Here is a 72089-nt window from a genome sequence, read left to right as displayed (position 1 = left end):
AAATGGAAAGAAGAGTAAGAAGAATATATAAAGAAGATTTTTTTTACTCGAAGAAATAAACACCATTCACGCGAAAAGACGTGAGCGGTTGAAAAGCAGCGGTTACAGAAGATGTGTCAAGAAATAGATGGAAGAAAGGATACGTATGATAAATGCAGAATATGAAGAGATGGACAGCTGCGGCATTTCTCACATCATTCTCTACTTCGCAGAGAAGATATGAGAAGAGGCAAGATGTAGGATCAAAATCTCGTAGCAACAATGCCTCAGTGAAATTATTAACAACACAACACAGCAGTGTCGCAGAACAACTTCAGAAACGAAATAATAAACGACGTTAGCTAAATCATGAGAAAAATGTGATGGTCTTGCTAAAATTAAAGAGTTTGCGAGATTAACATTTGTAAGGATGCGAGAATGTCGCAAGTCATATCCGAAAATAAAGGACAGATTAGCTGTCATCCACTATGTAATTCCCTATAAATAGCCGCTCAGTTGTAAAGGAAGGAGAGAGATCTTTTTTGAGTGAGAAGCAAGTAAATAGGAGAGAGAAAATCCAGAGCAGTGGTTATTCTTGATTCCTTTATCTTTTCTTGTAATATTGTTCAAATATTCATCAATAAAATTAAGATTGTTAATCTAAAATGAGTTGAATGTTAATGAAATCTTGTGAGGGGTGTAGTGTAGGATTCCTGCAACTACATACAGGTTCCAAATTTTGGAAATTGGCATTCTTAAATGACATCGAAAATGAAAGTGGAATACCGGTTAATATGTAACTTATTGGAAGATTGGGAGGCCGACCAAATATCCAACGATGAGGTTTACGATATTATCGATGCATAAATTATGTACATTTGCATTACATAGTGTAAAATGTCAAATAGACAATGTCTATGTCTTTGGGTATAAATTTGTAGAGGATTGGGCATGAGTAGAAGAGTTACTCATCGTAATAATGTGCTTTTTGAAATAGTAAGCAAATTGCCTAGAAATTTTGTATGCCTCTAGTGTATGCAAGTCTATAATGACTTCTTGTGAATTAACCATAAATGTTGGATCACTAGAGAAGTTACAATTATTTTTGTAAAATCAAATAGGAACATTTTTAATAATGTTTTCAAAATTGATTGCATGAGTAGGTGCAATTGATGAGGAGGAATGGCTTGGAAACAAACTTGTAGAGATTCCAAATTTTGGAAGAAGTCATCTCAAGCGGTCTTGATTAATTGTGAATCAGGCTATGATCTATAACTTCTCTAACAAAGACTTATAATGAAAAGTCAAGACATACAAGTCTTGTACATTGAACGGTAAGTCAATTACTCAAGAAAAGAGTAATTGCAGTTAGCCATTGAAGCAGAGAAAAACTTAGCAGACTTATCATGAAGAGTCTCCCAAAGGAATTGTTTTTAATGAAGTATACAGAAATGGGACTAAGGTCTGTGAATGAAAGTTCGATCACCCATAGCAGAAACCCAACCTATGTTTTGAAAAAGATAAACAAGGTTCAATGTGGTACCAACAAGTTATGGAAGTGATTATGGTGCACTAAGTACAAAACTTCTCATTTATGTTTAGTGCAGGTTCTGCAAGAAAAAAGGATGGATGAAAATCCTTAATAAGTCTAACTTTTATCACAAGGTGTCTCGCAGAAACACCTTTGAGACTTACCTATATGAGTATGGAAATCAGGTCATTTCCTAAGAGAAGAAGACCGTTCTCTAAACCAGACTCATGAATCCAGGATAAGCACAGGGCCATTAATGTGCTGAGTTACAGAACACACAATCTATGAAATCAGTATGTGTGGAGATTCCGGTTTTATCACATGGGGTACTTGGTTCAAGACTGGTTTCACCACTGAACCCCGATAAGGCTTTGAATTTCTTACACTAAGTGAACGTTCAAATCCAAAAGATACCTATCATCTATGTATTGATTTCAAGGATGATGATTATTTCCCAATTGAGCTTGAACTACGTTGGCTTGATCCCACTCGGGTATGTAGGAAGTCACTTGAGTCTACGTTCCCAATTAAGTTTGTAGGTTTTATATGCACCTTTGTGGAAACATTTTCGTCTTTATCGGAAAGTTCTCAGTTGTGGGAGGCATGACTTTGTTGTTATTTTGCGGTAAGTCCTCATATGTGGGACGCACTTTAATCATTGTTACTAATTGCTTTTGACAGTGCCGTTTGGCGACTGCGTTCATTTTAATCGTATGATAGTTTATCATGAATTAGCTGTGAAAGAGTTTCAATTGTACATTGTTGGTCCAACCTTGGATAACATATCCAAGGAGTGATCAATTCCTTAATCGTACATGCTATCTCTTATGGTGTTAGACTAGGATTGTAGCAACTTTCGTTTAGCCTTTGTATGTTTTGTTTAGTGCCAATTGTAGGAGCACTTATTCCTTGAGTTTGATTTCGAAGAATATTGTCAAGGGTGATACCTTGGTTGACCAATTCTTACTGCGGCGTAAGATAGGTTTGTCAAATCTGGGCATCTCCTGTCATATCAGGACATCATCCGATATCATGATCGGGACGACGTTACCTTAGGTTTGTTGCCCGTGTAAGTTAACTTGGGGTGATTTTATTCGCGCTGTTTTGTTGTAGAATGAGAGGTGTGTCCAACACCGTGCCGTAGTTGTTGAGTGTATTTGTGTGTTTGTTGGAAGTGCAAGTATGATGCAACTAACCTACATGCATATATAAATCAAAAAGGAAAAGTAAACACATGCGATGATAAGAATTTAAATCTACATGACGTAAAAAAGCAATACACAAAAGGAGTAGTTTTATTAATTTCAAAAGAGGGTGTGAACCCTTAGTACATTTCGAGAGAGGTCGCATGACCTGCTTACAAGTAGGGGCTCGAAGCCCTGACTTCTAGATATCAACCTTCAGAGGTTGTATATTGTTCTTAGTGAGAGATATGTTATAAGTGCGTTAATGCTTATCATTAGTTTGGAGCAACGTTTTGGGCTTTGCATTCGGCCTACTTTGTGAAGTAAGCTTGCTTAGTAACCTAATTGGGCTTGGTAACATTTGTGCCTTCTTGATGGGTGGCCAAGGACTTAATGTATCGCCGAGGACTTTGGAGAGGGTGTGCTCTCGTCTTGTGCATGTTGTGCCTGACTGAGGTGGAAATCTTTGTTTGAGACAAGTTTTAGACTGAAGATGGTTATGCGTTTTAAGCTTGCTAATGAAAGGGTTATAACACGAGTAACTGTCCAATAAGGATAGTAAAGAGCCTGTGGACGCATCGTCTATAATTCGATCAGTAGCCAATTTTTGGGAACTGTTTCCGGAAGAGCTTCCCATGGGTTTTTGGGCACCGATATAGGTTTGTTTATTCTTGTGTCTTGTTGACGTCTTGTTGTTGCCAGATGGTGGTGGCTGTAGCATGATATGCCGTGAGCTTGGCTGAGTTAGCTCCTTAAAAGTTGCTCGTTGGTTGTGTGGCAACATTCTCTATTCCAGGTTGATTCTTGTGTGATACTCTCCATGACTTTTCTTAGAGGTTCCTTGGACCTTGTTATGAGGGAGAGGTCTGATTTCTCCCTCATCGGGGAGGTTCTGTGATTGCTATAAGGGTATTGTGGTCGTTCCCGAGGTTATGGTGTTACACGAGGCTGGGGCGTCAGACAAGCGTGTTGGTGCATCGCTTATTGTAGTGTAGTCATGGGATTCAATCGAGTTATCAATACCTCTAGCCCTCTTCGCCTGTGTTTTTGGAGAATTTACTTTGTTCTCGTCGTTTTGGACGTCCATCTTGTATCAATACTTTGCTTCGCCAGAATCTTCAATAATTTCCGCCACTCCATCAGGCGTGGGAAATCTTAGCCTTTGACGGTAAGTCGAGGCCACTCATTTGATTCTGTGGACCCAGGATCGTCCGACAATGGTTGTGTAGGATGAAAGTACATCTACCACACAGAAAGTGGTTAGGGTAAGGATTCTTCCCACCCGGATTTCTAATGTTACCTCTCCTCTTGGATGGGTTGATGACCCGTTGAATCCAAATATGTTGTAAGTCGAGGGTATGAGGCACTCGTCTTTGAGTCCCATTTGTTTGAACGTTTCATAGTATAAGATTTCAACAGAACTACCGCCATCGATCAAGATTTTGGGCATTTCCCATGGTAGTGCTTTAGTCTTTGCTTCCTCGCCCTCGTGCTCGTGCGATGGACATCGTGACCACTAGTGGGTCGTTATGGCTTTGTCCTCCTTCTAGTGCCTCCGAGGCTGAAAAGCTGATGGGTAGTTTCATCCATTCCTCCATTGGAGGCTCTCTGGTTACACTGAAAACTTCATCGCATTTGAAGTTTCGTTTGTGAATTCTTCCAATAATATTTCCTTCTCATACAAGGGTGGTTATCGCCGAGTGTGAGATGGTATTGCAGCCTAAGTATTGTGCCTCACGGGGGATCTCCACACGATGTATGGGTGCCCCAGTGGTGGGTGGGGTTGTCGGTTGTGCAATGTATTCTTGGAGCTTTCCCTCGTTAATCATGTCTTGCAGAACCTTTTTAAAGTCCCTACACGAGTCTGGCGTGTGGCTGTGGAATTGGTGGAATTCACAGAAGTCAGTCCTATTTTTAGTTCGTTCTGGTTGCTGACCTCTGTTCCATGGATAAGTGATTTTATGATGTCCGTCGATCTTCTTGAGGATCTTGGATATGAGGGTATTCAATTTTTTATAGACTGGATCAATGAACTTGCCCTTCTTCTGTTGGGATTAGTCTCTTCCTTTCCATCCTCCAGTCCGATGTTTGTCGAACTGGGTTGACCCATTATTGGATCGCCCTGCTCCTTGGGCTGGCACTGGAGGGGTCTGTGGTTCTACCACATTTTCTCCTCTACTAGTTCCTTTTGCCATCTTTTCATAAGTTCCATCCTGGAGTTCCTCCAAGGCTATGTAGTCCTCTTGGATTTCTCTAAATTTGCCCAAAATTTTCGGCATGGACTCATACATGCGGACAAATAGAGGGTCTGTCTTTCTAAGGTTGTTCTTAAAACCTAAGATCGCGCAATCTTCAGGGACCTTTCCGATCTCAGCACATATTTTTCTCCATCGTGTCACCAGGGAACGAAGTGACTCGTTTGGTCCTCTAGATATTTGAAACATCGCATCAACATCTAGTCGGATTCGACTGTTATGATATATGTTTCTAAAAACAGCTCAGATAGGTGAGCAAATGATTTAACTGAGCCTTTGGGTAGATTGTTATACCATAATAGGGCTTCATCTCTTAGACTAGCCGGGAAAAATTTACACAACACCACATCGTAGTGGTCCCATTGGGTCAGTGTCATACGATAAGTCCTAAGATGCTCAATTGCATCTCTTGTTCCTGTGAACGGGGGTGTGAACACCGGTAGGGAGCATTTCCTTGGAAATGGCAATCTTAGTAGATTTTCGGATAAGGGATATTGTCCTGCTTCTTGCATGACTACTGCCAAATTCTTATTCTCCTGCTTTCTTGTAGCTTCTCAATACATTGCTTCGATTCGGTTGACTCGGGCTTGGAGTTCATCCTCATTTCGCCTGGTTTCGGCCTTCTTTCTTCTTCCCAGCGCTCTATCGGGCGAGAAATATGGTTCATGGTGGCGATGCCTTGATCGCCCTGAGTCATCGTCCGATTGTTCAACATATGACACAATCTTAGAGCGAGTTGACCTCGAGTTCTCCCATCGTTTTGGGTTTGTGGCTGCGAGATTCTCGGTCTCGCAGTTAATATTAACTTCGTCGATTTGGTTTTTGTTTCATCTATGTTTGGGATCAACATCTGATGACCCCTCGGATGGGTTATCCTCGTGGTCGGGCACACCTCTACTTCCCTTAGGAAATCGATCCGTTGTTTCCTCGTTCGAGGTGTCAGGGATATTAATTTGTTCGTCGTCTTGCAGATGCTCAAAAGGGTTTTCCTCCTCTGGGATTTCTCCAAGGGTGGTGAGTGGTATCTTCTTTGTTACTTTGTGTTTTAGCCTGCGGTTTCTCCGTTCCAACTTTCTATTACGCCTTTCTAATTTCATCATTCTCTTATCCTGGGCCTCTTGGGTTTTCAGGATGGCTGCGATGGCAGCATTAGCATCTACGAGGTCTGAAGAGTTGTCCTTCTTGGCCTCACTGTTAACTGCTTGTCTCGGCAAGCGGCTCAACTCTCCTGGCTGAGTAAGATGAATATCATCACGCTTCTCGAAGGGGTTTCCCTCTCCTTCGGAGCTAGAATTATCAGTTAGTCCTTACCGATATTGGTCATCGGGTTGTCCCTCGCCTGGGATCAGAGCCTCGCCTGGCTCCATATCGTCGAGTCCTTCTGTTTGGGCTCCACCATTTTCTCTTTGGATCGCACGAGTAGATCGTCGCGTCATCATCACCTTCCCTTCAACATATGCAATAATACTTAATTTGTCTTTTCTTTTAGAAAAGTGGGACCCTAAATTTTCAGGTCACATGTAGTTACTAAGTCATAGTCCAGACTGGACAGTTTAGTACAGGAAGACTTTGCAGTAGATTTTGGAGACATGTGAAAATGTCAAAACATTCCCTCTTTTCATGAGGTGTTGATGATGGAGAAAAGGTGTTTTTCCAGTCCCCTCTTTTCGAGGAAATATCTCCTTCAACACACCATACCCCTATAGGGAAAGAATCTAATTATGACGATTGAGTACGTTTTCCAATTCTAGGAAATATATCTCATCATCTTTTAACTTATGATTTCAAACGAACTTTGAGTTTGATGACTGATTATATACTCATTGATTCCTCCCCTTGACTTAAATTTAGATTTTTAAGAAGGAGATTTCAAGATTATGGTGAGTTTGATGATGAACATCATGAAAAGTTCGTCTTTTTCAACTCTCATAAGGTGATTGCTTCCTTATGTAGCCTACTGACTAGCATCTCTTCCCAGCTCTTTCATGGAGGAGATCGTTTGAGCACCAAAGCGTTTAAAACTTCATATTTACTCCGATCTACAACTCTCCTGGGCTACTTGAGGAAGGCTTTAAAAATCTTGAAAATAACAAGAAATATTAAAGAAAATTAGTGAAAAAACGTAGATCTGTTGATCTTGAGGTTCTTCTAGACTTCTCAGATCATGAAGATCATATTTGAGTCCGAGCTCTACTCATTCATCTCAACAGAAACCTACTTTGTAGTGTGAAAACACTTCTCTTAAGGAGATTATGAAAACAATATAGAGTTGTTGTTAGGGAGGTAGATTAGATTTTCATACCTCCATGTTTCTAGCGCCAAAATGTAGCATATTTTCTGACTACTACACCCAAGTAAGATTAAAGACTAAAAACTACTTAAACATACAAGATTCAACATGAACAAGATGTAAATAGCATGAAATGTAAAGATTGACACAAGCATATAACGTGGTTCGGCATGAAGACCTACATCCACGGAGAAGAAGATGTTTTCTTATTGGTTATAAGGTCCCATTTAAAGTGTTACAGATCTCTTCTAGATTTCTCACTTTCTCTCTATCTAAATCTCTCTCTGGAATTCTTTGTAGAAAGACCATCTAAGATTACATAGTTGTCCATCTCCTGGTACATGGACTGGTATTTATAGACAAAATAAACTCGTGGTCGCTTGTTCGTCCGAGTTGGGTGAGTTGTCTTCCATTGTCCTGGCTCCCTCGGACTCGTTCTATATCGTCCCTCGCGATGACATACTTGGTCCTCCCTCCGAGTTGTCTCGCTCTTCCTTGGATCGTGCTGCCCTCCTGTGGAGAACCTCGTGCTCCATTGCCTCTGGGTCGTAGTATAGATCTTACGAGTCTTCCATCACGATGCGCAACTACCCAAGTCTTGTTCTTATCCTTCATTAAATGCGGTCTTGCTTTTTAGACTTGACCATCTGAGAAGATTAGACCTTTATACACACGCGTCATTCATGTGGCGCTTGTGCAGTTGCCTCGACTGAGACAAATCCTTCTTTCAACGGATGATTCGGTGCTCCAACCTCATCATCTTATCATATATTCATCCCTTGGGATGTTGACACGTGGCCGTCGGGTATATTACCCACACAGGTTTGCTAGTTCAAACTTCGTTTATCAATTTCGACAAGAAAATGGTCAAAGACAAAAGTATGGAATTCGATAAATTGCAAGTTAATTATTGTTATATGTAATAGAAAAAAGTGAGGAAGTAACGGAACAGGTTGTTGCCTTTACTCCTCGCAAAGTCTAAACCTGCAAACAGCTTACGCCATTACATAGCTGGTTTACTACTCCTCGGCTCCTCGCAAAGTCTAAATACATACACAAAGACCAACCATAGTTTGTATTACAAAGAGCAACACACTTATGAAAAGAGGTAACTCTGCCAAGAGGGAGGCCGAATTCTCTTCTGAAGATAGTTTATTATCATGCAACCGGCACAAATTGGTGATCTCCTGCTGTAGAGTCAATAATGAAGTCAAAGTGATTTTGCGCAGTCCTGCAATGAAACAACTTACTAGTAAAATGAAGTGAATAATGCAAGAAAGAGCGCTCCCAAACTAAATAAATGAGTCATAATTTACAAAGTGTATAATGTGAGAATTGAGGAAGATTTCATGAGAAAACTTTCAAAGAAAAGAAAAAAGGGGGGAGATGAAGAATCAATTTTTAGTGAATGTCCTTCATTAGTGAGTAACTAGAGTATCCTCCTTTTAGTGATTGTCCCATCCGCCTCAACACCATATAACCCATCCACGTACATTACACATTTTTTGGATGGCGGACTGATTGGAACTGGAAGAGAGTGGATGGCATGAATAGAGAACTAAAAATCCAACATTAAAAAACCAACCGGAAGAGAGTGTCAACTTGAGAGCACATGGGGGATGCACTAGAGTCTATTAGTATATGCTGAAAGGTCAACACACATGTGACTGTAATTTAGTGGTAAGAATTTCACGTTGTGGCCGTGGAGACCTGGGCTTGAATCCCAGCAGCCACACATTGAATTTTTTTATCAACATTGAATGGCATGGACAAATTTCAAGGCCATCTCTTTATCTTTTTCTTTTTTTGAATGCCGGTATGCAAGAAGAACAAAGCAACAAAATGAGAAATCAAACAACAGGAAAAAGCCATTCCAATTAATGTGTTGAACAGATCATAAGAAAAGCCAGTATCTAGTGGAATTTAGAGAGATGTTTCAAAATTAGCTGAATATGTCCTAATATGGATCAAAGTCGCATACAATGATGTGCCAGGCTTTTCCTCTAGCACATACATGCTAGCATTATATTTTGGTCTGTCACGTGAATTTTCTGTAGGTAATTAATACTTATATCTTGTGAACAGACTCGTTTATAAATCCCCTTAATCCACACTTATGGAAGTACGAGTAAAAAGGATTATATGACTTGTTCTTATGAGTCAACTAGGTATCACCCCGGACTAGCTCAACCTTTTTTCGATTTTCTTTGTTGTTGTTTGGGGCGACTCTAGTATTTTCTGGTCGTGTCAAATTAGTCGGGGCCTACAATTCCGGTCATGGTCCCCTACGGAAATTTTAGTATTTTGTTGGTTGTGTCAAATTAGTCGGGGCCTACAGCCCCGGCCGTGGTCCCCTACGCAAATTCCAGTATTTTGTTGGTCGTGTCAAATTAGCCGGGACCTATGGCCCCGACCGTAGCCCCCTAGGAAAATTCCTTTATTTTGTTGGTCTGGGAAAATTAGTCGGAGCCTGCAGCCCCGGCGTATTCCCCTACACAAATTCCGGTATTTTGTTGGTCGGGCCAAATTAGTCCGGGGCTTGCATCCCGTCCATAGTCCCCTACGCAAGTTCCGGTATATATATATATATGCTTAATAATCTCATATTTGGTATTTGGTAGTATTAGAAGTGGTAGTCGGTTTTTATCATGGTAGGTCCTCTTTCTCAATAACACAATGAGGCACATGGAGTATGTTTAACGCCAATAAGGGATTAATTTAAAGGAAGTGATAAATAAATAATAGTTCACATTGATGCTCATCGGATAATAATGGTGGGGGCTTTTTCTTACTTGTTCTGGGAAGGATCAAAATTTTCAATTATACAAACTCTTCGTAAACTCCTACCCTGTACTGATCATATCCTCGTTTATTTATAAACGATTTTCCCATCTAATCTTAATCTTTTGGAAAGTTAGTAGCAATTGTATAAGATGATAGCAACCTATGGTGTAGAGATATAGAGAGAACCATTAGTGGGACCGCATGTGGTAAAAAAATCACATTCTCTTTACTACGTCAACGGTCTTACTTTCCGGAATGAGTATCTTGATTTTTCTTGCTTGTTTTATTACAGTGATCAGCTTAGATTAGGAAATTAGGTTAACCATGTTTAGGGTTAGTAGCTAGGTCATGTTTAGTTTCTGTCCGGCTCATTGGCGGATGGTTATTATTGGTTAGCAGAAGGCGAGGGAGAAGACTTTAGTTGAAACGAAATAATTCTTCTTCTGAGATGCAGAAACAAATAATTGGAGATGATGACGAATTTAATGGAGTGATGTATATTAATATCATGAGCTGGTACCGATTAAGGAAATCAAAACAACAACAATTCGAAATCGGGAAACTCAAGGAATGTGAGTTTGTTTTACATATAATCGAAACATGGCCATATTAGGAAACTCAACGGATCGGACGTTTATATAGAACATATAACAAACCGATCTATGCCATGGGATGACAAAATCGATGGTCGGATTTATAAGGCTACACACACCACTTCTTTTTATAATAGAGATGCTGAAAAGAATTCTGGATTATTTACAGAATTAAGAGTAATCGGATTTGGAAATAAGATGGTAGAGGAAATTGAATTCGATTTATTAAATGAGAATGAAATGAGAATGAAATTGTCAACTGGCAAATGAGTTTTAGTGGGATTTTCTAATTCATCGTCGAACAAAACCTTGCCTCCCTTTTGTCTAGTTTATGGCTCCACCAATGTATATGATCGGTTGAAATCAAATTAATTATTGAATAAGAACCTGTTATTAGAACTGGTTTCTCACTTGTCTATGTAACGAGGAATTGGCGGGTTGGGTCGACCCCATACATGAAAAATAAAGATACGGAGCAATAAATTTTATAAATTGTTTTGTTTTACAAAAATTACGTAACCAAATTGCTTACGTTAACCAATATGAAGTATGAAAAATATTCTTATTGGATGGAAGAAAAACCTAGCTATTACCTATAATCCTAATAAAACGTGTAATCAATGAGCATTTACCAAATCCAACTGTTTTAGATTACCTAAGAGAACTTGTGAAGAAGTAAATAAAATTAAAAAGGTTTTTTGGTGGGGAAAAGACGTAGAAAAACCAAAAGGTATATATCTTGTAGGTTTGATACTTTCAGCAAATCTATAGAACAAAGAGGCATACGAATCCAAAATATACACCATTTTGACACTGTCATAATCACTTGTATGAGATGGAGGCTCAAGGAATATGTCGATTTCCTTTGGGTTGAAATATTTAACGCGCAATACTTTCCAAATTCGGATGTTATGCACGTACACTGACATAAAACTCTAACAAAAAAAGAACAACTGGATTCGGAAAAGTATAAAAAGTGGCAAACAGCAAACACAGAGCAACATACGAACCGATTGTTGGATGAAATATATAAAATTAAACCACCTATTCAGAAACCAAATACAGGATCCAACAATGTAACTTATGACAACGAATTAAAAATAAGAAAAAAACTCGGGATTGCCACAAGCTCCAACCATGTTTTGATACCGAAACAATAAGAAAGACAAAAGAAAAAAAACACCTATACTATTAGAAATAAAAATATTTTACCATATGGGACTTAATCAAACATGGAAAATTCACTTCCAACGGATAGAAATCCATCGGATTTTGACCATTCCGTTAAGGTTAAGGTTAAGTCTTATCGGAAATCTGATATCCTATAACATCCGACTGAATCCAAAAATCCTAATCTGATTCCGTTAGGCTAACTTATCGGTTATCGGATTCTCATGTTTACACCATCTTTAAGTTCCTTCGAAAGATAGTTGTCTTATCAAACTCTCTCCTCCTATAAAAATTTGAATGATTCTAGGATGAAAAATTAATGCTTCTACCGTGGTTAATTTCATGTGAGCATCCAAGGGAAGTCCTTCAATGACTCGAGCACTGGGATATAATGAGTCAAAATGTTCCAGATAAAAGTTTGCGATCACGGTGACTCCTGTCAATATCCAATTTTCAAACACTGAGTCACGAAACCTTGGGATTAATTAGCAGAAGAAGGCTTGATAAAGAACATGTCTAGCTGGGGTGGGCACAGTTCCACCCATTAGCTAATTAACCTATAACATTAACGAAACAAATAACTGACCTAAAAGGGTATTTGGGACAGTGGTTCAAGTCAATTGCTATCACAATTCTGATAATTATGATTTGGGTTTTTGTCTCGGATAAAAGCTAGATTATCGCGGATCCACTATGGAGCATTATCTGGCTCAAATATGGTGAAATCCGTTGGGTTGGCTAAACTTTGTTTTCTTGATTTTTAACGGAAACTGAGTATCCAAAGTCAATTTTCACTATTTATCCTAATATTTCTTTTTAATCTCTTTTTATTTACTAATTTTTGTAGTATAATCACAGGGAAAAGCAAAGAGGCGGAGAAAAAGAAGGATTTCTATTGATAAGGATTCTTAGGTTACATGGATATAATACATGTATATACATGGAGATGGGAAAACCGAAAGACATCTGTTTTGGGCCGCACACCTATGGGCTATAATCCCTAAAACACTCCCCCTTGTGTGTGATAGACGCATTTATGTGTCTAATTTATCTCAATTGTGTATATTGTTAGTGCCCATTGTTGTACTTATTTTGGTTTTTAATCTCTTTGTAGGTGTTTTTGGATAAATAAGGCTTTGCGGTAAAAATTGGCTAAAAATGTGGCCCTTGGATTGTCGTTGATAGTGTACCGGAAATGCCCCAGAAGTGTACCGGAAATACCACGGAGGAACCCTGAAAAGTATGGAAAACATCCCAGAAGAATTGCTAAAGGCACTCCGAAGTTGGATAAGGGGCACCCCATTTCAGGGCATGTGCTAAAGGGACACCATAACTGGATTAGGGGGAGGTCAGTTTCCTTCTCAAAATTCAAAACAGAAACTGGCGGGAAAAGAGGCAGCAGCGAAGAACAGTTTTGAAAGTGGAATTTGAGCGAGTTTTGAGGAGATTCAATGGATGTATTTGGTACGTATGGACTCTAGAAGACATAACAGGCATGTTGCAAGCAATTAGACCCAACCAATTGGGCTGGATAAGCCGGAAGAAGAGATCAAAGTCCAGGCAGAGAGACGTGTCCTGCTGTTCACTGTCGAAGATTTTGTGGAGATTTTGGGAGACTTTTACGCTGGATAATTATGTATTTGGTCCTGTTCAAGTCATAGGAAGAGTTTGGTGGCTATTTTATAGCTAACAGACGCGTAAAAAGCAACAGAAAAGAGATTTCTCTCTCAACTGCACGTGAAGAAAAAGGGAGATAAACTCGGATTTAATCGAGTTATTTGGACCCTGTTGTGTATATAAAGGCTGTTGAGAAGTGGTAGAGGGTTTGGTCGAGAGTTGGGGGTCGAGCAGAGCCTCTGAGGAGCAGAAACAATCGATATCCAGGAACGGGTTCTGCTGCTGCTGCCATAAAAGAGCTTGAAGAACACGAAGAACAGACTACCCAGGACAGTCTTATTTTCAGCAGCGTCAACAGCAGTTGGCTTGTGTCGTTGTTTACAGCATCAAAGTATTGTCGTTGTTCTCTGGACGCTCAGCGTGGGTCGTAGATCCACTGTTTTATCCTTTTTCAATCTTTTAAACACCTTGTGAACTTGATTTATTATTTTGAGTGTGTGTTTGATATGAATAGCTAAACCCCAATTCTGGGATGAAGGAGGAAGCCTTATTTCACAAACTTTTGGTAACTATAATCGATTCTTTATGACTTTTGCACTTGTTTTTCATCGTTTTATGATTTTTATTAATTAGTTGTGATTTCGTTTGATGGTGTATGCTTAGACGTAAGAGCTTTTGATGCACCATGCTTGTGATTTACAATTGATTTTTTACAAAATCTATTTTTGGCAAATAAAAGAGTCAACAAAAGAGCTAGAATAGTTATGAGTCGTTATATGAACTGATTGAATGTGGTTAATGGTGGAATCCGAAGTCCTAGTATCTCTTGATCGTGTGACATATTTTGTATATATTTTTGTTTTTTAAATCTTTACAAGTCCGAGCAACGAACTCTTATTTACCGCAATCGAAAAACTATAACAAAATGGCGTCGCCGACGCGGACTTGTATATAGATTTGTTTTTAGGTTTAATTTTTTTTATTTATTATTATTTGTTCCTTTTTACGTTTCTTTTTGTGTCTTTGATTTACAGGTTCGAAGTGGAATACTAAGGACTTGGGAACAAAAAGCTTAAAGCTAAAAGCCAAAAGAGAAGAAAAAAAAAAGACATAATTTTTTTTTTATGATTTAATTTTTATTATTATTATTATTTTGTATATAGCTTTTATTTATTTATTTTTAGAATTTGTAAATAGGCTTTATTTTTCATAATTTTTGTAATTTTTGGACTTTATTCTTGACTTTTGGATATTTTTTTTATTTTTATTTTTTAACCCTACGGAAGGGTCTTATTATTAATAAAAAAAAATTAAATTGTTTGCAGGGAAGGACAACGATTACGATATCGTCTCGGCCCCTCGGGTTCGCACACTGACATAGGAGTCGTGGCCCGAGTCGACTTCAACGGTTCATCCCCCGTCTGGTACGGGAGGTAATTCCATCGAAACACTCGCAAATCTCATGTAAGCGAGTTAATGTATTCCTTAAGGTGATTCATTGATTGAGGACGAATTTGGACTGTTTTTAATTTCCTAGTAAAGGGAAAGGCATGGCCAAATCAAGATAAGGACTCGGATTTCATCACCGTTTCCTTCTTGCCCGCCTTAGGAAAACGAAACCAAACGCGAACCTAAGCCTAAAATTTTGAATAGAACGAGACCAATAGGGTAACGAGCTTAATAGGAAACTCGTTCGAAAAATATTGGTTGCTCTTTAAGCACACTTCAAAGTTCATGATGGTTTCTGTGAGTTGAATGCGTGACTGCTCCGCCTTGTGATAGCGGTGAGGCCTTGGGTATCAAAGCTCCACTGAGCTTCCATCGCCTCGATTCAACTTACATTAGCTCGGATTGATTCCAGAGGGGTGTGCTCAAATTGTAACGAATTCCTTTTCGAAGGAATAGAAGCTGGTCTAGAAAACAATCTAAGTGGAGCCATCATGCTTTTTGTTTGCTAGATTCTATAGGTTTGATTTGGTCGAGTCAGCCTTGTTTGTGATTGTGTAGATTTCCCTTGCAATTAAGAATGTCGAACTGGTATGATAGAAGCCAATACAATGAGTATCAACCTGAATTTGAATATGGACATCATCATTTTTATGACCATGGTGGGAATAGTAGTTGGGAACGCCAACCTTTTCAAGGTTATGGTTCATACCATGGTGAGCCCAATTACTATCCACACATGCATCAGTCTTACGAGCAAGAAGATTATAGTACTAGTTCTTCGTCTCTAGAAGATACAATCAAACTATTGAAAATTAGTCCTTTTTATGATCCTTCTGATAATTCCTCTTTACTAGAGTCAACACGTAAGTTAGCTGAGTCGACGCGTAAGTTAGCTGATATGAATAGTATAATTATAGACGAAAGAACTACAATAATGAGTGAACCTTCTTTAGAAGACCACCTCAAGCGGATAGCTGAGACGAACGAAAGAATTGCTCGAAATTACTTGAATTGCCAATATAGTGTATCCAATAATACCCTTGAGAATGAAGATAGTTATTTACATAATCAAGAGAACGAGGTTATAATTGGTAACACTACTTATTTAGATAAGGTTCAATCATCTTCGTACTATTATGATGATGAGGATAGTAGTGATGAAGAATCTGAAATATGTAGGCATAGTGATCAGGAATCTAGTAATCCAATTGAGATTTATAGTGATTATATTATTTCTACTTCAAATCCAAATAATTTTTATGATTATTCACCTATTCAAGAGGACGAGGATTTGATTAGGAATACCACCGTTTTAGACGATGTAGTATTTCCTTTTGATTACGAAGCCGATAGTGGTTTAGAGGAACGGGTTTATTCTGAAAATGTTGTTTTAGAGTCTAGCGACTTAGAAACAATAATCTTGAATGAAGAACATAGACCCGTAGATATGAGTAAAGATGCACTACCTGATAAAAACTTAGAAGAATCAATTGACCACTTCCAAGAATCTGATGATCTAGAAATTAGGGAGATTGTGACTAGTCTATCTAGAGACACTGAAAACTCTAAGTTTGGGGGTGATTATCACTTTCCTAGTGCTTTACCTTTAACTCTCAGAAAGTCCCCTCACATAGGACTTAATATCCATGCCTCAACCATCTTACAAGATTATCTTCATACTAGGTTTCCCGAACCTAATGATGTCCTGAAAAAAGTACAGTCGTTAGAAACCCATCCTCTGGTTGATGTGGTTTGCCCAGGCTATGATACCCAGATTGACTTTTTTTTCCCACCAAATAGTTTTCTTCCAATTGTGGGAACGTATAGATTTCAAATGTGTCACTTATTTAGTTCTGAGACTAAGCCTAAGTACTTTAGGAAATTAGAATCGACACATTTGCTTCAGAATGACCACTACTCTGATTGTGGTCAACTATGTAAGTCATACCTAATTGACTTAGAGGATCCTAAATTATTTAGGTTATTTTGTGATTCCAGGTTCTTATCTGAGTTTTTCCAGACTCTATGACCTAATAATTTGGATCCTACCTATGAGAAAATGCATCCGAGGAAAATAGTCTATTTACACCCCTTCATAGAACCTGAACATGAACCGCAATTAGCGATAGTTATCCAGAAACTAGGTAAGGGCATGCTAGTCTTGTACATTTTCTTGGTTCACAGCAGTTTCCTTTTGTCAGCTCTTTTTGGTTTTAAAGACCCACAGTTATTCCGGATATTGTTATACGGTTCAAGTTGACTAATCCTTGCTTAGTCTGGCTGAAGACTTTAAACTTAGCACTTCTTGGGAGGTAACCCAATATTCATGCGACACGGTAATATATTTCCTTATCTCTTTTACTTCAAATGGTAACAGTTTCTCCTTGTTCATGCTTTTAATTTCATCTTTAGAACATTGAGGACAATGTTAGATTTAAGTTTGGGGGTATGGGAGAAACTTTTTAGTTGCAATAAATAAACTCCAGAGCTTAGAAATTTATGCCTATTTAGGATTGCACTAACCAATCTAAGTGGATGGAAGCATTTTGGTTGTAGGAGTTGAGGAACCAATCTGAATAGATGGAAACATCTAAAGAGTCTATTCATAAAAGCACAGAGCTCAGGTGTTAGAAATAACATGATAGTTTCACCATATCTCGTTGAGTCCTTTTCACTTCTATTTTTATTTTTATTTTATTTTGTTTTTAAACCATGTTTCTCTAAGTGATAGGTGGGGCCCACGATTCAAGTTGTAACCAATGCTAGGGTGAATTAGAGTGATTGAGATACCATGAAAAAAAATGAAAAAAAAAGAGAGAGAAGTTGAAAAAAAAAGAGAAAAAAAAAATGTTATAAAAAAAATAATAAAAAAATAAATTGAGACCAGACCATTTGACCAAAAGGAAAAAATTCAATAAAGTCGACCATTGGTCCCCTTGTATATGCCAGTTGTGTTGACCTAGAGTTAGGTTATCGATCACTGGTTCCCTTGTATATGTCAGTTGTGTTGATATTAGTCAGACTAGTATCTCAATCCATTAGGATAGGTTCATTTTGGCGGAGGCCTTCAGACAGATATGGGAAACGCCGTTCACTTAGTAAACATCAAAACCATATATGTTTTTCTATATCCATCTTCTTGATCTATCCATGTGATTAGTTTTGACTCCGAATATGATGTCCATAGTGCAACTATCTTAGTAGAGCTCTGTCACTTTATATGAATTTTAGTATGCTTGAGTGCAAACTCGTGTACAGCAATTGGAATTTCGCATCAGGGTACTTCTTCCTGTAGTCAATAAGTATGTCAACCAAGGAGATTCTTTAGTGCCTTCCAAGGTTCTGCATAGATAGCTAAGGTCTGGAGTACAGGTTTTGTGGGTATATCTCTGGTAAGCCCTCCCGAGACTATAACTCGGCCACTAGGGCCACCTAGGGGTTTAAAGGCTTATTGCATACGCTAAATGCAATCGATGATGCCTGCGACAGTGAGTTAGGATTTTATTTTGTAGTTTTGATTTTCTCGGGACTAGCAAATAATAAGTTTGGGGGTATTTGATAGACGCAAACACAGAGCAACATACGAACCGATTGTTGGATGAAATATATAAAATTAAACCACCTATTCAGAAACCAAATACAGGATCCAACAATGTAACTTATGACAACGAATTAAAAATAAGAAAAAAACTCGGGATTGCCACAAGCTCCAACCATGTTTTGATACCGAAACAATAAGAAAGACAAAAGAAAAAAAACACCTATACTATTAGAAATAAAAATATTTTACCATATGGGACTTAATCAAACATGGAAAATTCACTTCCAACGGATAGAAATCCATCGGATTTTGACCATTCCGTTAAGGTTAAGGTTAAGTCTTATCGGAAATCTGATATCCTATAACATCCGACTGAATCCAAAAATCCTAATCTGATTCCGTTAGGCTAACTTATCGGTTATCGGATTCTCATGTTTACACCATCTTTAAGTTCCTTCGAAAGATAGTTGTCTTATCAAACTCTCTCCTCCTATAAAAATTTGAATGATTCTAGGATGAAAAATTAATGCTTCTACCGTGGTTAATTTCATGTGAGCATCCAAGGGAAGTCCTTCAATGACTCGAGCACTGGGATATAATGAGTCAAAATGTTCCAGATAAAAGTTTGCGATCACGGTGACTCCTGTCAATATCCAATTTTCAAACACTGAGTCACGAAACCTTGGGATTAATTAGCAGAAGAAGGCTTGATAAAGAACATGTCTAGCTGGGGTGGGCACAGTTCCACCCATTAGCTAATTAACCTATAACATTAACGAAACAAATAACTGACCTAAAAGGGTATTTGGGACAGTGGTTCAAGTCAATTGCTATCACAATTCTGATAATTATGATTTGGGTTTTTGTCTCGGATAAAAGCTAGATTATCGCGGATCCACTATGGAGCATTATCTGGCTCAAATATGGTGAAATCCGTTGGGTTGGCTAAACTTTGTTTTCTTGATTTTTACCGGAAACTGAGTATCCAAAGTCAATTTTCACTATTTATCCTAATATTTCTTTTTAATCTCTTTTTATTTACTAATTTTTGTAGTATAATCACAGGGAAAAGCAAAGAGGCGGAGAAAAAGAAGGATTTCTATTGATAAGGATTCTTAGGTTACATGGATATAATACATGTATATACATGGAGATGGGAAAACCGAAAGACATCTGTTTTGGGCCGCACACCTATGGGCTATAATCCCTAAAACACTCCCCCTTGTGTGTGATAGACGCATTTATGTGTCTAATTTATCTCAATTGTGTATATTGTTAGTGCCCATTGTTGTACTTATTTTGGTTTTTAATCTCTTTGTAGGTGTTTTTGGATAAATAAGGCTTTGCGGCAAAAATTGGCTAAAAATGTGGCCCTTGGATTGCCGTTGATAGTGTACCGGAAATGCCCCAGAAGTGTACCGGAAATACCCCGGAGGAACCCTGAAAAAGTGTGGAAAACATCACAGAAGAATTGCTAAATGCACTCCTAAGTTGGATAAGGGGCACCCCATTTCAGGGCATGTGCTAAAGGGACACCATAACTGGATTAGGGGGAGGTCAGTTTCCTTCTCAAAATTCAAAACAGAAACTGGCGGGAAAAGAGGCAGCAGCGAAGAACAGTTTTGAAAGTGGAATTTGAGCGAGTTTTGAGGAGATTCTATGAATGTATTTGGTACGTATGGACTCTAGAAGACATAACAGGCATGTTGCAAGCAATTAGACCCAACCAATTGGGCTGGATAAGCCGGAAGAAGAGATCAAAGTCCAGGCAGAGAGACGTGTCCTGCTGTTCACTGTCGAAGATTTTGTGGAGATTTTGGGAGACTTTTACGCTGGATAATTATGTATTTGGTCCTGTTCAAGTCATAGGAAGAGTTTGGTGGCTATTTTATAGCTAACAGACGCGTACAAAGCAACAGAAAAGAGATTTCTCTCTCAACTGCACGTGAAGAAAAAGGGAGATAAACTCGGATTTAATCGAGTTATTTGGACCCTGTTGTGTATATAAAGGCTGTTGAGAAGTGGTAGAGGGTTTGGTCGAGAGTTGGGGGTCGAGCAGAGCCTCTGAGGAGCAGAAACAATCGATATCCAGGAACGGGTTCTGCTGCTGCTGCTGCCATTAAAGAGCTTGAAGAACACGAAGAACAGACTACCCAGGACAGTCTTATTTTCAGCAGCGTCAACAGCAGTTGGCTTGTGTCGTTGTTTACAACATCAAAGTATTGTCGTTGTTCTATGGACGCTCAGCGTGGGTCGTAGATCCACTGTTTTATCCTTTTTCAATCTTTTAAACACCTTGTGAGCTTGAATTATTATTTTGAGTGTGTGTTTGATATGAATAGCTAAACCCCAATTCTGGGATGAAGGAGGAAGCCTTATTTCACAAACTTTTGGTAACTATAATCGATTCTTTATGACTTTTGCACTTGTTTTTCATCGTTTTATGATTTTTATTAATTAGTTGTGATTTCGTTTGATGGTGTATGCTTAGACGTAAGAGATTTTGATGCACCATGCTTGTGATTTACAATTGATTTTTTACAAAATCTATTTTTGGCAAATAAAAGAATCAACAAAAGAGCTAGAATGGTTATGAGTCGTTATATGAACTGATTGAATGTGGTTAATCGTGGAATCCGAAGTCCTAGTATCTCTTGATCGTGTGACATATTTTGTATATATTTTTGTTTTTTAAATCTTTAAAAGTCCGAGCAACGAACTCTTATTTACCGCAATCGAAAAACTATAACAGTGTGGTCCAATAGAACTCTGTATGGAGTGCTTCATATAAAGTTCTTCGAATATAGTTCTTCAAATGTTTTGTTTTCCTTGATGACTTGTTCCGAAATCAATTGCCTCATTAAAACTTTGACAAGGAAAAACCCAGTGGGATAAAACCTTGGTACAACTCTTCACATGTAGTAATTCACATGTTGTCTCTTACTTTACATGTAGTTCATCACATGCAATGCGATCTTTACAGATCGATGAGTCTAAGTTAATTGCCTCGTTAAAACTTCGCTAGGCAAACCCAGAGGGAGAAAACCTGAACTAAAGAAAAAGAGTACAATATTAGGTAAACTTAGAGCATAGTTGGATGCATATATGTTGCCTCATTAAAACCTTGACAAGGAAACCCAGTGGGACATAACCTTGACGAAGGGGAAAGAGTACAATGTGACAGATGCAAGTAAATTTGATCCGTTGCAGATGATCACTTTGCTTCGTTGAAGTTGATTAGCTGCTTCACAACTTCTTAAGAAGAAAATCCTTATGGAAAAGACAATAGCCTTACTTGGGAAGTTAATTCCCTGTGTTTTTTGTTGTCTAATTAAAAACCTTGTCGAGCAACAAAACCCTGTGGGACAAAGTAACCTCGGTGAAGGAAATATTTCAACACACCATTAGATGCTCCCCCTGATGTCAGAAAATTTTCATTAGTCTAATGCAGTCAAAAGGAGTTTATCACACTTTACTTTGGTGACTTGGATGTTTATAGAACCATGTTGTTGATTCTGGAAGTTACGTTGCTTGACGGACTATCGTGTTTCATTTCTTTGATTCAGATATTTTCTATAATATCAACGCGATCTTTGTGTCTTCAACGTTCAACATACTTGATGCTTTTAGTATTGTCTCTCTAAAAACCTTGTCGAGTAACAAACCCCTCTGGGAAAACAATTATCGATCGAAGGGAAAAATAGTACAACACAGCTTCAATTTCGAAGTAAATTATGTCGACATCATATCCTTAGATCCTCCCCATGATTTCGGCATCTCCCCTTGATTACTTTCAGAGTTGTTTCAGACAATTCCTTTAGTCATGTACTTTTCGAAACTGAATATCTCCCCCTGGTTACTTTCGTTGGAGAAGAGATTATTATTCTTTCATAATCAACAACCTTTGGATTTCACTTTATTTAGCATCCCTTTTTATGTCTTTGTAGGGATAATACAAATTTATGTCAATGGTTACTTTTAAGAAAATGATTACATTCACTATACCATTCCAATGACGTTGCATTGACGTTGAGCTATATATAGCTAACAAGTTCACTGAGGATGTAACATTTGATCGAGTATATCATGCTAAATACAATAATGCGTCTATCGTACTTAGATAAGGATTTCATCTTTCGACACAACTTCATCATCTTCCTTTAGACGAATTGGCCATTTATGTACAATTGAAACTCGACTAATCATGGGAGTGCTAGAAGGATGCATATCCTTGTTAAATTGCATGACAATGGACATATGCAAACTGGTGGAATAATATACCACAAACTCGATCTTCTAGTTCAGAACATAGATAAGATTGAGATTTCCCAGGATTTTCATCTCAAATTCAGATTTTAAATAGCTTGTAAGATCTCTTATTCCATGAAGAGAACTTATCATGTCCATACCGTCGACATAGATAGCTATAATTCTGAATCGGGAACTTATCTAATATGCATGGCACAAAACCTTGCTTGTTTATCCCTTCACAATCAAATAGTCATTTAGACGGGTATACCACATCCGCCTGATTGTTTAAATCAATAAGTGAGTGTTCCAGTGTAATTGCAAACACACTCCGTGGTTTAGAGTCATTCGACTTGGGAATCAAAAGGCCATCATGCACTTTTGCAAATATCTTTGAGTCTAAATCTCCAAATATATAACCACATCTACTGTGTTTCAAGTTCTTTTGAAACTACCAAGCAAACTAATTAACTGAATATTATGATGTTCAAAAGAGTAAGCGATCCAGGGGTTTGTGAGAAACCTCGCGCCACAAGGTGATTCTTTATACTTTAACCTCGTTCTTCTCACTACACTTTGTGACAAATAACCACATATGTACCATAGGCTTTACACTAGGTTGGTTAGCACTACCACACCAAATACCCGTATATTTGTCAAAGAACTAAGTTCTACCTGGATTGCGTAGGCCAAATATGCTATTTATTTGAAATTAATCAAAATAAAGCATGGTTCTATCTCATTGTGCTCTACTTATGGAGCAACTATTTATGGATTATATCATCATTGTGCACGCATGATCCTTCCATTGACTCATATGCATTCTCATAATCCGTAAGGATTTCATTGTTCTCTAGAATCATTTAAAACTTCGGAGCGTCCTCCAGTTTGATTCATGGACATATTCAGAGACAATCTTATGAGATGATTTCTGATGATATAAATAAGTTGTTCCTTACTCACCTACTTCCTTTCTAGGTGAGGATTTATCGAACCAAGTGGTGTCTCCAACTTCCTTTATGGAGTCACGGCCTCAACCACACTTCCACTGACTGCAGTTGCAACACCTTAGTCTATGGTGTATATCCCGTATTGAAGTGCAGGTAGGTTTGCAGCTGGTATGTGTGATCTCATCACTTTAGAAACATCAGTGTACATTCTGAAAATTGAATATTCTTTATCACTTCACATTTACATTTGTGGAGTACAAGAATCAATATGAGACACAGTGGGAACAAATCACGATAATTCATGTGGTTCTCTTAGAAAATAGTTTTTCTTATCTCCCCCTAACGACGGGAAGACTGTCTCATTAAAGTGATAACCCGCAAATCTAGTGGTAAGAGATCTCCTTCCAAAAGTTTAAAAATGCGGATAATTGTTGGGAACTCATTTCCAACATAACTACTTAATAGTTTTGAAGACCCATCATAGTACGATGTGGAGTCGTAATGGCACATATATAGTGCAACCAAAAATGCGTAAGAACACGAATGTCAGGCTTAAATCCAGTTAACAACTGGTACGCAGAAAAGGTTGACCAATATTGGGTTCCAAAAACGAATTAAGTCAGATGCGTGTAATATTGCATATCACCAAAGCAATAAAAGATAGGTTGGTACGCATAACCTATTCCTTAGGCACCATTTGTAACCTTTGATGGTAGCCTCTGCGAGACCAGTGGGTATAAGATGCTCTATATTGATCCTATTAAACATGCAATATTCATCAAGTCCTTTTGATGTAAATTCTCTAGCATTAATAAGGGTGGTGAGCCTTTGCAATTTGTATTGTGTAATATGTGCTAGGATTTTTTAAACCCAAATTTCTTGGAAACTATAACTAGTCCAAAATGTCAAAACATTCACCAGAGCCATAAGTCGCTTTAATGGTCCGCATTCTGCATGAATTTTTTTCTAAATTTCACCTTGTTTTCTTTGTAATATGGAATTTTTACCATTTCCATCTTAGGATGATCTCGATCTTATTTTACTGAAGACTTTGTAAAATGAGTGATATGCTTTCTTACCTAAAAGCATAATGGGAGGAAGGAGGGGTTTATGCATATGGTACTTTAGAAAACACTTATTGAGAGATACGCCGTCACTTTGCATTCTGTCAATATTTTTCCCATTTTCGTTCACTCAAATAAAGTGATATTTGTATGAGTTCTTTCAAAACAATCATCATGTCACAACCAAAGTTTCTTTATAGTTATACCCAAAGCCTGTATGAGTCAATTTCCAACATTTCATCGTCGGAGTCAATATAAATTTCATTGCACTAGATTGACTCATTAGTTTCTCTAAAATATATTTCCTTCAAAATATATTAGACACTATAAAAGATGCAAGCAATTACATTCTCATCATTTTGATGTTCCACATGATATCCATTTGCACGGACTACTTGGGAATTTAACAAGGTGTGATTATCTCTTGGTACATCTAGAGATTTTGCGACGTCTTTGTTCTATCTTGATATAGAAAAAATGAGCAGTGTTGTGCTCGATAAGATAGTCAATTATCCAGGCAAAGTTCTTGTTGCCATTAAAGTTGATGTGAAAATTGGTTGTTACAATGATACACATACACATTACATTGTATATACCAACACCTATGACCAGGTGCATTTCCAACTCTTTTATTTATGATGGGAGCTAGAATTACATTTTAGCCGATCCCATGTTCAATCGATACCTATACTTTGGTGTCATTATTGCTGGGGAAAAAAAAAATAATTCGTCTCATGGTATATATGTCCCTTTTCACATGCTTTATATGAGTCGGTCTAACCCTCATTATTTTGAGGTTCTTTCCATTTTCAATTTTGCTACATTTAGCCTAATTTGAGAAATTTCTTTTTCTCAATAGGCCAAGAGAATCTCATTACACATGCCAACCACTTACTTTAGGTTGACTAGATTACGTAGATAAATCTCTTGTTGTGATACTTCAATATATATTGGTGCATTAGTATAATGGATGAAGTAGAGAACTGGAAATTATCTAACTCATATCTTCTTTTGTGAGTTACTCCACAAAAATTGGAATGCGTGTGATTTTATTTGAATGTATTTTTGAAACTACTGACAAATTAATAGTTGAGCAAGTGGATTACATTCCACGGAACATTCAAATTATGGGAACAAAATATCAAGTACGCAATAATGGTATTCAAGTACTTCAAACCGCAAATTAATATATTTGAATCGAGTTGGTACAACCAATTGAACAAAAGACACCATTCAAGTATAGCCGATATCATACTCAAGAGAACAAAATAACATTAAGACCAAATTCTTAATGATCGCGATCGGCATTCATAATTTAAATTGACCTTTTATGGACTTATTTTGTAAAAAAAAAACTGAACTAGGCATGTTCTTAAAATAAATGAATAAGACCAACAAACATTCAATATTAAAATGCACATTAACATTAGTTACATACCTCAAGCCAGTCAGTTGCCACTGAACAATGCACATACAAAACTAAACTTCTGTGCATGTTCTTAAAAGAAAGAACAAAAAGTAAGCCCAATAATCGTTCTCTGTTACATACCTCATAGCTTCGGTTCCAGCCATACATAACAAGAACTGGGACGCAATTGATCGCGCACACCCAGAACAGGACAGGGTCGGACTGGACTCAGCTGGAACAGCAACAGGGTCGGACTGGACTCAGTTGGGTTGGAACCAGAACGGGCCTGGTTGGGTTGGAACCAGAACGGTTGGTGGTGGACCAGACCCTTGATTCGAACCGAAAATAATGAACCGGACCGGATCGAACTGGGTGAAACGAACCAGACATATCTCTTTCAAACGGAAGATTCTTTCTTCTTCCTCGGAACTCTTCAGAATTGCGTCTCCTGATTTCTTTCTTCCTTCCTGGGAAACGTCTCCGACCGAATAGAAAAATAATAGATTTAGATTTAATAGGACAAATTAGTACACAAATCAAATCAAATCAACCCCACCAAAACATATTCTACACAGATTCAAAACAATTTTTAATTCCTGATTAAATCAATTTTCACCCAAATTTAATAAACCCAATTAATTTAGATATGTCAATATCAAAAACAGGGGAAGGGAAAAAATAAGAGAAAATTGATCCAACATATCTGATTTGACGATAACGATTCCATCGATCCCAACGTAGTGTATTTGATAGCAACCCGAAGATAAAAAAAAACAAAATCCATTGTTGTTGGGTTAGAGCTCGTGCTTGATAACGTTTTGTAGTATAATCATATGGAAAAGCAAAGAGCCAGAGAAAAAAAAGGATTTCTATTGATAAGGATTCTTAGGTCACATGAATATAATACATGTATATACATGGAGACGGAAAAACCAAAAGACATCTGTTTTGGGCCGCACACCTATGAGTTGTAAGTCCTACAACACTAATGTTTTTGTTTTATTAATTATGTCTCCTTTTTTCTTCTTAAATATCTTTTAACGCATAAAAAATATTTATGTACATCAATCGAATGAAAATTATTTTAAAAAAAAGGTTTGACATACTGTGGTGATGGAAACTGAGTTTTAGCAACACGGCCAGCCGTAGCGCTTTGCCTAAGTGTTCATACCTGAGCTTTTTTGATGCCGGTGATTTCTCATGTTAATTTTGTGGAACTAAATAATACTCAATTATCTTGTGAATATGCACACATCCATAAACATATGGATTCATCTATAAATCCGTCCTCGGTATTAATGAAGGGGGTAAACAGGACTCAAAAAGTGTACGTATTTATGTTGTACTTTAAAAGAGTAAAGGGAATTATTATATGTTAGAAGAATTAAGAGTCAAACTGATGCGGAAATGAAATGGTCGAGGAAATTGAATTGATATACTTGTTGGAAATTGAATAATCGAATTAGAGATAAAAATCGATTTGAGACGCTTTGATGTATCTTTAAATTTTCTGCTCATACTTATCTAACAGTTTATCTGGGTACTTCACACCTGGTCAGATTGGGGTATACCCAGATTAATTGTCGTACATATAATCAGACAAAATATGGTCATTTTGAAGTAAAATACAATACCCCTTAGCCACATATTTGCAAAACTGACTAAAATGTCATTTCTTAATTAGCACAAAAAGCTTGTTTAAATTAAGTGATTTAGTTAGATTAATAAAAACTTTATTATTGGATAAAATATATTTCATTAACTAGTTGGAAGCCTAACAAGTTAAGCTCCAACAACATACTACTACATTAATTGAACATGCTGTTGTGCAAGCCTATCAGCGAGGCTCATGGGTAACCCAGGGGGGACAAACTAACTCTACCTTTCATGTTAATTTCTGCAATGTTATGTCATTCGGGGTTCGAACCTGGGACCTCCTAAAACGCATGGAACTTTGGGAAATGGGGATGACCAGCTGAGCTAGGTACCCATTAGATTAACTAGTTGAATTCAATTTATGAAATCTTGTTCTTGGATTTTGACGGAAGATTTTTAAGATTTTTTTTTATTTTTGGTTTTGAGATTATTATTTTTTTATAACAGAAATGAAACACGCTATCCAAACACTTTTAAAAGAAGGATTGCACAACTGCTTAATGGTCTCATTTTCCAAATTACAGAAGAAATGAACACTTTCAGAAACAACGGTATGAAAAGTCGACATGCTCAATCAAACTAGAAGATAACGACTTTTCCTAGCTGGCATGGTATTAATTCATAGCCTGTCGACTACTCTTTAGTCGTCAAGGTCAAAAACGCACAAACACGGACAACTAATTAAAAATCTTACACACAGAGAGAAATGTTGATTTTAGCTATCATTGGTCGTCGTGATCATTATTGCGCAAAGAGACAACCAACACTAAGTCATCAAGGTAGTTTCCCCAACCATGTCGACTAATATCTAAAATGTACACACCGAAACTGTTTTATGCTAGTTATTGGTAGTAAGGTTCAAGTTTTCAAAACATGACGACCTTAATTACTAGAACACTAGTTGGCAGTGTAAAGATGAATATTGTGACGATCCTGTGAATGTATATTCAGTGATCAAAAGTCGTCATGATATTCATCCAAGGAAGATGATGACCAAAATAAAACTTGAGAAGTCGTCAAGGTCGATCAAAAAAATACCCTAGCGACTATATAACTGCAAAACAACAATTTCTTCTGACCTTATTTTGACAATCAAACAACAAAATAAAGTATTGGTCGTTAGGTTGGAAAGGATAATTGACTCATTTGAGTTTGATAAATGAGTAATAGCAAAAAGGTACCAGGGGAAACTTTTTTATCGACGAGTTTTTCTTAAGATGAAATTATCGAGAAGAAAAAAAGAAGGATGAAATATTATTTAGATTGGGAAGGGGAGTAATTTTTTTTAGATTAGGAAGAAAAAGAATTTGGTGAGGGTATTTAGATAAATTTATCCTATTGGATACCCTTTAGCTCTACAAAAGAGTCCACTTAAAATTGAGCATACCCCAATCCGGCCAGAATTTCAAACATATAAAATATTTCTAACACGTTTTTAGGTAGTATACCCAAACATGATATTAAAACAATATTTTTTAGACGGTATGATATTCGAACAACATTTTTTTTTACATATCTTTTACACCCAGAAAATGTCTTTTTGGAGTTATTCAACCAATTTTGTATTTATTTTATTGGGATTGTATATTATTGAAGTTCGAAAGAAATTGACCTATAAATATGGTAATGTATTTTAAACAATAATGATGTGCGAGAATTATTTTATGATTTGTCACGCCAATTTTGTGCAACTACAAAATACTCGGAAGTGTCTTGTCAACTATGAACAACCTAACAAGCATGTTGATTTGTATATAAATCCTTTTAATTCATAACTGTTGAAGTTGGGTAAAAAGGATTTTAAAATTGTATGTTCCAAGCTGTGTTATATGCTAAAAGGAATTACCATATATTAAGGGAACTAAAAATAATCGAATTTGGAAGTGAAATGACAGAGGAAATTGAATTTTATTTGTCGGATGAAAACGAAATTATCAAATGGTAAATTAATTTGAATTAGAATTTTTAGTTTGTAGTTTTTAAAAATGACTAAGTTAAAGAACATAGCATATGTGGCAAGGTTAACTATTTTTCGGCTCTAAGCACATCTACCATTCTTGATTTATCGACAAAGATAAATGATAATTTTGACAGAGAGATCGACGAGGATGAAAGCCAGGCTAATTAGGTGATGAAAAAAATATGAAATGAATTTGCTTTGTTATTATTAATAAGGTTAATTTAGAGAGATATTTTGATTATTAAAATATTTTGATTCTAATAAGGAGGTAGTTAAATGAGATTTCAAATGATTTTCGTAGAGTTTCCAAATCTATTGTTAGTCCATAAAGATTTTTGGATAGTCTTCTAATGTCTCTTGTTATTGGTTAGAGATTTTTTTAGGTCATTTAAATTCTCTGGAACTCCACGCTTTTGATTCTAATAGGGAGGTAGTCAAATGAGATTTCATATCATTTCCGTAGAGTTTCCAAATCTACCGTTAGTCCATAGAGATTTTTGGATAGTCTTCTAATGTCTCTTGTTATTGGTTAGAGACTTTTTTTTTAGAACAAATATTAATTGGGGGATATTTTACTGTAGTTGTCGGCATGGTTTTTTAATGCTGACAATCCATCGACCAGGCCGGCATTATTGGAAAACCATGCCGTCACTTATGCCCCAATTAAAAAAATTATCCCCCAATTAACCCTTTTTTAGGTCATTAAATTCTCTGGAACTCCATGTTATTGGATTAAGATTTTATAAGAGTCTCTCAAACATCCATGTTATTCGATGGAGTATTGAAAGTCATTGATTTGTATTTTTCAGAGATTTGGGGAGACTTTTTTTTTAATGAAAATAGGCATGGTAGAATTCTCTTCCCAAGAGGTGATATATTGGGAGACTTGGAAATTTAGGGAATGTTTATTTCGAAAGTAGGACCAATTTTTTATATTTTTTCTGAGATGATGACAAGGCATGAGTCATTTGCGCAGTAATCCAAACGACGTCATCTGAATATATTGGACATCTCATCTCTTTTATTCTTTTCCCTCGTGTATACCGATAGAGTTTTCTCTTTGCCACTTCAAAGGAGCTCCTCATAGGAAACAACGAAAAGATGCTATCAGTGGCGAGATAGCATAACAAATAATATATGGGATGGCCGAAAACTTAGGCATACGACAACAATGAGATTTATTTTGACAATGAACACGTATTTTACAAGATATTTATGGTACTTTTATTAACATTGTAACGTGCACAATAAAAAAAATCGATAGATGTTTTGAACTTTTTTAGTTAGATATTATACATTTGTTGTCTCTACTAATCATAGAAACTCTTTACACATACTCGTTTTTTTGTCTCTACACGTTATAAATACTCTCTAAAATACTCTCAGAGAATCACTAAAAACCTCTAAATTTTCAAAGAATCTTCGGAAGTCACTCAAATAAAAAACCTATGAAAATCTACAGAAATCTCATTTGACTGCCCATCCTTGTAAAATTTAAATTTGAATAAGAATAATTTGTCTCATTTTTACACTTATACTATGAAATGGTGTAGTATAACAAAATGTAATTGCCTTGTAACTGAATTAGCTTTAAGGAAACATTAAATATCTGAAATATTCTATGGACTTTAGAGTTTAGAACTAGATTACCTTAAACTTGAATGAGAGACCAAGTGACACATTTTCGGGATGGAGGGATATTTTATTTAATTTATTGGAAATTTCACTACGTTAACTGTACATATATAGGTGATAAGAATTTGGAGGTTCTTTAAGGGGTTTATTCGACTAGCCTCTTAGTGTCTTAAAAGTTTCATTGTAGTTGATCGAAAAATCAGTTTACCTTGATTTAGGTTAATTAGAAGGTTTTCATTGAGAATCACCGGTGCTACCGGCATTTTTTGGTGTAATAATATTGATGTTCGAGTTTTGGTGGCAAAATGATACCATCATTTTTCACTTTCTTAAATTATACTCCCTCTGTTTCACAAAGACAGTCCGTTTTGACTTTCTCAAAATACTAGATTATTGATGCAGCAGTGGAGTGCGGACCAAAAAAAAGAAAGAAAATGTATACATTTGATCACGGTTAGAGATGTACCTAAAATTTGCAACAATTATATCGTGCCCGGGGACGGTTACGCAACTTACATTGTAAGAAGTCGTCCCTTTGGTCTTCCTGTTTCCGGTAAGCAATAATGGATTTTCATACGATAAATAAAATTATGGGCTGGGACCGATGGTTTCAGCCTCTCAGGTGCTGCCAATTTGCTAATCCAACGGCCAATAATCGTCAGTCATATAAATTAGTATCCGCCTCTACCCTTGGTTAAGTATTTTGGATTTGGCGTGGGACAAAGCCCGTATAGCAACATAGATATCGATGTGTCCAGGACATGGGTGATCTCATTTACTCACTCCACTTGTTGCCAGCAGATATCTACACGTGAAATTGTAGGTTCATAAAAATCAATCGGAGTACTACACAACATCCAGCTTCACATTTCATCTCTTCACCTCCGGCCCTTTTCTTCTACACCCACCTTTACTTCTTTCTCCACCGATTAACAACCCAACTCCATGAATCTTCATTTGTGTTGTATTTCAATGGTTGCCCATGGATCAAAGCTCAGTTTCTTCAATTGAGCCTGTCAATTTATTATAGTAAGGAGAGTAATAGCAGTAAGTTTTCAGTTGTTCTTCAACTCTAACCACTGAAGAAAAAGTATGAATTGAATGGATTTCAGAATCGATTGAGATTTTGTAGCAATTGTTTGTTTATTTGTTCGCTTGTCTATAATTGGTGTTCATCAATCAGCATCCTCACCGAGTTATCAGGTAGTGTTATCTGCTAAGAGAATAAGAATTTGAAATTTGGGTTTATCATCTGTTTTGTTTTCTAGAATTTTTGTTATTCATCACATGGGTTCGTCATTATTGAAGAGAAGATTGAAACATCAACAAACTTGATTGATGAATATGGTTGTAGATCGAAATGAAGGTTTTAAAATGATTTAAAAGCATGATTTTGTTTTGTATTTGGGATTATTAATTTGAGATGTTAATTTTGAGTGATTCTGGTGAAGGAGAAGAAGAAATTATGTTTGAAAAAATTGTGTGACTGTGTTGAATAAGTAAGTGATTCGGCCACTGAGTCGGTCCAGATCCGACCCGGTTTCATCTTCTTCTTCAGCCGACAGACAACTGAAGAACTCAGAAAACAGAGATTGCAGTCCGAATCATCGGATCAATTTAATGGTTTTTTTTTGAAGAATTTTGGACTCCAAATATGTTTGTTTGATTGTAGTTGATGGATAAATCTAACCAATTTGCTTGTTTATCTCAAGATGAATCTTAATTTCGTGAAATTAAAATTGATTTCATTTTTTTTTGTACACATTTCGCGACAGACAAATGCAGTTTTAAGTGACCATATAGAAGGCCTCCTTAACAGTCGGCCAATTAGCTTTTAATTTGATATTTTTGTTTTCCTTCGATGCATTAATCTCGAATTTCTTGTAATTTCAATTTTTCATGAAATTTGGTAGTGGTGGTGATAGCGTTTTTGTGAAAAGAAAACCAAGGTTTTAAAATTTGGTGGTGATGGTGTTACTGGAAGAGGCTGGTGGTGGTGACAATTGAACAACATGAGCCTGAATGTTGCGAATGAAATAGTGGTGGTGGTGTTGATTCCTTGCTGGGGTGTAACGGTGGTGATGGTATTGCTGGGACTGAAGAAGGTGCAATAGGGGTGATCCGAAGAGAAGTTTTTGGTTTCGATTAGAGGTGGTTCTGGTGGTGGAGAAGTACTGGGGAGCTGGCGGAGGTGTATTGGTGGTGGTGTTGATGGTTACTGTAGTGGTGGTGGAGAAGAAGGGTGGCGGCGGTGACGGTGTAACTGGTCACGTTGGTGGTGGTGTTTTACTGCGGTGTTGTTGGAAGCGTGAGATTTTGATTTTGATATTGGTGGCGGTGGTTAAGGTGGTAGTTATTATTAGGGTTATGGTGGTGGGGGTGGTTCTGGTGGCGGGTTCCTGTTATAGTGGTTTGGTGACGATGGGACTAAACCGAAAAGAAAATAGGGAAGAGAAGGAGATACGAATGATCTCAGGGCTATTCTCGTCCAGAAAAAGGCTACGGAATTTCAAATCTTATTCAATTTGGTTACTTTGACAAAAAAAAAAAAAAAAAAGTGACCATAAAAGTGGCCATAAAAGGGACTTTCTCCCTACCTCGGTCGGTCGGCCCAATTAAGGAGACGATATTATTTTACCTGACTACCCTTAGTTATTTGTCTATTTTATTTTAATAAAACTGTTAGCAATTAAACCTTGCGTTTTTTAGGGGCCATTCAAAAGGATTTAGGGGCCAACAATAAAACAAAAAAGGTTATCCAAAAGAAAAATGTAGCCAGTCCTTATCTCGCGTAATTCGTAATGACAAAATTATCCTTATTTATTTGGAGGATATGATAACATTTTTATCCTCCGATTTCAATCGGAAGACAAAAATTTACCCAGATTTCCGATTGTAGTCGGTTCAGTATTAGAATGATTTCTGTTTCATTTTTTCCATTTCTTTTTCATTTTTGAATTGTTAGAGTTATAGAGAAGAAGGTGAAGGAAAAAAGGGAAAACCCATTTTATCACTACAAAAATGGATGGATATGAAGAAGAAGGTGAGAATCATGGCGAAGACGATTTGGGGTATATGTTGAATGATCCAAACTTTTGTGGAGAGGAAAACCTATACGACCTTTTCATGCAAGAAAATGGAGAATCGCCTGATATTGAAGCTAACGATGCATGTAAAACACATGTATTGTGTTAAGAAACTCAAATACTCGATTTGCATGCGCTTGTGTGCTTTTGTAAACAAGAAAAACCGATTATTGCATACATTGAATGCCATGAACTATCCAGATTCGGTAGATAATTTCTCGAATAAACTTACGAATATAACACACTGAGTACCAAATATGTATATTCGGTAGTTCCAAGATAGTAGTTTACTGCCAAATATGAGAAAAAAACCCAAACTGGTTTTCCATAAAAATCTACATTTGGTAGTTATGTAGAGTTATTTACCTCCGAATGACCCCAAAAACGAATTCCTCAAAAAATTTCAAAACTCAGTATTCTTATCCTTTACAATCGGTAATAGTTTAACATTATTTGACTGTCGAATATAACAGTGGCCTCAAAATAAAATTTCCGAAAACTTGAAAATCGGATGTTTATCGATTAAAGTTATCTCCCGGTTATTTATATTCGGCTGTTTTACTATATATTTTAGATTCCGATTATATCATTTTTTGCACTCACTAAACTGTGTACATTCATTTCCATAAATCGGGTGTTTTGGGTAACCGATAGGATTCCGAATATAGTATATTCGGCAGTTTGACGTATTTAATAACCTCCGATTATTGTATAATAATTTGTTGCTTTCATATGCAGGCCGTTGAAGAGTTTGTTGATGATTTCTATTTGAGGCCCGACACTTCCCTATACTATGCAAACGATTTGGTATACTCATTACTACTTTTCTTTTCTTTTTTTCAAAATTTATATGTTAAATGGTTATGCTTATTAGATTTGTTTTGTTTTATGCACGTTTAGACATTTGGAAGTAAGAAGGAGGCAAAGGAATGGCTTATGAACAAGGCAAAAGATAACATGTGCGTGGTAGTTCAAAATAATCATGTTAGTGACACTCGATTTGAAATGATTTGTGAGCGAGGTGGGACGCGAAAGAGTCACGAGGGAAAGAATAGTAAGTACGTACGGAAGACGAATAGGAAATACCGAAGCAATACCAAGAATATAGGATGCCCATTTAAGATTGTCTTCTATAAGCCCGATGGTATTAAAGGTAAAGAGTATAAAATGTATAAAGTTGATAACGGTTGTCACAACCATGATGATCCATTGGATTTAATTGGACATGTAATGGTTGCCAAGTTAAAACCACATCAAATGCAGACGGTGAGGTCTATGCGGATCCAAAAAGAGAGTGCGATCTTAAGTAAAATAAAGACGGACGACCCCGACAACTTGTCTTCTTTGTCTACAATTAAGTCGGTCCTAGATACGATCAAAAGGACTGAATGGGATGGTAGAACGGTCATGCAACAATCGGAGTGGTTAGCGGAGTTACACGGCTACACCTTGAGAAGGGAAGAAAAGGATGGTATAGTGGTTCGTATTTTCTTGGCACATCCCGAAATGATCCAATTGGCTCAATGCTTTCATCAAATTTTTTTGATAGATGCTACTTATAAGACAAACAAGTATAACATGCCATTGTTGAACATTGCTTGCCATACTTCGGACAAAAACACGTTTACGATTGCATGGGGTTTAATGGATCATGAGAACAATGTGAGTTTCATTTGGATGTTGGAGACGTTGAGGTATATTAATAACGGTGATAATTTTCCAAGGGTTATTGTAACGGATAACGATCAAGCCTTAATGCATGCAACAACAGTAGTGTTTCCGGAAGCCCAAAACTTGCAATGTACGTGGCACATTCAATGCAATCTCAAAACCAATTGCCATCATCATTTCCAAGATAAAAGACCAAGGAAGGGTACCAAGAGGTCAAAGGAAGAGGATGAGCGCATTAGTAAATTAATCGTGGAAGAACGTAAGGAAGAGGATAGGTTATTTGAAGAAAAGTGGAAGGAAGATGGAATTATTTGGAAAATGTTCATGAAAGCATGGGACAAAATCGTTTGGTCGATGACCGAGGAAATTTACGAATGTAACTTGAAGAAATTTGAGGATGAATACGGCACGGACTACCCAAAACCGGTTGAGTATTGTAAAAAACAATGGTTAACGATTAAGGAGAGGTTTGTGTTTGCATGGACATATGAATATCGTAACTTCAAGAACGAGGCGACAAGCATTGCGGAGGGGTCTCATGGTCGACTAAAGAAAATACTAATTTTTAGGGAAAGTCCCGAATGTACGATGACCCAAAAATCAGAATTTGGGAAAAACTGATACTTTTCAAATTTTGAACTTGAAACAATCGGAAGTTAACTTAGTTACCCAAACTTCCGAATATGGGTTGTCTAACCTTCTATATTGGCCCTTGGAACCACTTAGAGCCATGGCATGGTTTGTTTTGAACTTGTAATATTCGGAGGATAATTTTTTTTGTAAAGTCCCGAATGTACGATGGCCCAAAAATCAGAATTTGGGAAAAACTGATACTTTTCAAATGTTGAACTTGAAATAATCGGAAGTTAACTTAGTTACCCAAACTTCCGAATATGGGTTGTCTAACCTTCTATATTGGCCCTTGGAACCACCTAGAGCCATGGCATGGGTTTGTTTTGAACTTGTAATATTCGAAGGATAATTTTTGTTTTGTAAAGTCCCGAATATACAATGGCCCAAAAATCAGAATTTGGGAAAAACTGATACTTTTCAAATTTTGAACTTGAAATAATCGGAAGTAAACTTAGTTACCCAAACTTCGGAATATGGGTTGTCTAACCTTCTATATTGGCCCTTGGAACCACTTAGAGCCATGGCATGGTTTGTTTTGAACTTGTAATATTCGGTGGATAATTTTTTTTTGTAAAGTCGCGAATGTACGATGGCCCAAAAATCAGAATTTGGGAAAACTGATACTTTTCAAATTTTGAACTTGAAATAATCGGAAGTTAACTTAGTTACCCAAACTTCCGAATATGGATTATCTAACCTTCTATATTGGCCCTTGGAACCACCTAGAGCCATGGCATGGTTTGTTTTGAACTTGTAATATTCGGAGGATATTTTTTTTGTAAAGTCTCGAATGTACGATGGCCCAAAAATCAGAATTTGGGAAAAACTGATACTTTTCAAATTTTGAACTTGAAATAATCGGAAGTTAACTTAGTTACCCAAACTTCCGAATATGGGTTGTCTAACCTTCTATATTGGCCCTTGGAACCACCTAGAGCCATGGCATGGTTTGTTTTGAACTTGTAATATTCGGAGGATATTTTTTTTTATAAAGTCCCGAATGTACGATGGCCCAAAAATCAGAATTTGGGAAAAACTGATACTTTTCAAATTTTGAACTTGAAATAATCGGAAGTAAACTTAGTTACCCAAACTTACGAATGTACAACAGAAATCATTGTCATTTATCTGCTCTTCTTTACTTTACGACCGTGACTACCTCCCAGTCCTGCACGACCACGGGTTTGTGCCCAACTTAACTGCTTTGTGTAGTTAAACTTCACAGTTGTGCCTTGGTCGGGAAGGTTAAGAATCTGCACAACATCATCCGGAGTAATCGTCATCTCCTCAAACGACATATGGAAAGTATCGGTCTCAGGATACATTCTCTCCACGAACGCCGATATGGCCACACGATCATGTTCGAAGAATGAATTCTCGGCGGCATTAGCTAACCCCAAGTTGGCAACAATTGACTTGAACCTTTCACATTCACCAGATAAAAGCCACGCAAGCATTTTTGTTGGTGCGGCGGTAGGTTTGAGTAGACGGACCGCATCTTGATGATCCTATTAAAGTATATAAAAAAATCCTTAATACAAATATTAAGATATAACACATAGACAATACATTAACAAAAAATAGTAACTTTATTACCTCGGTTTCGTATATTTCTCTGGCCCATGAGTCTTTGTATCCAAATAACAATTTTCCTCCATCCGCCGGTAACCCAAGGATTGTGCCTGCTGGAATACCCTTCTTCTTCAAGTGCTGAGGGACAAGATGTGATGCTTTCTTAGCAATATCCTTCTTTACACCATCTTTTACTTTTTTGGCTTTTTGGGTACCACTTGGTTGTCCTTCTTCTTCTACTCTTGGCACTGGATCAACTGGTTCAATTTCATGGTGGGGTGTAACTTGTGGAGCAGTTGGTTCTGCACTTTGTTGAGCGGCTTGTTCAACACTTGGTTGCACCCCTTGTTCACTGCCTTGTTGTTCTACACTTTGTTCAGCACTTGGTTGCACTCCTTGTTGACTGCTTTGTTCTTGTAATCTTTGTTGAGCACTTGAATTATCTTTGGCACTCCTTTCCCTCCTAGCACTAGCTGTCACTTTCTTCCTCCTTTCTCGACTTTGTCTAAACAACAAAGAAAGGAACAATATTTACAAACTATACAATCGGAAGACAAAGTATGTAAATATAACCCGAATGTACACATTCGGACGTAAGAAGACACATACTATTCCCGAATACAAAACAATCGAAAGCTAACTAAACATATTTACAACCGAATATGCATCAATTGGAGTTCAGAAGCTCTAAATTTTTCATCCTACAGAATCGGAAGACAAAGTACACAACTATAACCCGAATGAACAAATTCGGAAGTAAGAAGACACATATTTTTCCCGAATGAAAAACAATCGGAATATAACTAAACATGTTTACAACCGAATATTCATCAACTGGAGTTCAGAAACTCTAAAATTTTATCATACACAATCGGAGGTATAAAACATTATATTGTCTTCCGAATAAATACTGGCCCCAAAATGGAATTTTTCCTATATCAGAAATTTTGAGATTTTTTCAATATATATATATATATATATATATATATATATATATTCGGTAGTGAGTGTACTTCCGAATGCTGTGTGTCTACTTAAACATATTCGGGAGCCAAAAAATTCATTAAACTACCGATTATTACCAGTTTGTATCCAAGAAGATATGGCCAACAATATTCGGCCGATAACCATCAAATATTTCTCCCGAATACTGTCGATGTTCTTGAGAAATGAAGAACACGACTACATTCAGAAGTAAATAAGCATGAATATCGCCCGAATCTGGATAAATAACCGAAAACCCTTGAATTTTTTTTCTCGATTCGTCGAATTAAAGCGAAATAAACCCCAAAAATGATAGATTCTTACCTAATTGGGGCCATTTGAAGTTGACGAAGTATTTGGCTATCGGAATCGCAACCACCGACTACATCGACGGGTACTTCTTCTTCGCGTTCTTCGCGTTCTTCTTCATTTGCAGCAACAATTTCTTTATTTCTTGCTAAAATCCCAATCTTTGGATCGATACCCCGAGCAACGTTTTTGGTTCTAGGTCTGTGGGTTTCATTTCCCTTATCCATTGTTTTATAAACGAATCGACGATGTTTTGATTTTACGATTCACGGCGATGTTTCGGTTGAACACAAGAACGAGGGAAATTTTTTTTTTCTTCCACAATCGGTAGATAATATGAAACTGTAAGAAGAAGAGTTGAAATGAGTAGAATTTTTTTTGATTTGGTTTTTATACAGTTTTACCAGAAGGGCATTTATGTAACTTCAATATCATATAGGCTACCCCTTAACTAGAGTCTTTGACTGGGTATAAATTGATGGCCCCTAAATCCTTTCGGGTGGCCCCTAAAAACGCGAGGATAAAGATTATCCAAAATTGGTGTGAGAAATATAAAAGAGAAATTTAAAAAAGACTATCCAAAATTTGTGTGAGAATTATAAATACGAAATATAAAAGGAAAATTTTAAAAATATTGAATTTAAGAACTTTATAAGGAATCTAATTTTTAGAGTTAAATGCATGTTTTTTTTAAAAGGAACGAGGGATATATTTATTTCCTCAGTTATATTAATTTCTTTAATATTTTAGATTGGGTCACGTTAAAAATGGATTATTGAATATAAAGAATTCAAGGGTATATTAGAGAGTTCGTCGAAAAAGTATGACTATAAACAGAAGTTGGACACAATTTTGAAACTGACGAAAAAGGAATAGAGAACGGTCTTTCAGAAACAGAGGGAGCAAAATTGTTAGAGTGCAAATAAGGTGAGCAAAATTATTCTAACCAATATAAGTTTTGAAACGAATGACCCATGATTGCTAAAAGCTGTTGCCAAACCTTTCAGGATGCCATTCTATATTAGACAAAAGAATTCAAAATGATCCTAACCATCAGATCAGTTAAATGATATCCCCTGCTAATACCGGTATCCCCTTTAGCCATCATGGAATGATCAAGGTAAGTATTGTAACCTTTACCATTCCCAGTTGAGTCCCAGCTCCATTTTAAAGTCCAGTTGTTCCTCGACTGGCCCAAAGGCCTTAAACGGGTCAGTATTTGTACTGCCCATAACGGACCGTAAAGATCCCACTTTAGGCTTTTCTCCTGCTATAATCTGACTCGGAGTCTCATATAAATCCCTTTTGCTTTCATCTTTCAGAAACCCTAGTTTTTTCTTCTTCTTCTTACTGTATTAGTGAAGATTTCTCGTTTGATTTTTATTCTGTTTGGTCGATGTTTTGTTGATTTTCGGTTGAATGATTAATCCCGATGAGGAAGCGAACCCAAAAGATAGGAAGTGCCGTATGACACTCTTACACGCAGCAGTTTGATTTCGTTTCTTCCTATTAAACCAAGAAACTTCTATTGGGATTTGGATCCGTTTGATTATGAATTTCCGAAGAATTCTTTTGATTTCAGATCTTTGCAAGTCCAATTTCCTTAGATTAGTATTGGCGGTGGTGGTTGTTTCGATTCTTTCCGCTGTGTGTATGATTTGGAAAGGGAATCTGAGGGTATTTCTATCTCTATTTCTTGTTGATTTTCTCTAGTTTTCCTTTGATAGGAATTGTATTTGTTTCTGTAGAATCTTAATTTGGTTTCATTGTTGCATGTATATTTGTATGATGATATGGCTGGAATAGAATACCAAATTAGGTGAGAGGAAATACTATCATGTTTTGTGAGTATGAGCAAAATCAGCAGCAGCATAGAAAGGATTCAAGTTATTGTAAATTGATGTTTGTATTCACCGCGCGTGATAATGTTCCTCCCATCTTAATGTGTATGTTTCTAGTTTATCTGATTTTTAGTGATCTGTTTAGGGATTTGTATGTTTGTAAAATTCTCTCTTTCATAGATTGGACCAAACCTGTTATGTTTGTAAAATCCATTTGTAGTACAAAAAACTTGAGATGTTGATGGTCGAAAGATCTCCATTTCAGGTGGTCTCATATTCCATTGCCTTGGGGAGCTGCGTTGTGGCCATTACCTCTTGGGACTGGCCATGAGACATACATTTTAGTTACATGGTTTGGCATATAAAGCCTATGAGGATATTGAATTATAAAGAACACCATCTTTCGGGACTGAATGGCTTAACGCCTTGGTGAAATAATTCTGCAATTCTGAGGCTTGTAGCTTAACCAGTATGTTTTAGTCTCATAAATGGCTTTGATTACAAAATACACTCTCTTCTGAGAGTTATCTATGAAGCTAAAAAGGTAAAAATGGTTGAATTTCTTGATATGAGCCATATTTTATAGACTAAGCGATCTAGGATATTTTATTCAGTTACATGTTATTGAATTAATTGTGAAATTCGGCAGTGATGATCATTACACAGCTTTATGCCAGTTCTGCTTCAGAAAATTCTTGATAGAGAGAGCTGAAATATGTCTGAGGCTAGTTTTGTTTATCTTTTTATAGATGTCTTTATGATGATGTTATCCAAAGTAAAGATTTATGAGTACTAATTCAGCAGCCTAGGATGATGTTATCCAATTAGTTTAGATGTGGTGGAACTGAGACCCTGTTTACAGGGAGAACCCCTTGGGGAAAATATATTTGTTTGAGAATAATGGATCTAACTGAGGCATTTTTCATACTGATTTGATCTCAAATACTGTTTTTTTGTTTATGTTTTTCTGTTTTTCCTCTTTTTGCTAATATTTCTAATTGTTTAGTTTACTCCTGTATCATGTTTTTGAGTTTCCACTTTCAACTATTCTCCTTGTCCTGTTAACTGATGTGTTCGGATAACTGGTGGACATGGAGAGTGAAACAACTCATACAGTGTGTGCTTGCGTGGCATGAGCTTCTTTCTTTCGTTAACGAGACTGGAGTCTAATGAAGAGCACTACATTTTCTAAGTCAAATTTCTTGACTGTTTAGTTAAGCTTTCTCCTTCGATTTTATCTGTTTTTATTTATGGTTGGGTGATTAATCCTGATGATGGAGCTAACCCAAAATTCTTGACTGTATTAAGGTTTCTCCTTCGATGAGTTCAAATCTCCTTGGTTTAGCATTGGCGTTTCATTTCTTTTTGCCGTGTGTATGATCTGATATAATTTTCTCTAGTTTTTGTTGTTGCTTTATATAGATTCTTTAGTTTTGTTGGTGATTTGGGAATGGGATTGTATCTATCTGGATTTTGTGTATGTTGTATGATGATATCTCTAGAAAAGAGCACCAAATTGGGGGAGAGGAAAATATCATCATGATCTTATTTTTAGTATGAACAAATTCAACAGCAGCAGTGTAAATCTGGATTTCAAGTTATGTTTAATATCATGTTTGTATTTACTGTGATATTCCTCCTATCTTAGTCTGAATGTTTTGATAGTCTCGTATATATTTCCTTTACATCATCTACCAATATCAGTTCCCCTCTCTCTTCCGCCTCTCGAATACCTGATTTCTTCTTCGTTTTCGTTTGATTTTTATTCTGTTTGTTCGATGTTTTCTTGATTTTCCGTATGACACTCTTAAACGCAGCAGCTTGATTTCGTTTCTTCCTATTAAACCAAGAAACTTCTATTGAGATGTGGACCGGTTTTGATCTGTTTGATTAAGAATTTACAAAGAATTCTTCCGATTTCAGATCACTGCAAGTTCGTTCTCCTTAGATTAGTATTGGCGGTGTTGGTTGTTTCGGTTCATTCTGCTGTGTGGATGATTAGGAAAGGAAATCTGAGGGTATTTCTCTCTATTTATTGTTGATTTTTTTTTTTTTTTTGAATTGTACTTGTTCTGTGGAATCTTAATTTGGTCATGTGTAGGGGTTTCATTGTTGATTATTAATGCTTGTATATATTAGTATGATGATATAGCTGGAAAAGAATACCAAATTAGGTGAGAGGAAATACCATCATGTTTTGTGAGTATGAACAAAATCAGCAGCAGCATAGATCAGGGTTGGAGTTATTGTAAATTGATGTTTGTATTCACCGTGCGTGATGATAGTCCTCCCATCTTAATGTGTATTTTTCTAGTGTATCTGATTTTTAGTGATCTGTTTAGGGACTTGTATGATATCGGCGGGGGAGATTTTGGCAAAAATTCTCTCATTCATAAATCGGAGCAAACCAATTATGGTTGTAAAATCCATTTGTAAACGCCGTAGAAAAAACTTGAGATGTTGATGGTCGAAAGATCTCCATCTCAGGTGGTCTCATATTCCATTGCCTTGGGGAGCTGCGTTGTGGCCATTACCTCTTGGGACTGGCCATGAGACATACATTTGTTCAATAATTTAGGAGGATATCGAATTATAAAGAACACCATCTTTCCGGACTGAATGGCTTAACGCCTTGGGGACATATTCTGCAATTCTGAGGCTTGTAGGTTTGAATTTTATTGGCAACAATTCTGAGGCTTGTGCATATAGATTTTAATTTTATTGTTCACATTCTTAATCTTCTTAGCAACCAATAACAAACTGCTTGGTATTCAACTATCCTGTTGGCTTGATTCCATGTAGCATAGTCTTGGCTACCAATAACGAACTGCTTGGTATTCAACTATCCTGTTGGCTTGAATCCATGTAGCATAGCACACAAGTATGGTGCTTCTAGAAGATATTTATTGTGTTTATTTGCTTTTGATTTAGTTATGGCAGTGAACCTGGGGGTTGAGTCACATTAGCATCTATTTGATCATAAAATTGGCTACGATTACAAAATACCCGCGCTTCTGAGAGTAATCTATGAAGCTAAAAAGGTAAAAATGGTTGAATTTCTTGATATGAGCCAATTTTTCCATGTGGCTTGAAAACATCTTCATCATAGTTATTCTTATTGTATATCGCTCTCGCATTTATCTCCACCACACATGCATGATAGACTCCATCTACCCATAGAATATGAGCTTCCCTATTAAATCTTAACTTAATTTTTTTTGTACCTCTTTAGTTTTCTTATAATTGTTCTTTACGCCCAAGCATTATGGAATGATGAATTATACAGTAATACACTTGGGATTCAACTGCCTGATGAATTGAAATTTGTTGGTATGGACAATGGATACGACTCTTCAGGCAGGCAGCTTAAATGAGCCATTTGATTTGATTTTGATGCAGAACATTGAACCTAAAACTTAGAGCATCCACTGAGAGCATCCTCTGCTCTGGAACCCCTTACAGAGAGCATGCCAGTAGGTAGATATGTAGTGGAACTGAGACCCTGTTTACAGGGAGAACCCCTTGGATAAACTATATTCACATGACAATGATGGAACTAACTGAGGCACTAAGGCATTTTTCACACTGATTTGGCCTGGCCTGCAGTACTTTTTGTTTTTGTTTTTTTGCTCTTGTAGCACGATTTGAGTTTCAACTATCAACTGTTCTTCATGTACTGTTAACTGTTGTGTTCGGATAACTGGTGGAGAAGACTGAAAGAACTCATAGAGTGTGTGTTGTCTTGCAGAAGCTTCGTCTTTCGTAATTAACAAGACTGGAGTTTAATAACAGCACCACTTTTTCGTAGTCAAATGGTTTCTCCTCGACTTTCATCAAGCGAACCCAAAAGATAGGAAGTGCTATATGACACTCTTAAACGCAGCAGTTTGATTTCTTTTCTTCCGATTAAACCAAGAAACTTCTATTGAGATTCGAACGGATCTTGATCTGTTTGATTAAGAATTTCCAAAGAATTCTTCCGATTTCAGATCACTTCAAGTCCGATCTCTGTGGTGGTGGTTTCGATTCTTCCTGCTGTGTGTATGATTTGGAAAGGAAATCTGAGGGTATTTATCTTCTAATTTTCCTTTGCTGTGATTTGTAAATAGAAATTCTGTGCTTTGATCCTGTTAAGGGTTTGGGTTTTCGTTGTTTTATGATGATATCTCCGGAAAAGAATACCAAATTAGGTGAGAGGAAATACCATAATGTTTTGTGAGTATGAACAAAATCAGCAGCAGCATAGATCAGGGTTGGAGTTATTATAAAATGATGTTTGTATTCACCGTGCATGATGATAGTCCTCCCATCTTAATATCAGTTAATATCAGAATTGAATTTATTGTAAATTGATGTTTGTATTCACATTGCGTGATGGTATTCCTCCCATCTTAATTTGGATGTTTCTAGTTTCTGGTCTATCTGATTTTTATTGATCTGTATAGGTAATTGTATCTTATCGGCGGGGGAGATTTTGGCAAAAATTCTCTCTTTCATAGATTGGAGCAAACCTTTTATGTTTGTTGAATCCATTTGTAAACGTCGTACAAAAAGCCTGAGTTGTTGATGGTCGAAAGGTCTCCATCTCAGGTGGTCTCATATTCCATTGCCTTGGGGAGCTGCGTTGTGGCCATTACCTCTTGGGACTGGCCATGAGACATACATATTTATTCGATAATTAGTTACATAGTTTGGTATATATAGCCTATGAGGATGTCGAATAATAAAGAACACCGTCTGTCTTTCGGGACTGAATGGCTTAACGCCTTGGTGACATATTCTGCAATTCTGAGGCTTTTATGTGTACTCGCTTATTTCGATGGTTTTGCCTCTAAAAGTTGGAACTGAGACCTTGTTTACAGGGAGAACCTATTGGGGAAACTATATTCATATGACCATAATGGATCTAACTGAGGCATTATGGCATTTTCCGTACAGATTTCGGCCTGTAATTTGTATTTTGTTCATTTCTTTGCTACTTCTTGGTAGTAGTTTAGTTTCCTCATGTATTATGTTTTGAGTTTCAACTATTCTCCATATCCTGTATAACTGTTGGAGATGAAGACTGAAACAACTCATAGAGTGTGTGTTGTCTAGCTGAAGCTTCTTCTTTCGTAACTAATGAGACTGGAGTCTAATAACAGCACTACATTTTGTAAGTCGAAATTCTTGACTAAAAGCTTTATTTGTTGTTTCACCAATAATGTATTTTTGCTAGCTTAGGTTCTTCATTACTCTGCTCATAAGCTAATTCCTAGGTATGCTCGTCTTATTGTGTTCCATAGCATCTTGTTGTGCTTGCAAGTGACAGTTTGAATATGCTGCAGTACTGGGAATTGCTGGGACTTACCCTTGGTAAGATGGTTTTTAGGGGGTTTCAACTGATCAATCTTATGGATCTCCCTAGATCTCCCTAAGTTCCTTAGAATTTTGTTTCCCCTCTTCATCCACAGTAGTACAAACATTAAAGTTGGGTAGAACTGGTGATCATCAGAATCCCCCTAGCTACGGAACCAATTTTTCCTGGTGGCGTGAAAACATCTTCATTTTAGTTATTATTTTTGTCTGCTGCTCTCGTATTCATCTCCACCGTACATGCACTTTATTACTGAAGTTCTGTTTTCCTTTTTTTCTTAGTTTTTCGAAATTAGTCAAGATTTTATGAGATTGGGGTTGCGATGATTATAAAAATTCCTCGTATAGAATGCTAAATTGCATGATAGATTCCATCTACCCATAGAATATGAGCTTCCCTATCAAGTCTTAACTTAATTATTTGTACCTCTTTAGTTTTCTTATAATTGTTCTTTACGGTCAAGCATTATGGAATGATGAATAATATACAGTAATACACTTGGTGAGGATATAAGCATTATGGAATGATGAATAATATACAGTAATACACTTGGTGAGGATATAAGCATTATGGAATGATGAATAATATACAGTAATACACTTGGTGAGGATATCGGATATAAAGAACACCATCTTTCGGGACTGAATGGCATAACCCCTTGGCGACACATTCTGCAATTGTGAGGCTTATAACTTAAATTTTATTCCCCATCTTTTTTATGCATTGTCTAGCTTGTCTATATATTTCCTATACATCTTATACATCCATTTAGTCTAGACGAGGTTGATGGTAGTCATTGAAGCTGTATTATGTTTTTTACATATCATGGTATAACAGTAAGTTGAATTTTTCCTTTTTTGGCTGGGTTGTTGACGAGACCGTGGAAGAAGAAACATGAATCCATTCTTTAACAAATTGCTTCTTGGCTATTCTTGATTGAGTATTGATGCCAAAGAATGCATCTATGTTTTTCTTCCACTGTTTAAATGACACCACACAGTTGTTGAGCTTGCTCAGGAAACACAAATATATCACTAATCAAATAGTCTACTTAGATTTGCTCAGTCATAGAGGGAAATATGAAAATAGGTGCGTTTACACGTGGGGTGTTACTTATTTCGATAACTCTGGCTGCATTTTGATCATGAGTACATGTCTTATAAAATTGGCTATGATTACGAAATACCGGCTTCTGAAGATTAATGAGTTTAATCAGTATTGAGAAGCCTATGATGATGTTATCTAGTTAGTTGAGATGTTGTGGAACTGAGACCCTGTTTACAGTGAGAGGAAACAGTATTCATATGGCAATTTTCATAATGATTTGGCCTGTAATACTTTTATTTTTCCTCTGGAGTTTTCCCCTGAATTACGCTTTGAGTTTCCACTTTCAACTATTCTCCTTGTCTTGTTAACTGATGTGTTCGGATAACTGGTGGACATGAAGACTGAAACAACTCCGAGTGTGTGCTTGTTTGGCATGAGCTTCTTCTTCTTTCGTTAATGAGACTAGAGTTTAGTAACAGCACTATATTTTTTAAGTTGGATTATTTCTCGACTGTATTAGTTAAGGTTTCTCCTTGTATTTTCAATCTGCTTATTTGGATTTTGATTTGTGGTTCAGTGATTAATCCTGATGAGGGAGGGAAGGGAACCCAAAAGATCAGATTTTTATAAGGCCTGGCCACAGATTTAATTATGGCCCGTGTTGCCAACTTTAGCCCGCCTGTTTGACCTTAGTTTCTTTCCTTTTCTAGGCACAGTTTACAAATTAATAATCCCACATCGGTTGTTTAAAGATTGATGATTTGGTTTATAAGGAAAGATTTGCAGACATACTATTGCCAATTGGTAAGGCTTGGAAAAGCTTGATAACTCTGGTAAAAAATTACCCCGAGACGGGCCATCCTCATCCACACTATCGTATGTATACTTGCACTCGCATATGAGATGAAGATGAGTCTGGGGTACTCTCGTCGTATGTGAGACTCCAATGCTACCTCAACATGGCTCAAGGAGCCTTATTATCCAGTAATCGGAATCTTACCAATTGGTTTTTTGTTTTTCCTCTGTCCAAAACTCACTCACCAAAACTCCTCCAATATCTCCATTTTAAGTGGTCTCATATTCCATTGCCTTGAGGAGACTGGCCATGGGACGTACATTTCTAATTAAGATGTTGTTTTCAACAAATAGTAATTCAGAGGAACGATTTTTTTGGAATCATGGTTTTGCCACCTTTCCTATAGTGATAAGGGGTGTTCTTAAACGTTGAAATGACTAACCCATCCTCAACCTAATTTAATTTAAAACCAACCTAATAACCACCTATATATATATATAACCACCACCTCCTCCCATCACCACCGTTACCACCACCACCTCCGATTATCACCACCACCAACCACCGATTACCACCACCACCGCTCACCACCGCCGATTATCACCACCACCACCTCCGATTATCACCACCACCAACTACCGATTACCACCACCACCTCCTCCCACCACCACCGCCGCCTATTTAAGAAATGTAACAACATCAATGCAATCACAATTAAGTTATGTTACATGATAATTTTATCGAGTATAAAAGACGCCAGCCGCAGCCTGATTCTGTCATGGGATCATTCCGGAGGTATTTTCCAACAAACCCTTCACTTTAATTTGATTTTGATTGCTTCAATCAAATAGAAATCATCAAAATAGGGTTTTAGTAGGAGTTATAGAGCCATGTTCGGTTAGGCCGATTTTCCAAAAATAGGGTTTTACTAACCGAACTTCTTGAAAATGAAGAACACGAAGAACAGTTCGGTGCTATTGGATTTAAAACTAAGTCACCGAACTCTCTGTTCGGTTGTTTCGCAAAAAAATTTAAAACTACAAAGTAACCGAACTCCACCCTTAGAACCGAAAAAAAAACAAATCCAGTCTAACCGAACTGTGTTGTTGTGGCCACTATGTTGAGTTCCAAAATAACCGAACTTAGCCAATAGAGTTCGGTTTTTTCGCAAAATTTTTTAAAACTACAAAGTAACCGAACTTAGCCAATAGAGTTCGGTTGATTCGTAAAAAATACTTTTAACCGAACTCCTTGTATTAGAACAACAGAAGTCCATAAGTTCGGTTCCTTCGCAAAATAAGGATATCACCGAACTTTCGTAGTAACCGAACTTTTGCCTAATTGCATATATGCATATATAATCCCAGTTCGGTTGATTCGCAAAATATGTTGAAGTTTGCGAACCAACCGAACTTCTAACACTAGGTTACTTTTAACCTGCAGTTCGGTTGGAAACTTGGTTGCGTTGAAGTTTGCGAACTAACCGAACACACAAGATGTACCCAAATAAATTGTTAAGTTCAAAGTTCGGTACCTACCATTTTATCCTAGGTAACCGAACATTACACTGTACGACCAAAACCTCCATTAACGAGCGAGTTCGGTAACCTGCGTGTTTGGAAAACGTAACCGAACTACACTTTCAGGTGTGTTCGGTTACATGTTCTTGACATTTGGTAACCGAACTGACCCAAATCTACATAAAAATTTTCATTTTTTTTTTGAAAGTTTGGAGCAATTCAACCAACATTATCTAAGTTTGAAGCACACCTGGGTACCCAAATACCCTTCCTCCGGTTGTGGTTGGTAAAATCCATCATTTTTCATGTTTTCCTTCTTCATCTTCTCTAACTTTACTCTCTCAACAATTCTACTTCTTTAAAAAAAAACCATCTGATTTTTTAATCTCACTAATTATCTTTAACTTAATCATCTCACTAATCATTACACTAACTATTATTAATACTAACTAATCATCACCCAAAATTAATCAGGAGGATAATTTAGGTATTAATATAAATATCCAGATAAGGGGTGACCTAGATTTACTTCTAATATCTTTACTCAAAATAAAACCATGATCCCCTAAAAAATCATGGTCCCAAAAAATCATTCATTCAGGGATTGGGTTAACGCCTTGGTGACATATTCTGCCCTTCCGAGGCTTATATTTTACTTGCATTGTCCATCTTCTTTATACGCATTGTCTATATGTACAACTAATCTTCTGTTTGTGATTTTCTCCTTGTGCATAATTGCAGATTCAGCTTCTTGTTTCTTACTTGAGGACGGGCTTGGATCATCCTACAGCTATTAGGGGAACCCCATGGCCTGATATCCATGATCTGTTTGAACGACTTAGGATCCCCGTTGACAACATGTTCTTTGCTGGAGAGTTCACAAGTTAAAGCTATCAAGGGACTGTGCTCAAGATGGCAGCTGAGGAATGTCTCTTACCAATGGGCCAGATGCGGCTTAGATAGATTAAATACGGGCCGGGAAACCTTATTCGCCAAACTGTTACAAACACTGTTGTTCCTCAACCATAATACTTTGCATGCTCCACGAAACGTGCACTTGTTTTCCTTGTCAAATTTTGGTGCAATTATGCGAAAACTTCTTCTCTTGCCACGGCATACGCGGTCATTCCAAACGTATTGCATACACCGTTACTCACGAGTCATATGTCAAGATTAAAATTGCCAAATTTCACATGGGGTTATCAATCTGGTGGATCCATTAAAAATCATATACTATTACGTACTTTGTTCAGAAGATTTTTTTCTCCAGCGTTTCGTTTATAATTTTGCATATTAAAATGACTACGCAGGAGAGACGGACGTACTGTTGTGTTTGGTCTATAGTAGCACTTATTCTCGTACGATTTTCATTTGGCCTTTGTATGAAATATTTTTGTTTTGCTGGGCAAGGTGTTGTTCGTCTTGCAAGGAGAGGGGATTTCTCGACAAATGCATGTATGTTTGCTTGTCTTCAATTCTAATTCCTTTCCCAGACAAAGGTCTGTTTCTTTGAAGAAGAAGCGCATATGGAAAGGATTTTTCTTGCAAGTCCAGTACCGATGGCCACTGGCAGCACCAAAGTTAACTTTTGTTCATATCATCCACCCGATCCCGTAGTACTTTTTCATCCATGATTAAATTGCGGTAAGAACTAAAATTTATTACAATGCAACATCCAGACACTAGACATATAGAGCAAATAGTAAGTAAGATAGTGGTTTAACTAATCAGGGCTTCAAGTCATCCTTTACGAGAAGCACTATGGAACCCTTTGAGCTCATTATGTTGGAACCCGTTGAGCTCAGAGTTATCACAACCAGCTAAAAACCACTATAAGAGTTCAAACGCGCATGTAAATATGTATTGACCTAACCGGACTCACCTAGAGTTCAGTAACGTTTTTGCATCTGTAGTAAAGACACCAACTGAAACGTCCATAAGGTCCAAGGCAAAATCGGTGTACGTTGTTTGCGATGTCGCTAGTCTTTGTTGTTGAAATTATAACCAAATGGTGGTCAGACAACTTCATTTTATACCAAATAATGGTCCTCCAACATCACATTTTCATAGGCATTTATCGAGTTGTTTCCCCTCTTCCGTCTATCATGTTGCTGCTCTTAATTATTAGGAATCCAAGTCGACATCATTGGTCCCCGACCAAAATGCTTTAAGTCATCATGCTGCCATTAATTATTTGTCCTTGTTTCATTACATGCTGTACAAAACATGCAACCTGTTCTCCTTTTCCAAATTTTGGTGCAAGTATTCGAAAACTTCTTCCCGTGTCATGGCGTATGTGGTCATGGCGTATGTGGTCATTCCAATTAGATTCCACATCCAATTCAATTCCCTCTGCCATCTCATTTTCCAAATCTGTTGACTCTTAGTTCTACAAACATCTTATAGTAGTAACTTTAAGCGTATGACATTGTGAACACATAAATCACGAAGCCATCCACGTGTTCACAAACAATATTCGCATATATTCTGATTCTAGAATTGTACGTCGTATGCGTAAAGGGGATGATTATATCGATTCATCGACTCGAAGCCTTCGAGCTTGTCATTGTCTAGTCGAATATTATCATAAATAATGTTCGTATAAAGGAATAAACAGAGAATCAAGTACAAATGTAAAGCACATGTAGTTCAACGCTGAATGTAAGGTGCTGAAATGTAAATAAGACAAAAATTTACGTGGTTCGACACTAAGGCCTACATCCACGGGGTTGGTGTTTCACTATGTATTGAATGATTACAAAGATAGTCGAATGACTTTAGAGTATACATAGGTCTGCGGAAATAGGGGGATTACTTACTCTTCCTATTTCTCTCTCATATATTCTCCTATAATTGCCATGTATTGGTCGACCCCTTCTCTCTTAGTGGAGAGGGGTATTTATAGGGTTGGAACGTGGGTCCTACTTCTGAGGTGCTGTTGTAATCTTATCTTCTTGTGCTTTGTGCCCATCACGCAGAAGTCTTCGGCATATGCTGCGGCCTGAGCTTGAATACGAAGGATTATCCTCGCCTCTTCCACGAGCTGATTGACACGTGTATATCTCTTTGGTGTTTAATGCGGGTAGATTGATGACTGCTCGTGTCAGACAAGTGTCTCTTTGTCTGGTCATATCTGTGTCAGTCAAACTTCCCCTCAGCCGTTGATCTGGGATCTTCTTGTACTTTGGTCCCATTACGCAGAGGTCTTCGGCATATGCTGCGGCCTGAGCTTGAATACGAAGGGTTATCCTCGCCTCTTCCACGAGCTGATTGACACGTGTATATCTCTTTGGTATTTAATGTGGGTAGATGGATGTCTGCTCGTGTCAGGCAAGTGTCTCTTTGTCTGGTCACATCCGTGTCAGTCAAACTTCCTCTCAGCCGTTGATCTGGGATCTTCCTTGGGATTGGGTGTATTAACACCCAAGGGGCATTATCTGGTGCTCCTCTGAGTCATCGTACCTCTGTGATCCTCTGTCTCTAACCGTCAGATCTGCTGACCGGTGGCATCTTCTAATGAGATGCTTGCTATCATGTTTTGATATCTTGTTTTGCATGCCTTCCACGTGTCTCTTTCCGTACACGTGGTGGATGATGAAAGGTGTACATACAATTTTCCCCTCTTCTTCTGACTTGGGCGTATTTTGCAATTTGGAAGAAGAAAGGCCGTCCTACACGTTTCCCACTTTGCATTAACTTTCCCCATAACTGCTCCTTGGTACGAGGAACGGTTATTGTCTTCTCTAGCTTCATAAATAGGAAAGAGAATGTGAAAAAAACTTTTATCCTCTTCTTGTCAGTGTTCATCCTCTTCTTGTTTTCTATTTTTGTTCTTTAGTCATTTATTATCGTCATTCTTGTGAGGAAGATAACAGCATTCAATTTTCTGTCTCTTTCGCTCTCGATTGTTGTTGCCCCTGTATCAGCATTCAATTTTGATATCTCCGATCCTCCTTTCTTCGACTGTGGTTGGTGCTTGTCGTCCTCTTCTATACAGGTATGGGGTTTTTCATTAACTGCTCATCATTGATTTAACTATGTATCTACCCGTTTGTTTCCTGATGCTGTATTCTTGGCTTTGTGATGAAGAACACACATGTCGAAGCATATATACTTGCCCCTGTTCTTTGTTACAAAGTCTGTGAGTCTGTATCTAAGTATTATCCCTGGATTTGGATGGAGTATTTCTGGTTATTTTTGGTTCTTAGGGTTTTCAATGTTTATCCGGATGAACCATCAATTATGGGTTTTTTGATCTTTAGTGATCTCCTCGTATTCTTCTCTAAACTGTTTTTGTGTTTCCTTGTAGATATGTCTGATCGTCCGCGGGATCCTTACCAAACCCTCCGTTTAGTCCGCCAAGATCCCCTCCGCGTCGAGATTCTGACCGATCTCCACTTGGGGAAGGTCCTTACAAGTCTTCACAATCGGATCCTCGGAGTCATAGGGTTTCGTCTTCCTCTGGTGCGAAGGTTGTGCCTACTAAGAAAGGGGATGTGCCGAAGGGTCCTTCTGGATCTAGGTATGATGTTAACCGTGCCCCTTCTCGTCCTCGTGAATATTCTAAGAGTACGCAGGCTCCTCCTCGTGATGACTCTAGGAGTGCGCGGGCACCTCCTCCTCGTACTGAAACACTGGATGTTCCGCCCCTTCGTTCAATGACTCCTCCTTTAGTGCCTCCGCAGAAATATTTGCCGCCTCCTCCCGCGGTTTCATTCAAAGGGAAGTACTCCAAGGGTACTATGTCGAGAGCTGATCCGTCTAAAAATCTTCCTTCTAAAAGGAAATCTTCGGAATTGAGTCCTACTTCTGATTCCACAGACGAAGAAGAAACTGTCCCCGTGATACGCAGCATTTCCGTTGGTAAGAAGAAGGTCACTTTCAAGCATATTGATCTTGAGATGTTCAAGGAAAAACATGAGCTTCAAGCTTTTGAGGTTCGCTTCTATGCCCCTGACGATGATATCACTTACGAGCTCCTTGCTAAGTATCAGTTTGACGAGTTTCATCTGTTGACTACGGTTGGAGCCTTCGAGGCGGGTCTCATGTTGCCCCTATATAAGTCGGGTGACTCCTTTTATTATGACGTGTTGGCTAGTCGCGAAGGCTCTTCCACGAACACTCATAATCGTTCCGTGTCACAACTATCTGGGAATTATCTTCGTTCACTGAAGGAATGTTACCTGCGAAGCAAGGGAGAGACTATGATGACCTGCTATGTTCCAAATCCTGCTGAGAGAGAGTGGTACACTCCTCAGAATTTTAACAGTTCTTTGGGGATTATGTCAACAGTAGAAACCGTAAGCCGTGGAGTGTTAGTCTTCGTAATATTGCTGCTCCCCGTGGTGAAATTCGTCTTTTGAGTGAGGTGAGTGATGCCAAGCTGAAGTATGTTCCTGGTACTGAGGGATCTGCTAAACGGAAACTCTTTCCTGCTCGTGAAAGGATTAAGCGTGACCATGATTATGAATGGCATGCTACTGTTATTGAGGTAGTTGGTCCTTGGGCTTATGGTTGGATTCCTGGTCCGCGCGGTTGGCGTCCTTCTGAAAACAGCAAGCCTCGTGAAACTCCTCCTGCTCGTTATGGAGATTTCTGTCCTTGGCGTCCGAATTTCGCGGGCATGAATTTTCCTTACGCTCTTGATGTCGTTGATGGATGAGGAGGAGGGTTCTGGTGCTACCCATCCACGAAGAGTGCTGCTGCTGCCAAGGTATAGTTTCTTCTTATATTCTCTATTCTATTTGCCCCTTTTTCCTTGCTTGAAATAATTTTCATTTTTGAAGTGAGGGAAAAAATGAGCCTTTGTGGGGATGTGTACTGGTTTGTAGGTGTCGAAGAAGAAGAAACTTGGACCCAAACAATCTTCTACTGTGGTTACCGGTGAGGCTGAGGTTTATGAGGAGGTTACGAGTCCTGTAAACGAAGGGTATGCTGAGGATGAAGAAATGTCCGATGGAGAAGAGCGTACCGACACTTCTCACCCTGATGACGAAGGTGGTAATGGTGAAGAAGAAGTTGTCGCGGGTGGTGATGGTGAAGAAGGAATTGCCGCGGGTGGTGATGGTGAGTCTGAGGGAATATTACCGTTGGTGGTACTGGCGGGGGGTGGATCTGCCCCTGTTGGCGATAATATTGTGGTGTACTCTGCCCGTTATTTCCCCTGAATTTTCTTTCGGTAGGATATATTCCGCGGGGGAATCCTTTGATGTGAATGCTGCCATGGGTCTTGCCGAAGACTTCTCATTGCTTTCCCCAAATGATGATTGGGATGTGCTTGGGATATTGGTAAAGAAGATGCCACCGGTCAGCAGGCTGAAAACGCCGGTGGTCATACTGAGGCTGGTGATGTCGAGACTTGCGCGAGTGAGGGGAGAACAGCCAAAGGGAAGTCTGCGGTTGAATCTCCTTCAGAGGATTTCCCTTACTCGCTAATGCCTGAAGGCGAAGATGCCATTTTGGCTTGGCTTAAGAAGAAAATCTGATGTTCGTCCCCAACCCTGCCCCAGTGGTCCCGGTGAGAAGAATTCTGACGCTTATACTCGTCAGATGATGCAAGTGTCTTCTGAAGTCCGCGTTGCTGAGATGTGGGAGAAGAATCTGAGAGCTTCAGAAGCTAACCTAGTGGTTGACCCTCCCTCCTCGTTGCTGATATGATGGCCATAGCTGATGGGTATCAATACGGTTTTCCCAGCAGCGTGTCTTAGAGGTAAATCCTTGTACTGATTCCCTCATGATGTACGAACATTGTATTCTTCGCGATATCCGATCCCTTGGGTATAATAATGTTTGTCGTTTGTGACATAGATGATGAGGAGCGAACATTGTAACCATGTTCTATACCAATTCTTTAAAGCAAAGTCTTTAAAGTTGGAGGCTAAGCTTCGTCATAGAGAAGAAGAACTGCGGCCGAGATGGAAATAAGTGAACTGAAGGGTCGCCTGAAGGAAAAGGAGCGGCTGGGTAATGCCGAGGAGAGTCTCCGTTCGGAACTTGCTATAGTCCGCAACGAATTGGAGCAAGCTCGCAGAAATATCGTCCCTCACAGGTTCGTATTTTTTTTGGTCTTTTACTCCTCGTGATTCCCTATTTGTACTTTGGTGTTCTGTCTCAGTCTCCCCACCCTATCTTCAGTGGGTGGAGTCCCCGAGCTCATATGGCTTCGGAAAGAAAGGGAACGACAGAAATCCCGCATTGCAGAGTTGGTGGGTAAGTTGAAAAGCGAAGCCGTAAAGTGGAATGCTCGTGCTGATGAGCACAACGCCTTAACAGCTGAGTGGCGTGAAAAGCGAACACTGATGGTTGATATGCAAAATAAGTACAATCATGACCGTTGTCTGTTTAATGGTACGCTGCTATGGACGCGTGACAACCTGCGTGATGCTCGAGGACATGCTTCGGACTTAGAGGCTAGAGTGCGCTTTTTGGAAGGAGAGTTACAACAGGCTCGTTCTTTCTTAGGCCCCGGGGTTAGGGATAGTATGCTGCTCTTTCCGAGGAAAGAGATAATGCTAGGGCTGAGGTTGGTGCTCTTAGTAAAGCCCTAGCAGCGTCTCGAGCTGATGTTGCTCCGCCAAGTGGAGTCTGAAAGAGATCTTGAAGTGAATGTGTATCGACTCCATAAAAGGATGGGGGAGATGAATGACGAAGTCAACCATCTTCGTCACTTGGATTCAATGAAGCAGGTAGACTTAGACGCGAGTCAATTTGCTCTTACGAACCTTCAAACGGATTATAAGAAACTATCCGACGAATATGACTTTCTTGATGAGGCTCGGGACGCAGTTGTTAATGAGTATGAAGAGGCTTCGGCTAATGTCGAAGGTATAACCTCGTTTTATCGAGTGTGATTCTGTTATTTCTTCGTTTTAACCCCTTGGTATTTCTTGTTTTCAGCACTCGAGGGACAGCTTCACGCAGCAAATGATGAGCTTAAAAAACTCAATCTGCCTTAGTGCAGCAGGAAGGACAAGCCAACTATTTCAAAGGGTTGGCCGCGTCTCGTGAGGAAGCAGCGGAGATTGCCTCCAAAGAGGCGGAACGCCTATCTGCATTGCTGTCTCAGGCCAACCAGCGGACCGCTGTTATCACTTATAAAGCTCGATGTCAGTTGGCTGAAGAGACCAACAAAGTCCTAGATAAGATTGAACTTGATCTTAAAGTCGAACATGGTCTTGTCAAGAATTATCCGCGTCGTCCCCTTCCCGCGCCCTTGCCTGGTTCTTCTGGGCCTTCTTCAGGTGGTAGCGTACCTTCATCTCGCAGAGACAACCCTGTTGATGGAGCTGTATCGTCCAAGTAGATTTCTTTTATTAGTCATAGAAAGTTGATCCTTGTTGATTATATATTTCGGATCATTTTTTGATGTGTTTCCTGCTTTATCTTATTTGCTGAATCTTGTAATCAACTCTTTATGAAATGGATCATCCTTTTGGCATACCTGCGTTATCAATTCATCTTTTTTTAAGTATTGTGAAGTGTTAAACTAGAAATAACTTGCTTTGTAAAAAGTTGAGAGTGTTTGGGTGCGACACCGAAGGTAAATACCTTCGTGATCGTCTTGAGACCTGTCACCCCGCTGGCGAATCCTGGGCCAGAGGATTCCCAAACGGTGGGGGCCGAGGCAGCGTTCTAGGATATGGAATGCTTATTTGAAATATTTACATGCACCCATTCCGTCGACCCGCTGCCTTAAAATTGGTTGGGTATCTCTTTCTGCTGGGTGCCTTCCCCCTGGTCTTACACTCATAGACACTGATAGGGGAGCCCTGAGAGATTGTAGATTAACTACTTTCCCCAATATTGTTAATTTATTATGTAATGTACATGCGTTCACCAGCGGGCCTTTTGACCATTTCGTTTGCTTGAAGATTTCCCAAAAAGTTTGTTTGATTGATAGGTTGAGGCCTGCTACTCCTCGTCCAGAGATAGAAACATGTAAAGCGGTTACGCTGCCTTCTTCTTCTGGTATTCTTCACGCAGATGCAAAGCTGCGCTGTCCTATGGGTAGTACGGTTTGAGCCATTTAGCATTCCAAGGGTGCCGGAGGACCTCGCCTTTCAGATTGCGAAGATAGTAGGAACCGTTTCCCGCAATGTCGTGTATTATAAAAGGTCCTCCCCATGTAGGTGCTAACTTTCCCCATTTCTTCTCTCGTTGATACTGCGGGATTGTTCTTAGCACATACTGCCCTTCTACAAAATTTCGAAGCTTAACCTTTTTGTTGTACTCTCTCGCTAGTCTCCGTTGATAATTTTCCATCTTTTGCAATGCTGCTTCCCTCCTTCTTCCAGGTCGTCCAGTCTCTCTAACATCATGTCTGTTGTGAGATTTTTCTCCCATGCTTCGGTCTTTGTGGTTGGCATGAGGATCTCTGTTGGGATGACTGCTTCAGCTCCATAAGTGAGGAGAAATGGGGACTCCCCAGTGGCAGATCTTCGTGTTGTCCTGTATGCCCATAATACATTGTGTAGCTGTTCACACCATCGCCCCTTGTGTTCGTCTAATTGCTTTTTGAGGATAAGGGCGAGGGTCTTGTTAGTAGCTTCCGCTTGTCCGTTGCTTTGAGGGTATATGGGGGTGGACTTGTTTTTCCTTATTTTGAAAGTGTCGAAGAGCATGTCTATGTTTTTCCCCTGTAATTGTTTACCATTATCGGACACGATTTCCGCTGGTATGCCGAACCTGCAAATAATGTTTTGGAATATGAAAGTAAACACGTCCACGTCTCTGATCCTGGCTAAGGCTTTGGCTTCCACCCATTTACTGAAGTAGTCCGTGGCTACTATCAAAAATCGTCTTTTCCCTGATCCTTCGATGAAAGGCCCAACGATATCTATGCCCCATTTTGCAAATGGCCACGGACTATCCACAGAATTCAACGTTGTTGCTGGTGCGTGTATCTTTTTGGCGAAACGCTGACATTCTTCACATCGTCGGGACATTCTTGCAGCATCTTGTATCATTGTGGGCCAGTAATATCCTTGCATTTTTGCTTTGTCGGCTAGTGATCTCATGCCGCTATGATTCCCTGCGTCACCATAATGGATGTCGTTTAGAATTCGATGCCCCTCTTTCCTGGATAAGCAACGTAGTAACGGTCCGAGGAAAGATTTCTTGTACAGGATCCCATCCCGATCATATCTTCCTACTTTGGAGAGTATTTTCCTGGTTTTTTGTGATCCGCGGGTAAGGTTCCATCCTTGAGAAACGCATGGATCATCATTCTCCAATCATCTTCGTTGTTGAAATCTTCGTCTTGATTTGCTCTTGACAGGATATCTTCTTCGTCAAAATCGTCACGGATGTCTTCTCCCACCTGATCTTCGATATTTTCTTCCACTGTATCTTGATTTGTAGCAAAGGAAAATTGTGATGCAATCGAAGGCTCGTATACCCTTGTTATTTTGATAGCTTCGATACTCTTGTCCTTCAGCATGGATGATATATTGCTAGGGCATCCGCGTGCCTGAGATCCCTTCTGCATAAGTGCCGGAACTTGATGTTCGGAATTTGTGATGCCAAGTGTTTGGACCAAGGCCCATGTAAGCTGAGAGGGTGTCGGCGTACACATTGTATTCGAGCCCTTTTGCCGTATGACACTGCGAATCACTTGTCAGTATTACATCAGTTAACCCCCCCATCTCTATTAGGAGCGGAGGGCATGTACGACTGCCTCGTATCGACGATGTTGTTAGTATGCTCTTTGAATTCTAACCTGAGTGCATGTACGATTCTTTCTCCGTTTGGGGTGGTGATGGCAATGCCTATTCCTGCCCCTTCCTTATTTTTGGAACCATCAAAGAAGACTTCCATTGTCTTTGACTCTTCGCGGTTTGAGGTCATCAACTGGATCCTTGCTTTCCTCGGCGCTTCTGGTGTTTCCCCTAATCTCTTCATCGTTGTCCAGGGGGAGATTTGCTATGAAATCCGCCAAAAACTTGGGATTTTTGGGAATGTTTAATTCATGAATGATGTTGAACTGGTCTAGGTGGGTGTTCCACTTGGCTATTCTACCTACTTTTCCCGCGCTTTTGAGGACTGCTTCTTTCCAGTGGTGCTTTGCATGGGATGCAGATGAAGTGAGTTAGGAAATAGGTTCCAGCTTTTGAGTAGCCCATACTAATGCCAGGATGTTGTTCGCTCTTCGTGTAATTCCTTTCCGCAGAATTGAGGGTCTTGCTGACATAAGATAGGCTGTTTCTATCTTCGTATGGTTTTTGACCAACACTGCGCTAACTGCGTCTTCTGTCTGTCGCTATGTACAATGCCAAAACCTCATCGGATCAGGCTTTCTGCAGGATTGGAATTGAAGCCAGGTTTTCCTTGATTCTTTGGAAGGCTTCTTCGATTCTGCGGTCCATTCAACTTACTCCCATTTTTTGAGAATATTGAAAAAATGTTTGCATTTTTGTCCGAGGATCGGGCAATAAATCTGCCCAAGGCTGCTAAGGACCCATTGAGCTTTTGCACTTCTTTTAAATTCTTCGGAGATGGCATTTCCACTATGGCCTGAATCTTTCGCGGGGTCTAACCTCAATACCCCTTTTTTTTACCAGATATCCGAGGAATTTCCCTGAGGTGACACCGAAGGTGCATTTTTCTGGATTTACTTTCATGTGATGTTTTTCCTCATTGCTTCGAAAATATCTCTCAGGTCCTGGTGGTGATCTTTGCGCAGCCTACTTTTGACGAGCATGTCATCAACGTAGACTTCTAGGGTACTAACCAATCCATGGCCTGAAGATAGCATCGACCATTCTGGTAAGTTGCCCCTGCGTTTCGAAGTCCAAAGGGCATTCTAGTGTAGCAAGGCCATGCGGGGTGTAGAATGTGTGTGTAGTTGATCTTCTTCTGCCAGGGCTACTTGGTTGTAACCAGAATATCTCCATGAATGACAGCTCTTCGTACCCTTCCACTGCTTCAACCAGTTGATCTATGCTCGGTAGGGGATAGCTGTCTTTTGGACATGCCTTGTTGAGGTTAGTAAAGTCGATGCATATCCTAACCCCTCCATTTTCTTAGGAACGACGACCATGTTGGAGATCCATGTAGGGTATTTGACTTCCTTGATGAAGCCTGCTTCTAGTAGTTTCCGAAGTTCTTTTTCTACTCTACTGCCTTATGATACTCTGGTGCAACTTTTCTTATTTGCCTGAAAGGTGGCGTGCCTGGTTTGATGCGCATCGTGTTGGATTATTTTTGGATCAATCCCCGGCATGTCTCCTAACTTCCAGGCGAATACATCCGCGTATTCTTTAAGTAATTTGGTTAAGGAATCTTCTCTTTTTTCGTCCATTATGGTCCCTACTTTGATCATCTTCGGGTTTTCTTCCGTTCCTATGTTGATTTCTTTTACGGGCTCCACTGGTGTGAACACCGGCTTTCGGGTCCCCAAGGACTGGGACGTTCTTTAATTGCTATTTGGTATGTTCTGTCCTTCGTTGGCTTCTGAAGTACTTGCCTCTGTGTTAAGGTTATCATCCTTTGCAAGCCCTTCCCTGTTTCTTGAGGAACAGGTCTATGGCCTTTTCTTTCGCAGCTTCTTTATTTTTGATCCTTCGGGTTTTTCGCTGCTCTTCCTGTTCGTTGTTGATACGATCCTGAGTGGTCTGGCACTCTTTTGCAGAGACCCGATCTCCCTTGATTTCCATCACTCCCTCGGGTGTAGGGAACCTGAGATATTGGTAGTAAGTTGCTGCCACTCCCTTGAGTTTATGTACCCACTTTCGTCCAATAATGGCGTTATAGGGGATGGGGCGTCTACCACGCTGAATCGTGTTTCTACTTTCATGGGCCCGCGTTCACCTGCAACACGATGTCCCAATGGCTTTGTGGGCGCTCCGTTGAACCCGTAGATGGTGTAATAAGAGGTCATCAGTTGTTCATCATGGAGCTTCATCCGTTTGAAGGCGTCGTAGAATAGAACGTTCACTGAGCTTCCCCCGTCGATGAGGATCTTTTTGAGGTTACATCCGGCCACTGGTAGTGTGAGGACCAAGGGATCGTTATGGTCTTCCATATCTTCTTCGATATCTTCAGTATCGAAGATGATAGGTGCGTCCATCCACTCTTCGTGCTCGTCCACCTCTACGCCATCAATCTTATATAATTCGCAGTGGTCTTCGAATTGCTTTCGTAGCCTCTTTCCTATCTGCGCTGTAAGTGAGGGCCCTGCGGCTTCGGAACACGAGATGGTGTTGATTGTGCGGTTTCCCTCTGGAAGTTGGACTTGCTTGGTTCGTTTGGATCTGTCCTCGGTGACTCCTTTCGTATGTATTGCTTGAGTTCGCCAGCATCAATCAATTTTTGGATCATTATTTTGAGGTTTTTGCATTTCTCGGTCTGGTGTCCATTGAAGCAATGATACTCACAGTAATCTTTAGACTTCTCGGTTCTTGGGGGCTGTTTTCCCTTAGACCACGGCCACTCCAAATTTTCCCTTCCTTTGATCTCTCGCAAGATCCGACTAGAATTGAGCTTCGTGTAAACCTGATCTTCGAATTTTCGATCGTCTTTTCGTCGTTCATCTCTTCGTTCCTTCCTATCTTCGTGAGGTCGTTCCACTGAGCTATTTCTTTTGGACCCGCTGGTTTGTTCTGCGGAATTGGTACGGTGAGAGCTCTGCGTTTGTGCCCTCGGGTTCTCACGCTGGATTTCTTCAAGAAGAGCATACTTCTCAATAATTATTCGAAGATCTCCTTCTGTTTTAGGTACGCTTCCGTGGATCTCAACAAATAGTGGACTCATTCGGTCTAATCCCCACTTATAGCAGTTGATGCTTACTACGGGATCCACACTCCCTATGGCTTGGCAGATCTTGTGCCATCTGTTAGTGTATTCCCTCGTGTTCTCCTTGTAACCAATTGCCAGAGAAAAAAGTTTATCCATTCCGGTGTTGACAACTTTGTTGTACATGTAGGTTCTCAAGAATTTCTCTGCAAGTTGATCGTAGGAGTTGATGGAATCAGGTGGCAGTTTGTCAAACCAAGACAAAGCCGATCCCTTCAGACTTGATGGAAATACCTACAGAGGACGGCGTCGTTTTGACTCCATCGGGGTAAGATACGATTATAATACCGGATATGTTCCACGGGATCACTGGATCCGTCATAGCATTCAAAAGTTGGGACATGGCACTTTAACAGAATGGGGGTATTTGCCAGACGATGAGTTAGAGGCGTGGAGTTAGCTTCTTTCATCACCTCTTCAAGCCTTCCTCCGCCTTGTCTGGCTTTTAACTGCCTGATCTCAGCCATCATCTCATCACGCAGCTCCTCCATTGCGCGGTAATATCCCACGTTCTCATGCTCAGTTGAGCGTTTCTTTCTTCGAACTTCACTGTCATAATAGTCTAAGTCTTCGGCGGCATATTCCGGATCGGATGCACTGCTTCCCCTGGCGGCGTTTGCTAGGATGATTCTTCGGTCTCTATTAGGCTCTGGTGCTTTAGAGTTTGCTTCGTCCAGTTGTTGGCTAGTCTTCGTGCTTTGGGAAATCCTATCTTTCAAGTCTTGGTTCTCCCTGGCCAGAAGAGCTACGGCATCTGCGTAGACCTGCTGGCTCTTTTTCAATTCTTCGATCTCTACCATCAGACGGTGGTACTGGTTTGATCCCTGATTGGGAGTTCCGGCTTGTACCCCTACGGCCATAGTTCCCCCTTCGTGTACTGTGTGTATTAAGGGTGGCAGAGGATCAGCTTCAATTGTTGGTATCTCCAAGTTTGGTCCCCTCGGTTGAGCTTCCACCCGCGGTACTAAAACTACTGGTATGGTTTGATTCTGACCGTTGGTTGACGGGATTCCGAAGACTGGTGGATGTGCGGGCTGGTGTGTCATAGATTCTGCCACCCCTTCTCTTTGTTGATGGATTTGGTTTGAAACCAAAGTCTTGTTAGCTTCTGTAGCCTGGAGGGCCGCAACAGTTGCGTTGTTCTTTGTGGATGATGCTTTGAGAGCCGCGGCTGCAATGGAGTTAGTGTTCATAGGTGAGGTGATTTCCTCACCATCCTGCCTCTGAGTAGCTGTTTTAGCTTTGTCTCCTTTCTGCTTGCTTCGGGTCATGACTGGGGTATTCCTCGGTGTCTCCTTTGATGAGGCTTTGGTTTTTCCTGCCTCTAGTATCTTTTCCATTTTTAATCTTTTTTCTGCATAGGGGAATAAATAGAAAGAACCAAAGATATCCACGAGGATCGGGTTAGTGCCATTCGTATCTGCAAAATTATTGGAATAAAAGGAAATGAGCTTCCCAAGGGCCTTAATAAAAGAGAAACGTAAAGACTCCATCGGTCTAGTTTTCGCAATACAAATCCTCTAATAAACAATCATAAACCTTGTTTTCAGACTACTTTTGAAAAAGAAACTCTTGAAAAGGCAGATCCGTCGCGAGAACTCATGAATCTGGATTATTAAGTCTTAGTTTTAAAAGAAAAAACGCCTCACGTGCAAATCTGTGATAGATAGCCGTGGATTTGTCTGCTTTGAAATGGTGTTTTTGAAAATGAAGACCATGAACCCAGAAAAAAAAAAGGTTTTGAAAGCACGCTGAACCCAGAATAAAAAAGGTTTTGAAAGCACGCTGAACCCAGAATAGGGCACAATCATAATGCGCGTTTAAGGTGAAATCACAGGATAAGATAAATCTTTTACCGGGACAAAGTCCCTGTTTCTAGCGCCAGATTGTGAACACATAAATCACGAAGCCATCCACGTGTTCACAAACAATATTCGCATACATTCTGATTCTAGAATTGTACGTCGTATGCGTAAAGGGGATGATTATATCGATTCATCGACTCGAAGCCTTCGAGCTTGTCATTGTCTAGTCGAATATTATCATAAATAATGTTCGTATAAAGGAATAAACAGAGAATCAAGTACAAATGTAAAGCACATGTAGTTCAACGCTGAATGTAAGGTGCTGAAATGTAAATAATACAAAGATTTACGTGGTTCGACACTAAGGCCTACATCCACGGGGCTGGTGTTTCACTATGTATTGAATGATTACAAAGATGGTCGAATGACTTTAGAGTATACATAGGTCCGCGGAAGTAGGGGGATTACTTACTCTTCCTATTTCCCTCTCCTATATTCTCATATAATTTCCCTGGATTGGTCGACCCCTTCTCTCTTAGTGGAGAGGGGTATTTATAGGGTTGGAACGTGGGTCCTACTTCTGAGGTGCCGTTGTAATCTTATCTTCTTGTGCTTTGTGCTCATCACGCAGAGGTCTTCGGCATATGCTGCGACCTGAGCTTGAATACGAAGGATTATCCTCGCCTCTTCCACGAGCTGATTGACACGTGTATATCTCTTTGGTATTTAATGCGGGTAGATTGATGTCTGCTCGTGTCAGACAAGTGTCTCTTTGTCTGGTCACATCTGTGTCAGTCAAACTTCCTCTCAGCCGTTGATCTGGATCTTCTTGTACTTTGGTCCCATTACGCAGAGGTCTTCGGCATATGCTGCGGCATGAGCTTGAATACGAAGGGTTATCCTCGCCTCTTACACGAGCTGATTGACATGTGTATATCTCTTTGTTATTTAATGCGGGTAGATGGATGTCTGCTCGTGTCAGGCAAGTGTCTCTTTGTCTGGTCACATCTGTGTCAGTCAAACTTCCTCTCAGCCGTTGATCTGGGATCTTCCTTGGGATTGGGTGTATTAACACCCAAGGGGCATTATCTGGTGCTCCTCTGAATCATCGTACCTCTGTGATCCTCTGTCCCTGACCTTCAGATCTGCTGACCGGTGGCATCTTCTGATGAGATGCTTGCTATCATGTTTTGATATCCTGTTTTGCATGCCTTCCATGTGTCTCTTTCCATACACGTGGTGGATGATGAAAGGTGTACATACAAACATAAAAGGACACGTAAAGTTCTGATAGTAACTTTACAGTGTAGTTGCATAATATTGGCGTGAGAAGCCAAAAAATAATGGTCATATTCAAGCTAAAAAGCATGGGCGCATCTCTGTCGTCGTCTAGGGCATTATTGTAAGTATTTACTTGCAAAATAACTAAAAGAAAAGGTTTTTATAATGTGGAGTCAAACTCTGGCCAAATTCGTGAGCATTGTACATTTTAGCTTCTTACTCCAATTTTGCGTAATTAGTAGACAAATGAATAGTAATGCGTGAGCTAAACCAAAGGCCATGCACTTTGGTGAGACAGCGTATATTATCGCTAAATTGGTCATACTAACAATCCGTATAGGGTCTTACGGGTACGTACCCCCATTAGATTGACGTAGTCCTACATTTCCTCATAGCCCAAGTCCCAAAAGTTTACTCGGGAGCCAGTAGGCTTAGAATCTAATACTATGTTTTGCTAAAAATGGGCATTACGAGCATGATGTGCCCATGCTTTTTTAGCTTAGTATGTCAGCATTATTGTTTGGTTTTGCACGCCAATTTTGTGGAACTAAATAATACGACAATATCTCGTGAGGGGTGAATAAATTAACAAAAATATCGAAACTATGGATCCATTCGATCTCTGGGTTCCGGGAACTCTATTTATTTGTTTATCTTTTTATGTTATACTTTATATGCTTAAAGTTGTTATAAGCTGTCGGGGGAATTAGGAGTAAATGGATCTTGAAGTGAGATGGTCGAGGAAATTAAATCGTATGAATATGAAACAAAGGGAAACGGCATTCGATTTATAAGTTGGAAATGGAATAACCATATAGGGTCAGATTTGTTTCCTATCGAGGAAGATATCATTTAATATTTAGATTGGTGATATTTAAAATAATTTTATAATTGTAAAATTTGAAGGATATATTTGAGAGTTTGACTAAAAAATATGACTATAAACAGAAGCTGGATAGTATTTTAGGACAGACGAAAATAGAATAGATGACAGAAATTTTAGGACAGAGGGAGTACATTAATAGTTCTCTTTTTTCACTTTTTATTTATATTTTTTTTTTATTTTTCTCGCTATTATATCTTTTGTTTGCAATCTATTATATCTTTTTTTCTCTTAATTATCTTTTTAACCTAAAACAAATATTTACTTAAATCGAACCAAAAAGGAATTAACATGGAAGGTAGTGTTAGTTTGCCCCCTTGTGACACAATCTCAGCCCCCTCCCGCCGTTTCGGCTTCCTTTGCTAGGTTATCCATGAGGCTCGCTGGTAGGTTAGCACGGAAACCTTTCCAATTCATGTAGTAGTATATCGTTGGAGCTTAGCTTGTTAGGCTTCCACCTAGTTTCATGTAATAATATTAAATGATCGATCAAAAAATGAATCGGAAAAAAAGAATGAAAAATCAGTTTTCATTTTGCACTATTTGCACGTAAACTCAGTTTGCATGTGGCTAAGCAAAGAGGCTGATACTGATAGCACTTAATGCGCTATATAGGAACTCGCTGACACAGCTAAAACGGCCATGAAAATATTTTAAACTGCGGTTTCTCAAGTTTGCTTTGGATGGTACTTCCGTTCCCACAAAAAGTGGATTATTATTTTTCTAAACGAGAGGGAATGTGCCCATGCTGTTTAGCTAGTATATGATCATTGTATAATTTGTCTTCTCACGCCAACTTTGCGTAGCTAAATACACACGAAAATTTTGTGAGTCAGTGCAACAAGCATATTATTGATTCGTTTATAAATCCCTTTAGTCCGCATTTTGATGGTAATTTGTTTTCTTAAAAGTCTATGTTCCTATCTGGAGAGTTGGGAGCAAAAGTATTCATAAATAAGATGGTAGAGGAAACTGAATTGGTTTCATTAATGGTGGGTTTGGTTGCAGAATTCACAATTTCCAGAAATTTGCAATCCCACAGAATTATAAATTTTGGGATTCATGTAAATCCCTCGTATTTTTGGTAACTCAGTTGAAATTTCTAGGATTCATAAATTTTTCTTATGTTAAAGTCCGTGTATGTTTGGTATTGCCCTAAGAATCTTAAAATTGTATATATATGGGATTTGAAGTAAAAAAAAAGTGGGTCCATAAATCCCCTGATAAGTTTCCCAGCAAATCTTAGGGGAAGGGGTCGGACCCCATATGAAGGATTTGCTGGAAAAGTGAATCCCGTGGGAAACGTAATTCCACCAAATCCCCTGAACTCATAAATCCCATCTTTAAAATTCTACATCCAAACCCACCATAACAGTAAATGAACTAGACGGGATTGTGATGGATGATATCCAAATTTGAAATTGTCAGCTGGATATGGGCTTATCAGATTAGATATATAACTACGGAGCTAGAGCTTTTGTTATTTATTTATCTGCCTATCTTGCCAAGCTAGATCTAACTATAATTGTTTCGGCTCTTATTGAAGACCATTATCTACTACACAAAATTGGTTAAAAAGACCAAAATCAACAATTCCTGGGTGAAAAGGACATTTAGATTTTGATACTGTTTAAATGGACAAAAATGTAAAAATAGCCGGGATGTAAACAGTTTCATCCTACCCATTTTCAAATACTTTTTCTTATTTTTAATTTACATCAGGATGCATCCAGTTTCATCCTTGCTATTTTTTTACGTTTAAGTCAGGATGAAACCAGTTTCATCCTTGCTATTTTTTTGGTGTCCATTTCACCCATAATAATTTTTACTCGTCCATTTGAACCATGTTTTAAAAATATTTGGACAAATAACCTATTTTCCGTATCCACTATAATGGAAGCTGAGCTAATTATGTTACCGAAAAAAGGGAATGTACAAAATTGTATTGGATTCATAATTAAATTTGTAATTCACCTTGCTTACATATAATGCATAATGCACAAAATTATCGTCTCATTTCATGGAACAACAAACATCATCGCCGAAATGACCATATGAGCAATCCATATAGGTGTTAGAATACGGGCATCCAACTTAAAATCAATTGACAATGAGTGAAGGGGCTCTTAGGGATTATAAACCGCAGGATCTTAGATTACCCAACAATGTGGGACTAATAATCTCAACAGCAGGGTCCTATGGATTGTATGTACGGCCCATTTGATATGTACATGTTACACACTTCAGTTCGGGACCATTAGATTGATGTAGTCAGATCCCAAGTTAACCAAATATTGCGAGCAAAGTTTAGTCGGGGGCTAACGATGGAAAGCAATCGATGGAATCAGAGATGAATATTGAGTTGGAAAGCAGTCGATGGAATCTCGATCACCATGGACAGGAAGAATCGCCGGTGATTCACCACGATTTGAAAGTTGGAAGCAGTCGGTGGAAAATTGGTCATAATTTTATTTGGCATCTTTCCACCTATGGAGTGTATTCTTCGGATACAAAGCATTAATATCAGAAATAAGAGCCAACTCCCAAGGCTGCTGATGGGGGTACCAATTTGTTTGGGGTGTACCAACCCCAAGGCAAATTATGTTTTGTCTTATTAGCATTTGGTACACGCCCAAACAAAACCAGTCCCTCTTATTTGTAATCTTGCCAACTCCGGACTAGATACGTGTATTTTATAGGCTAGTCGGATAATACGTTTCGGTTCCGTATTTTGTGAAAATTCAGTTTGAGAGTTTGGCTACAATACAACCTTGCGAGTTGGAGATTTAAATTTGATGTTTGAATTAATGTCTTGTTAATATAATTCATTCAAGCCAAATTATATAACTTACACATGCATAGTCAAAAATATGATATGTTAAAAGATTAACAATTCTTTCTTACAGAAATACAGAAGAAAAGACAGCTAGGATGGGAATAACGTACAGATGATGGTTGTGTCTATGGGTAGGAATTGCGAGCATGGGCCTAGTCATGCACATAAAGACTAGCGGGTACCAGTGTTTGTTCCCGTTAGCTGTTTGAAGTGAGAAATTTAGCCTTACAAAAACACAAACTTGGTTAAAAAGATCAAAATCAATAATTTCTGAGTAAAAAAGATATATAAAATTTGATACTGTTTAAATGGACGAGAATGTAAAAATAGTTAGGATGTAAACAGTTTTATCATACCCATTTTCAAATATTTTTTTTTTATTTTTTACTAGTGATACCGCACGCGCGATGCGCCTGCCACATGCCTGCCGCTTGAACCGAAGATTGCGCATTGTTCCCTGCTGTTCTGTTAAATAATTTGTAAAACATAAACGCAGGCACATGCAACACATATAAGCAGTTCCGCAAAAAAAAATGATCTCATTGCATTTACTTGTTTCACACTGATAAACATAAAGATCTAGGAATCAAAATTTTCATTCAATAACGTCTCAATTTAAAGTACAGTCATTTCCATAAATTATTCTACAGCTTCAATGAAGACTGGATTGTCGACTGCTATCCGTTGTAATATCAATTAGCTGTCAAAGTCATTGGGTGATGATACCGTTGACCTGAATTCGGAACTCGTCAATATAAAAAATAGAAAAAAAGAATCAACTGTCAAAGGCGAGCAAGATTATTGACAGCCATCCGTTGTGGTATCAATCCACCGCCGAAGTCGAGCTTGCTCCATTGCTTAAATTTCTGAAAGAATGATACAAATGTAAGTTAACAATTAGATGAACAGACAAATCATTTTATCCCTTGACTAATCAAGTCTTATGATCAGGTACTACTGCAAGATCTTGCATCCACTATTTCTCTTTTGCAGCAACAATATCAGTTATTCGGTTCAAGTTCTGAATATCATCTAAAAGGAAAGAAAACAAATTGCCCAGAAATAATCCATATAACGGTTAATGGAGTAAAGAGAGAAATAGGTGTCAAACAGGCCGGCCCGACCTGGCCTGGTTTTGGTCGGCCTAGCCAGGCATGTAGCCTGGCCTGGATCGTTTTAGGTGAGTCCAGCCTGGGCCTGAGCCAGGCCTGTTTAATTTTGGCCGGTCCAGGCCTGGCCAGGCTAGCTAGTTAAGAATGATTTTTTAGGGACCATGGTTTTTTTGAGGGGACCATGGTTTTATTAGGCCAGCTTCCCTATAGTGATAAGGGGTGTCTTAAAACGTTGAAATGACTAACCTACCC

The 72089-nt window shown here is 38.6% G+C and overlaps 1 long non-coding RNA gene, 13 other non-coding genes and 1 pseudogene across 14 annotated transcripts; all 15 read left to right on the top strand.

The window, feature by feature from the left end:
• The first annotated feature begins 40996 nt into the window (after positions 1 to 40996).
• LOC113276937 lies at positions 40997 to 41062 on the top strand. Its single transcript, XR_003324723.1, has one exon. It is a non-coding gene; the product is annotated as a small nucleolar RNA U49 (small nucleolar RNA).
• A 712-nt stretch (positions 41063 to 41774) lies between these two features.
• LOC113276664 lies at positions 41775 to 41867 on the top strand. Its single transcript, XR_003324599.1, has one exon. It is a non-coding gene; the product is annotated as a small nucleolar RNA SNORD96 family (small nucleolar RNA).
• A 32-nt stretch (positions 41868 to 41899) lies between these two features.
• Positions 41900 to 41986, top strand: LOC113276944. Its single transcript, XR_003324728.1, has one exon. It is a non-coding gene; the product is annotated as a small nucleolar RNA U36a (small nucleolar RNA).
• A 64-nt stretch (positions 41987 to 42050) lies between these two features.
• LOC113276841 lies at positions 42051 to 42140 on the top strand. Its single transcript, XR_003324630.1, has one exon. It is a non-coding gene; the product is annotated as a small nucleolar RNA Z223 (small nucleolar RNA).
• A 73-nt stretch (positions 42141 to 42213) lies between these two features.
• Positions 42214 to 42327, top strand: LOC113276854. The gene has a single exon (XR_003324645.1). It is a non-coding gene; the product is annotated as a small nucleolar RNA Z278 (small nucleolar RNA).
• An 81-nt stretch (positions 42328 to 42408) lies between these two features.
• On the top strand, positions 42409 to 45831 carry LOC113274557. The gene is made up of 2 exons (XR_003323063.1): positions 42409 to 44451; positions 45159 to 45831. It is a non-coding gene; the product is annotated as an uncharacterized LOC113274557 (long non-coding RNA).
• Positions 42488 to 42597, top strand: LOC113276922. The gene has a single exon (XR_003324710.1). It is a non-coding gene; the product is annotated as a small nucleolar RNA snoR97 (small nucleolar RNA).
• LOC113276673 lies at positions 43981 to 44072 on the top strand. Its single transcript, XR_003324603.1, has one exon. It is a non-coding gene; the product is annotated as a small nucleolar RNA SNORD96 family (small nucleolar RNA).
• LOC113276938 lies at positions 44397 to 44483 on the top strand. The gene has a single exon (XR_003324724.1). It is a non-coding gene; the product is annotated as a small nucleolar RNA U36a (small nucleolar RNA).
• On the top strand, positions 45102 to 45212 carry LOC113276921. The gene has a single exon (XR_003324709.1). It is a non-coding gene; the product is annotated as a small nucleolar RNA snoR97 (small nucleolar RNA).
• Positions 45832 to 46111: 280 nt separating the features above from the next.
• On the top strand, positions 46112 to 46207 carry LOC113276670 (annotated as a pseudogene).
• Positions 46208 to 46454: 247 nt separating this feature from the next.
• Positions 46455 to 46564, top strand: LOC113276920. The gene has a single exon (XR_003324708.1). It is a non-coding gene; the product is annotated as a small nucleolar RNA snoR97 (small nucleolar RNA).
• Positions 46565 to 47079: 515 nt separating this feature from the next.
• On the top strand, positions 47080 to 47163 carry LOC113276926. The gene has a single exon (XR_003324714.1). It is a non-coding gene; the product is annotated as a small nucleolar RNA snoR8a (small nucleolar RNA).
• Positions 47164 to 47363: 200 nt separating this feature from the next.
• On the top strand, positions 47364 to 47454 carry LOC113276672. The gene has a single exon (XR_003324602.1). It is a non-coding gene; the product is annotated as a small nucleolar RNA SNORD96 family (small nucleolar RNA).
• A 739-nt stretch (positions 47455 to 48193) lies between these two features.
• On the top strand, positions 48194 to 48302 carry LOC113276923. The gene has a single exon (XR_003324711.1). It is a non-coding gene; the product is annotated as a small nucleolar RNA snoR97 (small nucleolar RNA).
• Positions 48303 to 72089: the final 23787 nt, after the last annotated feature.

This window comes from Papaver somniferum, chromosome 4, assembly GCF_003573695.1.
Source record: "Papaver somniferum cultivar HN1 chromosome 4, ASM357369v1, whole genome shotgun sequence".
NCBI classification, from domain to species: domain Eukaryota; kingdom Viridiplantae; phylum Streptophyta; class Magnoliopsida; order Ranunculales; family Papaveraceae; genus Papaver; species Papaver somniferum.
The sequence above is the reverse complement of the archived record's forward strand: the minus strand, read 5'-3'. Positions and strand labels throughout refer to the sequence as shown.